General features: G+C 36.9%; 4 protein-coding genes and 2 pseudogenes across 5 annotated transcripts; 2 read left to right on the plus strand and 4 right to left on the minus strand.

The window, feature by feature from the left end:
• Positions 1 to 926: 926 nt before the first annotated feature.
• On the minus strand, positions 927 to 2,682 carry LOC149383528 (uncharacterized; annotated as a pseudogene).
• Positions 2,683 to 2,864: 182 nt separating this feature from the next.
• Positions 2,865 to 3,731, plus strand: LOC149383529 (uncharacterized; annotated as a pseudogene).
• A 34,152-nt stretch (positions 3,732 to 37,883) lies between these two features.
• Positions 37,884 to 38,534, minus strand: LOC149383530 (uncharacterized). The gene has a single exon (XM_089627823.1). The coding sequence runs from the start codon at positions 38,532 to 38,534 to the stop codon at positions 37,884 to 37,886; it is 651 nt and encodes a 216-aa protein (XP_089483949.1).
• A 182-nt stretch (positions 38,535 to 38,716) lies between these two features.
• On the minus strand, positions 38,717 to 39,571 carry LOC149383531 (uncharacterized). The gene has a single exon (XM_089627824.1). The coding sequence runs from the start codon at positions 39,569 to 39,571 to the stop codon at positions 38,717 to 38,719; it is 855 nt and encodes a 284-aa protein (XP_089483950.1).
• A 2,182-nt stretch (positions 39,572 to 41,753) lies between these two features.
• LOC149383532 (kinetochore protein SPC25 homolog) lies at positions 41,754 to 44,795 on the plus strand. 2 transcript variants are annotated; one of them, XM_089628740.1, is made up of 8 exons: positions 41,754 to 41,970; positions 42,087 to 42,152; positions 42,342 to 42,488; positions 42,627 to 42,725; positions 42,820 to 42,909; positions 43,020 to 43,142; positions 43,674 to 43,870; positions 44,238 to 44,795. In XM_089628740.1, the coding sequence occupies exons 1-8, from the start codon at positions 41,802 to 41,804 to the stop codon at positions 44,247 to 44,249; spliced, it is 903 nt and encodes a 300-aa protein (XP_089484866.1). In that variant the 5' UTR covers positions 41,754 to 41,801; the 3' UTR covers positions 44,250 to 44,795. The 2 variants fall into 2 exon arrangements, with proteins under 2 accessions (XP_089484866.1, XP_089484865.1); XM_089628739.1 differs by having other exon boundaries at positions 43,590 to 43,870; positions 44,238 to 44,793.
• Positions 44,796 to 44,806: 11 nt separating this feature from the next.
• Positions 44,807 to 49,738, minus strand: LOC149383533 (short-chain dehydrogenase TIC 32 B, chloroplastic-like). The gene is made up of 8 exons (XM_089628737.1): positions 49,553 to 49,738; positions 48,267 to 48,498; positions 48,098 to 48,177; positions 46,633 to 46,786; positions 46,249 to 46,327; positions 46,025 to 46,112; positions 45,882 to 45,928; positions 44,807 to 45,144 (listed from the first exon to the last, which is right to left on the minus strand). Exons 1-8 carry the CDS (start codon positions 49,680 to 49,682, stop codon positions 44,959 to 44,961), a joined length of 996 nt encoding a protein of 331 aa, XP_089484863.1. The 5' UTR covers positions 49,683 to 49,738; the 3' UTR covers positions 44,807 to 44,958.
• Between the last annotated feature and the right edge of the window lie 14,610 nt (positions 49,739 to 64,348).

A 64,348-nucleotide genomic window follows, 5' to 3' on the forward strand; every position in this document is an offset into this window, starting at 1 on the left:
ATTCGAATTTCAGACGTGTTGAGAAACTAATTGTGTGAAGTGTGTGGTGTAATTTTCTAGAATCAGCCCAGGTGAGCCGGACAACGCCAGTGGGCCAGGCGCGTGCGAGAAAAGCCAGGCCGGCCCAGGGTCAGATAGCGCCGGTGGATCGGGCGCTCGAGGAAGGCCCACCCGGCCCATGGCCGGGCAGTGCTAGTGGGTCGATTTTCAGTCGAAAACCGCAGGAGCACTCGTGGGCTCAGGGTAGTCAATGTATTATCGGTAGTTGGTATTGAAATTGTTATTAGATACCCATCGATATATCAGTCGGTAATCAATATATCATTAAAATCAAATCTCGATTTCGGTACCGGTATCGGTATTTAATCTTTGATTTGAATTGATAATAACTCCGGATGATAGAAAGCCAAGATAATAGTTTGTGCTTATTGCAATCTATATTTATAATGATTATATAATAGTAGAGTGTGTTATCATAAGGGCAACTCCAACCCATGCACCATATTTTGTGTTAATTCAACACATCTTTTGTGTTGATTTAGCATCAAATTTTTTTCCAACTCCAATCACAACACCAAATTTCACACTAAAAATACTATTCACCATTATTATATTATTAAAATAAAACAATCTCTTTATCAATAAATATTTCAATAAATAATTATAATGTTTATATTTTTTTAATTAAGTGATTAAAATTATTTATTACTTACCAATATTTAACAAAATCTAAGATAAAAAAAAAAAAAGAGAAATAAAAATAACATTACTAAAAAAATTACATTGAAATAATTCAACATAAAAACATACATTTGAAATATAGATTACATCGTACTAATTATCAAAATTAGTATATTCATTCCACAAGTGCTCAATTGATGCATTTGAAGTTCAATATGAGCGTCTATATTCTTGATTTGTCGGTGTCAAGCTAAGAATTGTTGAAATCGAGCATCTTCATCGCCCGCCATCTCAACTTCAGCATTTGGAACTTCGGCTCGTTCTTCAATGGTTGGATTAACATCGCGTTCATCTTCTATTATCATATTATGCAAAATAATACACGATGTCATGATATCATGTAACACTTTCTTACTCCAAAAGTGGGATGGTCCGGCCACAATTACAAATCTTGACTTCAACACTCCAAATGCACGCTTCACATCCTTTCTACATGCTTCTTGCTTCATTGCAAATATTTTTTTTGGACCACGTGGATCGTGAATAGTTTGAACAAGGGTCGACCATTTTGGGTATATGCCATCAGCTAGATAATAACCCATTTTATATTCTTTTCCATTAATGACATAATTGGCCGGTAGAGCAGTACCCTCAACAAGATTAGCAAAAAGATGAGATGCCTCTAGCACATTATTATCATTATTAGATCCTGGTAGACCAAAATATGCATGTCATATCCAAAGATCATAATCAGCTACAGTTTCTAGAATAATCGTAGGAGATTCACTACGTCCAGCATATTGACCTCCCCAAGCTGTTGGGTAGTTTTTCCACTTCCAATGCATACAATCTAAACTACCCAGCATACCTGGAAATCCTCGACGCTCATTAATGTGGAGTAGTCTTGCAACGTCATTAGCATCAGGTGCTCGAAGATAATGGCCTCCAAACACCTCGACAATAGCACGACAAAATCTCTTCAAGCATTCCAAAGTTGTGGACTCATCTATTTTGATATACTCATCGGTGAAGTCTGCCGGTGATCCATATGCCAACATTCGAAATGTGGCGGTTAGTTTTTGCAAACTAGATAACCCGAGTTTATCGAGTCATCTCTTCGTTGGATAAAGTAATTGTCATGCCTTTGCACAATATCATGAATTTGAAGAAATAAAGCTCGACTCATTCGAAATCTTCGTCGGAACATTGTCTCTGGGAATCGAGGATTCTCTGAAAAATAGTAGTTGAAGAGATTGTGAGCGGCATGTTCTCGATCACGGTTGATAACGATATGACCGGGAATAGATCCACGATGAGAGCCTTCGTTATTTAGCATACGATTTAGCATAAAATTTTTATTTTCAGTAATTTGAGATATGACTTTGTTTTCTAGATCTTCATAAAATGTATTATCTGAAGAAGAAGAAGAAGAAGAAGAAGAAGAAGAAGAAGAAGAAGAAGAAGAAGAAGAAGAAGAAGAAGAAGAGGAAGAAGATGGTATGTAAGATGAACTACCGTATTGAAAATTCACCGTTTTTTATGAGAAGAATGTGGTGATATTTTTTCAAGTATGAAACTCGTCATTTATAGAAAGAAACAAACAAATCTAGACCATTGAATTTTAGATCTAAAATCTAGTCGTTGCATTGTATTGTCACATCTTGTCTCTTAGCATTATCAGAAACAAACAAATAGATCCAGACCATTGAATTTTAGATCTAAAATCTAGCCGTTATATTGTATTGTCACATCTTGTCCCTTAGCATTATCATAAACAAACAAATAGATCCAGATCATTGAAATTTAGATCTAAAATCTAGCTATTGCATTGTATTGTCACATCTTGTCCCTTAGCATTATCGGAAACAAACAAATAGATCCAGACCATTGAATTTTAGATCTAAAATCTAGTCGTTGCATTTCTAAAATCTAGCCTTTGAATTTCTATAAATAAGACTTACTCATCAACTCATTTCCACACAAATTCATTCTTCACCTCATTTCTCCAAAAATGACTTCAAGTCGCAGTTCTTCATATTCTGTTCAAAAATATATACTCTTATGTTATACCTATATTGATATTTCTCAAAACCCAATCATAGGGATTTCCAAAAAAAAAAGATCAATTTTGGGCAAGAATTGAAACAGAGTATCACTCAAATGGAATCCAAAAAGTTAGACCAAGAAGATCTTTAGAAACTAGAATGGCAACCATTCTTTCTGCTGTTTCGAAACTAAGGGGATTTGTTAACCATATTGAAAATAAGAATCCAAGCGGTGCTTCGGAACAAGACATTTGTTGATAATATGTATTCATATATTTTTTTGTACTTACTAACTTTTTATCATTATTCTCTTATCAATATGTAATAGTTAGCTCAAGCGAAGATGTTATTGGTAGAGGATGCCAAATACAAGAGAGACTTCAAATTCGATCATGTGTGGCCCATTCTAAATGGAATTGAGAAATTTGCTAGTAACAGCTCAAATATCGAGTCCCCGGGTCGTAACCATCCATCATCGTCATCATTTTCTACCGAGTCACCTGTAACCCCCGGTATGAATTCATTTGATCTTAACATGAACGATCAAGAAGGCACTTGCACTTTATCTGGAAGACCAATGAGTGTAAAAAAAGTAAAGTGACAACAAAAAGATGTTGAAGAATTTAAAAAAATGATGGACAAAAATGAGAATCTTTTCCGAACTATTAAAGATTCTAATTTTGATAGAATTGAAGTTCAGAGAAAAAAAAATGAACTTCGAAAGAAAAAAATTGAGCTAGCTCAATTGAAAGAAGAGAATAAAATTTTATTCGTGAATTTGGATATATATCCGACCCAAATATGCGTGAATTTCTAGTAAAAGAAAAAGAAAAAATTATGAAAAAAAGAGCACAGATGAACCAATATGAAGAACAAGGAGAAGGTTCTCAATATTATGGATCTCAATATCGAGCATCTAATTATCAACAAAATCAAGCTCAAGAAGATCAAGCTCAGGGAAATCAAGCTAATGAATTCATTGGGTGCGACTTTTTTCGCACCTGAAAGTCAATTTTCGCACCCAATGATACATTTAGGTGCGACTTTAGGTGCGACTTTTTCGCACCCGAAAGTTCGCACCTAAAGGTCATGGGTGCGAAAATTCGCACCCGATGGTCATGACTTTTAGGTGCGACTTTTAGGTGCGGTTTTTCGCACCCATATTCGCACCCATAAGTCTAAAAAAATGTGCGAAAAAATCCGCGGGAAGGCCATTGGGTGCGACGGGTGCATTTGAGGCGACGGCGTCGTCTGAGGCATCTGTGGCATCATGCCGGGCGACATCTGTGGCATCGTGCCGGACGACATCTGAGGCAAAAACTGCTGCGTGAACGCGAACATTTGTCGCTGCATCTCCTCCATCTGATGTTGGTTGGCTCGCCTCATCTCATCCATAGCGAGTTGTTGTGCCGCCACCTGAGCTTGGAGCTCGCCAACCACTAGATCTGGAACACGGCACCGCGACGAGCCTGAGCCTGACGACGAGCTTTCGTCCTGAGCCTGAGCAATAGCCCAAGTTGATCTCGGGACCGTTGGACCTATTCCAACGTACCAATCTTGACGGTTCCCGAAAATTTCTAGCATTGCGTGCTCCTCTGCGTCGTCCTGGTTAAAGACTACGTCTTGCTCTTCTGCTTATCGCTGAAGATCCGCCAGTAGAGTAATTATCCGCGCCTTTACACATAAAAAAATTATTAAAAATTAATTATTGTGTAAGTAACGTAATCTTAATTATCACATATGACTTACATGTGCTCGTCTCGCCCAATCTGTCGTCCATTCACCTTTTCTATTATGGTGTTTTTGCTCCCACGTCGTTAACGCGGAGCCCAAAGTCCCATCATCCTTACTCTGCAATTGTTATGAAAATATAAGTATTGAATTTATTTCAAATTAAGTATTTCAAAATTAGAATAACTTACGTTCAAATGACGATGAGCCAAGAAAGAATGAGATCCTTGAGTCGACCTCGTCTTCTTCTTCTTCGAATTCTCCTTGTTGCGATTAGACTTTTTCTGCAAATAATTAATTTTGTCATTATTCAATCTGATAAAGATATTGTGATTTATTACAATCATACATTACGTACCTTCCAATCGTCAGTTGCGAACTCGTCTACCACCGCCTCCCAATCCTCTTTCTTATATCCCGGTGGTGTTTCCGCCTTAGCGTTTTCTGTGCTCCCACAAAACTCCAACCTGAACTTCTCTGATAGCTTGGACTTCTGGTTGCGTCGCCTGATCTTGGCATTCCGAATGATAGCCTAATCAATCGTATTCTGATAGCAATCCGCAGGCAGATCCTCGCCGGTGTCAAGATCCGTGTACACAAATCTGAACTCGGAATGAAGTGCGCTCAAAATAGCAGCCAACGTCTGGGGCGTCACTTCACTCCAATCACGAGTCATAGGCGGGATATGTGTTTTCACCAAAGCACCGAGGCGGTTGTTAAATAGTCCAACCTTTTTATTTTCTTTCCTTATCTCTTGATAGAATATTTGGTTTATTGGGTCCCACTTGACCACCTTCGCACCCGGTACACCCTGTGTTGCTCGCGCCGACGTCGAGCCGGTTGTTGGTCCCCTTGATTTCTTAGGACCTTGGGAATCAGGTTCCCGTGGCGGACCTTGAGAATCCGGTCTCTGTGGCGAATCTCCACCAGAACCCGAAGCGGTCGACATCCTATTGCTAAGTGACGAAGACGAATGAAGTCGATTATTAAGAGTTGTTGCTAAACTAATCAAAACTAAACAACCTAAACATATTATTAAATTAATTACAATTTCAATTTGACAATTTCAATTAACCTAAACTAATCAAAACTAAACAACTTAAACATATTATTAAACTAATTACAATTTCAATTTGACAATTTCAAGTAATTAACCTAAACCAATCAAAAGTAAACAACCTAAACATATTATTAAACTAATTACAATTTCAATTTGAAAATTTCAATTAACCTAAACAAATTAAAACTAAACAAGTTAAACATATTATTAAACTAATTACAATTTCAATTTGACAATTTTAATTAAGCTAAACTAATCAAAACTAAACAACCTAAACATGTAAGTATTAAACTAAAAAACCTAAAATTAATTAGAAAAAATTTCATTTAATAAATTAATTACAAACTAATTAACTAATTCATTACAAATCAATTACAAACTAACTAACTAATTATAAACTAAACTACTAATCAAACTAAACTACTAATCAAAATACAAATCAAATTATGAAAAATTACTAACTAAATTAATTTCAACTACATAAAACATTTTACCAATTTTACTAATTATATCAAATTAATTTCAATTACATAATTAACAATTTTTATAATTATATCAAATTAATTTCAATTACATAATTAACAATTTTATCAAACTAACTACATTATTATTACATATATACATATAAAAAACTATTTATTACCTAACTAATTAACAATTAGACTAATTACAATTAATCTAAATTAATTAAAAAAAACAATTAAAAAGGCTTCGAGAGGCTAACCTGTAGGCGTGACTTGAGCACGGCGAGGCTGCGAGAGGCACGACGGTGCTGCGACGGGGAGTTCGTGGGCGTCGCTGCCTGGGTTTCGCCAAACCAACTGAAACAAAAATATAAGATGAGATTATGAATTTTATGTTATTTGAGAATAATAGGCTAGAAACTCAATCTAAAATTCGGCAGAGTTTCCCCTATAATACTAACAAACCAAAAACCTGCAAACTCATTTAAAAGCATATACAAATCATCTAAAACTATCCTAATAATCAACTAAACCCTAAACAGAACCTCCGTGGCTCGTTTACAACAAAAATACAATATTCTCAACTCATTTATACAATAACTTAACTAATTTTAATTTCATGATTAACAATTTAAAACATATTATTAATTAAACTAATTACAATTTCAATTTGACAATTTCAATTAATCTAAACTAATCAAAACTAAACAACTTAAACATATTATTAAACTAATTACAATTTCAATTTGACAATTTTAATTAACCTAAACAAATTAAAATTAAACAACTTAAACATATTATTAAACTAAACAACTTAAACATATTATTAAACTAATTACAATTTCAATTTGACAATTTTAATTAACCTAAACAAATTAAAATTAAACAACTTAAACATATTATTAAACTAATTACAATTTCAATTTGACAATTTCTATCAATTAACCTAAACTAATCAAAACTAAACAACCTAAACATATTATTAAACTAATTACAATTTCAATTTAACAACTTCAATTAACCTAAACAAATTTAAACTAAACAACTTAAACATATTATTAAACTAATTATAATTTCAATTTGACAATTTCAATTAACCTAAACTAATCAAAACTAAACAAACTAAACATGTAAGTATTAAACTAAAAAACCTAAAACTAATTAGAACAAATTTCATTTCATAAATTAATTACAAACTAATTAACTAATTCATTACAAATCAATGACAAACTAACTAACTAATTATAAACTAAACTACTAATCAAACTAAACTAGTAATCAAAATACTAATCAAATTATGAAAAATACCTAATGAAGCGGAGGGGCTGGTCGGAGGCTCGGGACAAGTCGGAGGAGCTGGTCGGAGAGGCAGCAGCGGAGGGGCTCGTCGGAATCAATCAACACGCAGAAATCAAAAGCCCCAAAATTCGAAACTTCAAACCCTAGTTCATCAAATTTCGGCCAAATCACTAACAAACCAAGGAAATCCGAACTCAATCCACAAATTCAAGCTATAACCATCACTAATCGAGTTCAATGAGCAACCAAAACCAATCAATTTCACAAAAATCATCTTTGAAATCCGAAACCCCAAATTTGAATTTCGGAGCTCAAAAATCCAAAATCAACTCGAGGTCAAGAATCCTCACCTTGTGGTAGTGGTGGCGGTCGGAGTGGCGGCTGCGACGGGGTGGGAGAGAGAGAGGGTAGTGGCGGCGGTCCTCGTGACGGAGGCTAAGAGAGACAGAGGGTAGTGGCGGCGGTCGGAGGAGCGTAGTGGTGGCGGTCGGAGGCTGAGAGAGAGTGGTAGTGGTGGCGGTCGGAGTGGTGGCTGCGACGGGGTGAGAGAGAGAGAGGGTAGTGGCGGCGGTCCTCGTGACGGAGGCTGAGAGAGAGAGGGTCGTGGCGGCGGTCGGAGGAGCGTAGTGGTGGCGGTCGGAGGCTGAGAGAGTGGTAGTGGTGGCGGTCGGAGTGGTGGCGGCGACGGGGTGGGAGAGCAGGAGAGACTCGGAGACAGAGAGAAATCGCAAAGGTATTTTTTGGGTGTTTGAATGAAAACCCGATCGAGCTGCTGCTTTATATATAAAGACTTTTGAATTTGGGTGCGACAAAGACACCTTTGGGTGCGGTGCGACAAAGTCGCACCCACTGACTTGTGTCAGTGGTTTCGGGTGCGAGAATGTCGCACCCAATGAAATTTGTAAAAAAAGGGGGAAGTTTTGGCCGCCGAAAATTTTAGGTCATTTAGGTGCGACTTAGTCGCACCTATAACTTTGGAGAAAGTATTGGGTGCGACTAAGTCGCACCCAATAGTATTACCACACTTTTGGGTGCGACTAGCCGCACCCAAATTCAAAAAAATTCGCGAAAATTTTCCAGCGCTTAGTTGATTTTTGGGTCCGACTATTCGCACCTGAAAGTCTTTTTGGTGCGACTTTTAGGTGCGAAAAGTCGCACCCAAAAGTCATCCGCACCGGAAAACTGTATTTGTAGTAGTGGAAGATCAAACTCATGGAGATCAACCTCAAGGGGATCAAAATCAAGATTACACCCAGTATTATAATTATCTTGACGGAACTGGAAATAATTTCTCCGATTATTAGATCGTGTTTTAAATTTTTACTATGTCTTTTAAAATTGTGTTATTGTTTTTAGTTGTCATTTTATTTTGTGTGTTTAATTTAAACTTTGTAATCTATATTTAAATTTTTTATGTTTAATTGAACTTTGTTTTAATATTTTTGTAGTTAATTTATTAGTTGTGTTTTATAAATATTTATAAGATTAATATATATATATATATATATATATATGTATAAATAAAATATTTGGGTTTAATTTGTAAAAAAAAATGGTTATAGTGTGTATACAGTGACACGACATATATGCCGTGCCGCTGTACAAATCACCAAATATGTCGTTGCTTTTACTGTGTGATTGGAACTATATTTACGTTATATTTGGCGTTTTCCTGTGCGATTGGAGTGCCGTGCCACTGTACAAATCACCAAATATGCCGTTGCTTTTTACTGTGTGATTGGAACTACATTTACATTATATTTGGCGTTTTTATGTGCGATTGGAGTGGCCCTTTTAGAGCATCTCCAATGCTAAGAGTTGCCAACCTTTAACACGTCACCAAAATAATAATATATAATTGTATCTCTCTTCCACATCACTAAATTGGCAATTTTTAACAAAATCACTCCAATGCAAGTTGTCCACCATAATTCTTTTACCTTTTTTTTTTATTGTTTACAATTTTAAAAAAAAAATTAGATTCATATGATAAATTTAAAAATAAATACACTTAATTAAAATACAAGATTGCACAACAACAATAAAATTAAAAAATAGACTTATATAATAATAATTTTTTATTAAAATAAAAGCATAACATTTTTTTTAGAGAAAATCATAACATTCAAAACCTAAAAAATAAAAAAATAAAGGTGAAAATTGAATAAGACAAATAAAGTAGATAATTGGGAGTTGAGACTTTTTTTTATTAAAAATAATAAAATAATACTAAATCTTTCACTTGGCATCGGTGCAAAAAAAAAGCAACAATGTTAACTTGACTCTCTTTTTTATATTGTCTACAATGGGTAGACAACAATAAAGGTCATCTATATCATCTTTTTGCAACTAAAGTTGCTACTCATTGGAGATGCTCTTAGCGACTAAATAGTTGACTTTAACTTTCAAGTAAAAAATAAAAGTTGACTTTAACTTCGTAGTTATTTTGCTAAAGCATTTGGCAAATGGCCATTATGTAGACAAACAGTTGAGATCAAGGATGTGGGCAATGTAGGACTAGTCTCCCATCAAAAATGATTTTTTAAATATTTTTTGGCAGTTCTTTTTATTTTTTTACAAATTATTTTACACGTAAATTTTACATTCTAGTCTCCCCTAAGATTTTTCTTTTAATTAGCCATCCTAATAAACATTTCTAGCTCCGTCAGTAGTTGAGATGTATTTAATATGTTGTTATCCTATATAATTTTAATAAACAAAGTAAAATTTCAAGCATAATTCTAAAATAGATATTAATTATAGTTGAAAAATATTGGTTAATTTCCTGAAGAAAAATTTCATTACCCATGTGTAATCATCCCCCAAAAAAAAAAAAAATGGTGAGGAGGGTAGGCTATTCCACTCTCACCCTGCTTCTCCACAACTCTACAATAGAGAATGTAATTTTGCACGAAGATCATTATATTAGTGTAGCTATGATTAGATATTCATATAGGTCTATTTTTGAACCATATGATTGAGATTGTTTCTTTTTTCACTATGAAGTTAATTTTAACTTTTGATACAAATTGGCTATGATGAAAATGCAAAAGTGTCCAGAGCATCTTTAATGATTTGTGACTTAATAATTGTGAAAATTTGCTAGCAATTAGTAAAAGTTGTAAGCTAGTTGGTTATCATTATTTTGCACTGTACCTATTAGCTTAACTAAGCTACTTTGCTTAACTAAACTACCTAGTTTAGCAAATTAAATGAGCCCATTTTTTTTATTTAATAAGTGAGAATTGAATAGAAAATAATAATAAAATATTAATTAATTATTGACATGTGGGATAAAAGTAAGTTTGAAGAGTGAGTTTAGCTTACCAATAGAAAACAAATTTGCTTAAATTAGTTGTACCTTAAATTGTTTATATGACAAGTTAACCAAATATGGTATTTGCTTATCATTAAAGATGCTCATCCTCTTTATTTATTTATTTAGTTTATTTACTGTCATTATCTTTGATGTCAATTATGATGGGTGTCTTGTATACTTATTGGAGTCATTTTCTTTAGATTACCACGACAATATATTTGTGCTAATAAATATGTGCAATACGAGATGCACGATATAATTTTTTATGGACTCGTAGAAATAATGCGCCTAGAATTTTATTACAAAAATAATTTTTCCACGACAATATATTTGTGCTAAAATTATTATATTTAACATTAACGTTTCTTAAATTTATTTATTATTTGAACTTCATTTAACTTTACTCACTACTTATATTTTTATTTATAAAAAAATTTAAGTGTTCACGGTTTAAAAAAAGTATTGTTCTTAAAATGAATTTAATATACTTATTATTTTTAAAATATTACAATTTGAAATTACTATTCCTATTATAATTTTCCCTGATATTTATTCATATCTCTCAACATTTTAGTCCATACAAACATTTATTTTCATTTCCCACCACGACAAAGACTACATAAGTATTCTTCCTTTTCACCCCAATCAATCATCACATTCCTAGTACCTCCACTACGATAAATCATGTCTTAGTTGATCAAAACTTATATATATATATATATATATATATATATATATATATATATATATATATATATATATATTATATAATAGTCGAGATGGCATTTGGATACAAACATTGAAGAACGATACTCAGACATATTAGTTTTTGTTTTCATATGGAATGGCACGTTCCAAGCTTGTCTTCTTCAAACTATTCGAGTCTGCTTAGTGTGTTAGTACTTTCATGTCATAGGTTGTAAACTTTAGATTATATATATAGGGTGCAGAGTCGGCCTAACACAATTAAAGATTTTAGGCAAAATTTAAAAATTAGACTTCTTAAAAAAAATTACAAAAAAATAATATTATAAAACAATAGACTCTAATCAAATTATTGATCTTCAATGTTTTGAGTCGGTACATTTTATCTTTTCAGTTTGGGTTTTTTTTAGTCTTTATTATTTTTTTTGAATTTTGGGGCCTTATCCGTGGACCTAACCCGTCAAAGGCAATGGCCGGCCCCGATAGGGTGGAATTACAACCAAATTTATCAGGATCGGGCTTGATAATTAAAATAGAAAATGAGCAAACTTAAATTTCAAATAAGTTTTAAAGAAATTATTTGAAATTTTATTTTCAAATATTTACCATCTCTTAAATTTGTAACTTAATTATTCAAATATTAAAAATATAACCCACCATGAAATTGCTTGATTATTCAAATATTAAAAAAAAATTGTAACTTACAAGGTCATTCCAAGCATCACGTTTGAGATATAGCCAACGTTTGAAAACATATTAAAAAAATAGCCAAACAGATGAGGTGACACTTGAATAAGTCATTTAAATTTTCTATTTTTTTTTCCTTCAAGCCTTTTTTTTTTGCTAAGTGATTCATTACTCTTTCTCTCTCATACAGTTTTTTTTCCCTCATCGAAACTCAAAAAATCCATATCTTCCTCATATGAATGCAAAATTGACTGATTCAAAATCCTACGGATTCATGGCGAAGAGAGCTTCAAAAATAGACCTATTGTGTTGGATGGAAAATCCTGCCTACTACTGTAGAATTCCTCCCGAGTTCACCATTGGTACATTAATTGTCGAAATTTTTTTTTACATTTTTTTTTGTTAATTATAACATGTTTCATATAAGGATATTTAAGCCAAATATAATTGTCATTGGGTATTTTCCTAAACATTTACAATTACATTCCAATTTTATAGTTTAGTGTTGGCTACAAATCTACAACACCCTATTAAAAATATAGTTCTATTCATGTTGAGCTGTTGATGCGAGAAATCACACCAAAGCAGTCACGACAATTTAAGCAATTAAATGGGTCGATTTAGATTTATAACTTGGCCTCAAATCTCCGTTGCTATACCAAATGGAAAAACTTGAAAATTGTATATTGTAAAATAAAAATTAAAAGGGATTGAATGCAAGGTGAGCTCGGGGCTGTATATTATATCGCTGAGAGTAATACAATTGTTTGAATCAAGAGATTACAGAAACGATAGGGGGAGAAATCAGAAGTCACGTCACGTGCCTCACGTATGCTTAATTATCTTATATATATAGTACTAGAATTGAGGTTGCGAGCTCCGGGTTGACTGGTGACACGACGTGTGTCAGTTGAAGTTCACTACTATGTTCCGGGACACATGTCGTTCAAAGACTCATTCGTTGTGGGGCAGTTACAGATTGTCCGGGCTGACTGGCCCTATACCTGCGAGTCTTCGGGGAGTAGTTATCTCGTGTTGATATTTGAATCTTCCTTCGGGTTGATGCTTTTCTTGGACCTGTTATCACAAATATGTGGGCTTGGACCCACCTTCTTTACATTGGGCCGAGTCCCTATATTGTTATTTTTAGGACGAAGTCCAACATCAGCATTAGCTATCACACATCATAGCGCATGCATCATATTTTAGTATGATCTATTTTTTTAAGAGAAAATAACGATATAAATATTTAATGTTTTTGTATTCATTACACATTCTTTTTCAGCGGCATAAATACTTAATATTACCTTTTGTTTTGTGTTTTTAGACAAAAGAACTACTCAAATTAACATATTTAAAAGGTAATCGTGGGGTATCGATACTTAATATTTAATGTTTATAAGTGTGTGTATATATATATATATATATATATATATATATATATATATATATATATATAGTTTAAAATTGGCAGCAAAAATAAAGAGATTCATACATTTTCATAGCAACACACCAGGAAAATAAATAAAAAAAACAAACCAAAATGAGACTTTGATATTGAGATGGAAAAATATCAATGATATTTCATGTGTTTAATCGAAATGCGAGATTTATTCCCCCAATTTTCAGAAATATCAAACATCTCATTTCAGTTTAATATAAATGACAAATATCTCCCCTAAAAATATGTTATATTGCAAATACCACCATGTTCGTTTATTTTTTACAAAAATAAAATTTGAACTCCCCAAAATACCTATAGTAAAATAAATATTTATTTACTATTTTATATAAAAAATAATCAAAACCTCTCTTTAAACAAAAACCCTTAAATTTTTATAAAGAAATATTTTGATTTAATTTTTTTATATTTAAAATATAAAAATAAAAAGTTATTTCAGTAAGGGTATTTTGGGAAGTTTAAATTTTAATTTTTTTAAAATAAACAAAAAGAGTGATATTTCAGATATTATATATTTTTAAGGGAGATATGTGTCATTTATATTAAACTGAAGAAAAATGTATGATATTTCTCATTTCAATTAAACACAAAAGATAATGTTGATATTTTTCCTATTGAGATATATGCTGAGAGGGAGAGATGATTTTTTTTCTTTTAAATTTAAATATTAAATAAGTCATAAGATAATAAAGAATTATAAGAAGATAACTATAATGCCTAATAAACAATTTTTTAAGGTATACATTGATAATAAACAGTAAACTTAAGGTAGAAACGTGATATTTATGAAAATAAACAATATACAGCCATCATTTTCATAAAATCCAGGGAATACATACCATACACATATATTTTAATTATTAGATAATTATATTAGAATTTTATAACATAAAAGTCTAAATGCGTTTTATGTCTAACTCTCCTAAAAATAAATATTAACGCGCACCATAAAAGATAAAAAGATGTTAAAATTATTTTTGAAAGGAATGGAGTTAAAATTATAAGATAATATAAATGGAGCTTCTAAACGTCATTGAAACAATTGACGTTTAAGATTTTGGTACTTTTTCAAAAGTGCTGTTTTGAGATTGTTTTGACAACACTTTCACTAAGAGCCATGTTCCATTTGGCTTCTCGACATTGCATCGGATAATCTATAAAAACATTGTTGCTTTTTTTTTTTTTTTTTTTTTTAATACCAATATATTGGCTATTTTTATTCTTCTTCTATCTAATATTTGTAATTATAACCTTATCCTATATGAAGTATATTTTTCTTTGAATTGGTGTTTTGATGGGGTTTTGTTAATTTCCGTTCAGTGTGACTTGTTTAAATGGTTAGAAATAAAACAATTTTTTTAATTTCCCAAATTCCAATTTTAATATTTCTCCTCACCGCTTTCGAGATCAATTGCTAAGTAGCTTTTCTTCTTTCGGCTCTAAAGAAATTTTGCAATCAAATTTTAATCCTTTAAGCAACATTTTTAATATTAATAATTGAGTTTAGTTGAAAGGCAACACATCATAAGTATTATATGTCGATCAATTACCTTGCTTTGCCTTTTGTTTCTTCGAGACCAAACTATCTTTTCTGGCTAGAACCAAAATATGTGCATTGGTATTCAATCATTGGGACAACCAACAATAAACAAAGTTAGTGATAATCTTTTTGGTTGTTCAAGCCTCAAGATCAACCATCCTAATTCTCATTCAGTGACAATTCTAGCCTCTAAATCAAACGCATCTTGAGAATCCACGTAGATAAAGCAAGATATATGGCATCCATCGGAGTACAATGTCTCGAGTTTTTCGGGACCAAGTATGAGAAATTAAAAATCTTGCTTTTGGGAAAACAAGGTGAGATGATTTATGAGGGCTTGATAAGGTGTTTTGGTTCGATCGAGCCTTAAGTTGGTTTTGAAATTGAACCGGACCACCTTAAATGTTTATAAAACTTGAGCCAATATCAAATAAAAAAAATCAACATAAAATTAGGAAAATAGTCAATTTAAACGTTTGACATTGCTAAATATCCACCGTTTGGTAAATCTTAGATAAATAATAACTTTCAGGCGTAAATCTTGAGTAAATAGCCAACGTATTTACGTCTCAAAGTGACTATTTATTTAAGATTTACGAAACGTTGACTATTTTAGTAATGTCAAACGTTTAAGTTAATTATTTTCCTAATGTACCCATAAATCAAAACGGATCAAATCACTTTTTAGAGCGGTCCAATACAGGTTGAATTTGGTTTTAGAACATTTTGTTTTAGTTTACACATTTAAATAGAAAAAATTACTATATAAAATTATATATATAAGTCTTGACATAAACCAATGTTTTAAAAGGCGCAAACTGGTAATCCCAAAAAAGTTTTAGACATATAACACTTAGCTCATCTCTCAAATACTAATTTAACAATGGCAACATTTTATAGGTTTGTTTAAAGATACTAGTTCTCTGAATTTCTCAAATTTTCAAACCTTCCACCAATAACATTTTACTCTTAATTTTTAAACGATTTTACCCTTATTAAATTAAACCGTTAGCAACAATAAAAAAAATTCAAATGAAACTTTAAGCAGTAAAAAAATATAATTTAAATAAAGCCGTAAACAATAGGAAAATACAATTAAAAATGTATATATATATATATATATATATATATATATATATATATATATATAATAAAAGCTAAATAAGACATTTGAATGATTAAGTTTAAGAAAATGTAATTTCCAAAATATTTAATAAGGATAGTGTATGCCTAATTTATTTAAAAACCCATTACAGTTGTCGATGAAAATCGGCTATGTGGAAAGCTTAGGGCGGTTCAACTAAAGGCCGGACCAAGTGGCCGCACCCGAGTCAAGTGTGAGAACTCAAAAGTCTCGAGTTGTCGTTCCTCTAGCCCGGAGGCATTCTCTGATGAGAGAATGGGGTGAATGGGGGTGACTGCGCTTCGTGTGAGCTGTCTACGTACTCGAGTCGCGGGATCAAGTCATGACGTAGTTCAATGCGTGTGTGTAAGCTATTTGGGGCGGGAGCCCGAAGGGTGTGCTTGACAGAGGAAACAGAGCGCGGAGAAGTCCTTGGTGATGTTTCGAGACTCTAGAACTGAGTGGTCCGAGAGAGAATGTGTGTTTTATCTTGGAGATGAGGGAGATTCTCATTAGAGAATTCTGGGTGCAGTCGCGTGCGTTGGAGATGATGGAGATTCTAAGTAAAGAGTTCCGGATGCAGCTGTGTGCGTTGTGTTGAACCGATTTCTCGTCCCAACAATCTACACTGGATTATTTCGATTTATCTAGTATATTTATTTATATGGATCGAGGGTCTCAGAATCCGTTTATAAAGATTGAAATAGAATCCGAAAGAAATTAATAAACGCTATAAATAAAAGTATAAATAAGGCGAAAGGATGTTCCTTTTTTATTGATAATCGAATAAAGCTCTATAAGAATTCGAATGGAAATGAACAGAAAATAAGCTTCAAAAAATAATATCACAATCTTTTTCTTCTCCAAAAATCCGTCCCTCTGAACGAGGATGGAATGAGCTTTTATAGCCACTTTGCTGACTTTCCTTCGTCTTCAGATCGATGCACGTGTACGTGCAGAACTGGTCTTCGATCCTTTATTCTTGCGCAAATCTCCACTCTTCCAGGCGTTTTGACCGTTTCTTTGATGACTTCGAACTTCAAATTCCTTGGCGGGACCGTCTAGGAACGTCTATGGGCCCGGGTCGAGTCTGATTTCCATTCGAAATAATGTCTTGGACCATTCTGGGTTTATTAGGCCGAACTGGGCTTTGGGCCGATCTGACGATTATCTTTCCTTTTGGGCCGAACTCGCTGTGGGCCTGGTCGATCTAATTCGCTAGATAGAGGGGAGAGATATTTACTCCCACAATCAGTCCCCCAGTATCTTCTATGTTATAAAATAATATAGAATATACTCTGTCGAACCGAGATTTTTTCGGAATCTCGTTGAAATTTGACGAAATATTCGGGTATTTCTACCTCTTGGTTACTTTTGAGCAGGCGCCATAGACACGTGTCGCTACGTTCGTGCCTTGATAACTCAAAAGATTTTTTAAACCATAGCGATCTTCTCGGGATTCTCAACCGTCGATTTGACGCTTAAATAAAGCCGCGACCCTTCGATTTTTATTGTTAATATCAGTTCATTCGCATCCCAGAGGTAAAAAAATCGCAACTTTCTCTTCTTCTTCTTCTTCTTCTGTGTTTCTTGAATTTCTTTGTATTCGCCATTTTCGGCTGTGAAAATTTTCGAGATTTCCTTCTGTTATACTAGTGGGTGTCGGGCCTTCTAGGTTTAGTCGATTCCAGGTTCTTGCTTTTCCTTCTTTGGAACCAGCCCTTGTGAAGAGAAATGTCGGCACCCGACAGGAAGAGTGATGATTCCAATCGTGAGTTGTCGTCGCCGTCGTTGTTGACGAAGCGCGACCTTGCCGACATGGGGGAGCGATACAACTTTCCCGATGGGCTCCGGGTGAAGGTAGGAGGCAAGTCCGCCGATCGAGTCATCCCTGGATATGCTTGTGCATACCAGGTTTTTTTCGAGGAGTGCGGACTTCGTTTTCCTATCTTCCGGCTGCTCATCGAGTTCTGTGACCGTTTGGGACTTCAGTTCGCCCAAATGTGTCCGAATTTTGTTCGCCAGGTGATGGCTCTGTTGCTATTGTCTAAAGAGGCTGGGGTCTCTTTAGACGTTAATGACCTCGGCCGTCTGTTGGTCGCGAAGCGCAACTCAAAGCATCATCCGGTGTGCTTCTATTTGGCGAACCGACCTCGCCAGGGTATAGTTACTGACCTCCCTGGCAAGGACAAGAACTGGGGTTCGAAATACTTTTATTTCGAAATCTGCGAGAGGACGGTCGAGGTAGTGAATGATTGCTTATCCGTCCCGTGGAAGACGGATTGTGGTAATTAGGGGGATTTTCTGGCGATCTGCGAACTGGCCATTGCATGCCTGGAGCGAACTAATATTCTGTTGTTTTTTTTTTTTGCAGAGAAGATCGTCGTGTTTCCGTCGGACACGTTCGATCTAAAAGTCCAGAAGCTGCGCGCTTGCGAAGTCTCCTGGAAGTCCTTTTCCGAAGCTCGGTTCGTGGCAGCCGATCTTTGGCCCGCTGTTTCTTCAAGTCAGTCTTTATTTCCGAACTTTGTTTTGTTTCGTAATTTTATTGTTATTACTCATTTTTACGTATTTATTATTTTTTATTTTTTAGACGAAACTTCAGACAACCTCCCTTCCTCGCCCGAGATGAACAACGAGGACGTTGACTGGCGGGCTAAGAAGAAGGCCCTCAGAGCGGCTAGCGGGACCAGAACTTCTTCCAAACCGGCCGAGAAGGCTGTCCCGCCTGCTTTGGTGGCGCCGATCTCCACTCCTGGCTTCCAGGAGCTTTCGGTTTCGGTGCCTCCGGCCACGCTGCTCATAGAGCACGACGGCGAACCTGAGACCGCCGAGAATGCCCAGGCCGCCAAAGCCGCCGAGGCCCCCTCTGCCAAGGCTACATCCTCCGAGGTTGCGAAGGCTTCGGCAGCCGCGGCCAAGTCTTCATCGGCTCCGTCCTCTCAAGCTAAGAGGAAGGAGGTAGAAGGCGTTCAACAAAACGATCCTAAGAGGGGACGAGCTGAGGACTGAGGAAAGGTCGTGATGGGCTCTGGTCAGCCGCAGGTATCTCAGCCGGGCTCCTGTAAGCTGGCGTTCAACTACAATCTCGACAAGCTGATCTGCGACGATCCGGCGGCGGCGGCGTGTCTCATGCGCCAATTGAACTACCCCGAGTATCGTCTCCCAATGGTCTCGAGGATGCATGGGTCGAGCTATTACCGCTCTGTCAGCGCGGCGAGCTCTCGGGTAAGTTTCGAATTACTATATATATATTTTTTTTGTTTTAAGGCTAACTCTTTTCCTTTGCAGTTCATAGCCGAGCTGAACAAGGGCATCCTTGGTTATGAGGTGATGTATGACCGCCTGAACCAAGAGATGCGAGCTAAGTTGAAAGCCTCTGAGGACGAGCTCGCGAAGTGTCAGGGCTCCCTTGGTCAAATGGACCTCCTCATTGCCGAGGCGGACGCCTATGCTCGTCGCGTGAAGGACCTTGAGGACCGCCTCCAAGACTCCGAGAGGACGCGGGCCGATCTGAAGAAGGAGCTCGATCTGGCTGAGGCTTCACATCGTAACCTTAGGTCCGAGCTGGACCGGGTGAAGGCCGAGCTGGTGAAGGAGAAGGCGGGGTATCGTTCTTTGCACCGGGCTTATCGCTCGGCTAAGGATGACGGTATTCGCTCGGGCAGGAAGGCCGCTGGAACGAGGTATAAGGGGGCGCTGGTGGCCTACCGTCAGTTCGTCATGATCGGGAATAAGAGGACGACCATCCTGCGGAACCTCGATCAAGCCAAGGCGGCGTCGTCGATCTTCCAGGAGGTCGTTAACAAGGAGATCGCTGATGCTCCTGCTGAACTGCAGGAGGCCAAGGACGAACTGGCGAAGTTTCAAGCCGAGCTGGATGGCGTTCCCCTGCCTTCTCTTGCTGGGGCCGAAGATCTCGAGTTCACCCCTTACGACGATCGCTCGCCTCCCGATGCGCCTGCGCCCGGGACCTCTGAGGTCGCGAACCAGTTCGGCTCGATGCTTGACAGCTCGGAGGCCGTGCTCGCATCGATCGACGAGACTGGGGAGAACTCGGAGGACGCTAAGCTCGCCAAGGACGCGCCGGCCTAGACTCGCCTCGCCTTGCCCCCCCTTTTTTTTCTAGCTCGTCTGAATAATTAATTTGTTTTCTTGGGCCCCTGCGTGGGCATTTTTCATTTTGGGCCCGATGTCTGGGCAAGGTTGTCGAACTTCTTTATTATCGTTATTTTATTTTTATTTGTGTCGAACATATTTCATGAATTCTGTTAAATGTTATTTATTTCGTATTTTTCCTGCGTTTTTATTCCAATGATGGTCTTGACCGACAATGCATAATTGTCCTTGTATTTGAACGAACGCACTGATTTACTTCGTCGTTTATTTGTTAACTTATTTGCATGATGTATATCGGCCATCGTCAGTCGAACCCCTAGTCGTGTCGGGATTATGTATACGGCACGTCACCAGGTCGTGCCTTATACGTGATTTGTCTTTCCCGAACTCAAACTTTGAGTCTTTCTTTGCTCTCGAGTTAGGCTTGTAGTAATTTATCGTACACTACGCATGAACGGAGCCTTAGGCACGTTCATTTGCGGGTGTAGGTCGAATCCGTCGCGTTTAGCGAATTGATCTGAATCGAACTTGTTAGTTTCAAGTTGTTCTTGTTTATGTTAGGTGGGGGCTGAACCTTGTTTCAAGGCTGCCTACGTACCCATGTTTGGGATCAAGCCGTTACGTAGTTCGATTGTTGTGACATTACTTTTTAACAGTAATATTTCTTTAGGTTCATGATATTCCAATATCTGAGTACTGGGATACCGTCGAGCGTTTCAAGCTTGTAGACGCCCGTTCGTGGGATTTCTGAGACTCGGTATGGTCCTTCAAAGTTTGCTCCCAATTTTCTTGCATTTTCTTCGGCCCTGTTTTGATACACCTTCCTCAATACGAGATCTCCAGTATGAAATTCTCGGAAGTTGACTCCTTTATTGTAGTATCGGGCGATTGATCGTTGGTATAAACTCATGCGCGTTAGGGCTCGATTTCTTCTTTCGTCTGTCAAATCGAGGGAGTCGCATAGCATTTTATTGTTAGTTTCCTCGTGATCGTTCGCGTACATGGTGCGAATTGTTTGGATTTCGTGTTCAATGGGTAGTATTGCTTCGACACCATAGACCAGGGAGTATGGGGTTTCCCCAGTAGGCCTTCGCGGACTCGAGCGGTAGGCCCAAAGTACTCCGGGGAGTTCATCAGCCCATCGTCCTTTCTTGGCTAGTAGTTTCTTTTTCAGGTTACTAACGATTGTTTTGTTGGTAGCCTCAGCATGTCCGTTCCCTTGCGCGTATCGAGGCGTCGAGAATCGTAAAGTGATTCCTTCTGCTGCGCAGAATCGTCGGAATTCTTTTGATATGAATTGTGCGCCGTTATCAGTGATTATTTCTTGTGGCGCTCCATGTCGACAAATTATATTTTTCCAGATAAATTTTTTTACGTCCACGTCCCTTATTGAGGCGAATGCTTCGGCTTCAACCCATTTGGAAAAATAGTCTGTTGTTATAAGGAGGAATTCCAGCCCTCCAGGTGCTTTGGCTAGGGGGCCGACGATATCCATGGACCATTTTAGAAATAGGTACGGAGCGGATATGGAGGATAGTTCTTCGGCTGGTTGTTTGATATTTGGGGCATGCTTTTGGCATTGGTCGCATTTCCGTGAATGTTGTTCGCAGTCGGCGACCATGGTTGGCCAAAAGTACCCTTGATTTTTTATCTTAACGGCTAGGGCTCTTCCGGCCGCGTGGTTCCCGTATTCTCCTTCGTGTATTACGGAAATGATGCGTTTGGAATCTTCTTTTCCTATACACCGCAGGTATACTCCGGAGAAACTTCTTTTAAAAAGCACTCCGTCTATTATAGAGAATCTTGCGCTTTGGCTGATTAGTTTTCGGCGCAATTTTTTATCTGTCGGGGTGTGGCCTTCGGAGATATATCTGATTATATCCCTTCTCCAGTCCCCCTCTTCTATTATTACCATTATGCTCGCGCTTTTGGTAGTGATGGAAGATTGTTTTATTGCTTCGACCGGTATGATTCGCCTTATTGCAGGATCTGATGTTGAAGCCAAGGCGGCGATGGCGTCAACTGTGGTATTTTCTCCCCTAGGAATTCGGGTTAATTCGAATTTTTCAAATTGTTTCGCCACTTCTTTTACTAGTTGTGCGTACGCCTCCATGCGCTCGTCTCTTGTTTCGAATTCTCCGCTGATTTGATTTGCGACGAGTTGCGAGTCGCAAAAAGCGGATATGGATTTTGCTCCCACAGCTTTTGCCAGGCGTAATCCCGCGATTAGTGCCTCGTACTCGGCTTCGTTGTTTGAGGCGGTGAAATCCAGGCGGAAGGATTGTTCGATCACTTCTCCATGTGGTGACGCCAAATGTATCCCAATCCCAGCTCCTTGTTTTGTGGATGAACCGTCGACTTTAAGGGTCCAGCATCCGCTGTTTGCTGTGGTTTCGCTTTCGTTTGCGGGGAGCTCGATGAGGAAGTCGGCTAGAACTTGTGATTTTGCGCATGTTCTAATGCGATATTCGATGTCGTATTCGCTTAGCTCGACGGCCCATTTGGTTAATCTTCCCGATTGATTGGGGCTGTGTAGGAATGATCGCAAAGGTTGAGTGGTCATTACGACTATCGAGTGAGATTGGAAATATGGTCGTAGCTTTCGGGCCGCGGTGACGACGGTCAGGGCTAATTTTTCCATTGCCGGATACCTTGTTTCTGCATCAACGAGTGATCTACTTATATAAAACACAGGTTTTTGGTCTCCTCGTTCTTCTCTGACGAGTAATCCGCTGACTGCGGTGTTCGACACGGCGACATACAAGTAGAGTGGTTCTCCTACTTCTGGTTTGGCTAAGATTGGAGGTTCGGCTAGGTATTGTTTCAGCTGTTCGAACGCTTCCTCGCATTTTTCTGTCCATTCGAACTTCTTGTTTCCTCTTAGGAGCTTATAAAAAGGCAGACATTTATCGGTCAATCGAGAGATGAATCGGCTCAGGGCTGCCACGCGTCCCGTTAATCTCTGGATTTCTCTTTTGTTCCTGGGGGAAGGTAAGTTTCGGAGTGCTTGTATTTGGTCTGGGTTGGCTTCAATTCCCCTCTGGGTTACCACGTACCCGAGGAATTTTCCGGAAGAAACCCCGAAGGTACATTTAGACGGGTTTAGCTTCATTTGGTAATTGTTTAGGACTTTGAAACACTCCTCTAAATGTGAGACGTGGTCCGTTTCTCGTAGTGATTTTACTAACATGTCGTCGATGTAAACTTACATCGTTGTTCCTATCTTGTCGGCGAACATTTTATTCACTAGGCGTTGATACGTGGCTCCTACGTTTTTCAGCGCGAAGGGCATCACCTTATAGCAATAGATGCCTTTGTCGGTTGTGAAAACGGTTTTTTCTTGATCATTGGGATGCATCAGGATTTGATTGTATCCTGAAAATGCATCCATGAATGACAGGACTTTATGACCGGCGGTGGCTTCCACCAAGCGCTCTATGTGTGGTAGAGGAAAGCTGCCTTTAGGACAGGCTTTATTAAGATCGGTATAATCGACGCATACGCGCCATTTACCGTTCTTTTTCTTGACGACGACGGTATTGGCGAGCCAATCGGGGTATTTTACTTCGCGTATTAAACCGGAGTTTAAGAGACGATCTACTTCTTCGTTGACCACTTTAGCCCTCTCTGGACCGAGCTTCCTACGCTTTTGTTTTACGGGTTTGTAATTGGGATCGACGTTGAGTTTGTGACTACCCGACTTTTCGGACCGTCTTACTTAACTTACTTTTTAGAACTTAAGAAAATTTGGGGTAAATTTTTTTTTTTAAACATAACTTAAAATATAAAGTTTGAAAACTCATAACCTAAAAAAATAAATTTTCATTTAAAACTTGATTAACGAAAACAACCAAAAAGTCGAAGTTGCATAATCGCAAATTAAAACCCAAAAATACCATAGTAAATAAATACCATAAATAAAGTCGTAACCTTTAACGGAATTGAAAAACATAACTTAAACCATGAAACTTAAAACCTTAGGTTTGGATTATTGAAAAACTGAAACCAAAGCAGAAGTCTCTTATTTTCGAAAACGGCAACCATAACCCAACCCTCTCGCTATCGCCGCCGCTGATCCACCCTCCTCACTTGTTCATATGTTGTTTACCTACAACACGGACGTATAGACATAGAGTGAGCTAACGCTCAGCGAGAATAACTATAACTCACAAAACATAAGCAATAAAATAAAACGCATGAACCGGTTAATAGTATTTTAAATTTAACCGTGACATGAGATACCCTATTTAAACGTCTATCGTATTTTAGTTCGGGGGTCCCCTAGAGTAGCCGTACCGATTTCAGTGTACACTTTGATAACGAACCATGGGGCTGCTGTGAAATCCCAAATTTTAAGCTTTACTAAAAAGCTACAAATTTTGTGTTTGAATGACGTTAGCATTTTTTTTCATAAAGTAATAGTGAATGATTTATTCATGTGATAGTTTTTGAAGTTTTTCTTTTACGTATGCTTTAGGGTATTTTTTTTAAAATTATAATATACTCTTTAGATTACAAAATATGGATATCATGTATATATAAGTTATATATATTATAAATAAATCATGTGGGTATAAATATACATATTTCACATATATTATTATATAAATATCTATATATATATTATAGTTATAAATTAAAGATCATGTACGTAAGTAATATATATATATATATATATATATATATATATATATAAAAAAACGTAATACATAATATATATGCATATTACGTATATATATCATAATATATATATGTATATATATATTATTGTAAGTAATATATACATATTAGGTGGTCCTATATAATATAACAATCAGCCCGTGTATGTCTTTATTATAATAGTAATTATTATATATATATATATATATATATATATATTTTTATTAATAATTAAAAGTAGGATTAGGGTTTGAGCTTTTAGGGTTTGGGCTTTTAGGGTTTATTTAAACCCTATTTAAACATCCCCTCCTCTTCTTTTAACGCTTCTTCTCTGCTCTCTCTCCCTCATCCCTCTCTTGGTTTGAAAAATTCGTAGCTCCAATTAGGTATGCTTTCTTTTCTCTCTGATTCGGATTCCCTGAAAACGGTTTCTTAAAACGCTTGTGCTGGTTTCAAAAAAATTTTTTTGCGTTGATTCTTTTTGAAAAAGTTATTTTTAAGTGTCTTCTATCTAAAGCTGCAATCGAAAAATATTTTTATAAAATACAGAATATTTTTCGATTATTTTCAAATCAGCGCACAGACCTGAGACCTATTCCCGATTTTCAGACTTTAAACGCTTACTTTGGATTCAACAAATTTGGTTTTTGCGTTGATTCTTTTTGGAAACTTTAGGTTTAAATGTCTTCTATCTAAACCTTTAATCGAAAAATATTTTTATCAAATACTGAATATTTTCTGATTATTTTCAAAATGGTGCGCAGACAGTTTTTGACAAAAACTTTAAATTAGATCTTAGCACTTCTTTTATTTTTAATAAATAGTTAAAATATTATTTTGGCCGTGATGCCTTTACAAAAAGTGCTCAAAATTATATTTTATACGTACTTGATTTTTTACAAAAGTTTTTCCAGAGTTTCAGTTTTCTCCGAAACCCTAATAGCCAAGGGTATTTTAGTAATTTCACGTCGGATCTCGTTTCTGAAAATTTCCAGAAACTAAGTCATGTATTAAATCCTTTTCTTACCTGATAAGTAATAGTCAACCTTTTCCGTTTAGGTTCCGAGTCATTAAGAGCATCCTTTTCCTTCGACGGTCTTCGATCGTAATTCCGATATCCAGGTGAGAATAATCTCACTGCAACACGGATTAGTTAAAAAATATATATATATAATACGTATTATGTGATATGAAGTATTTATGTATTGTGTGAATTTTTGTGTGGCGTGTTTGTTCGGAATGTGCTTGTTATGATATGATATGACGATATGTGAGTTTATGTTATTATCTTATGCTGTGTGTTAGAATATCTATAACACGTCTTATGTTTCTAGCTATGTTATCATGTATGTTTTTATCTTATGTCGCTCATGCTTTTAACGTAATAAACACGATTAATAAGTTAAGTAAGCAAGAGAGTCGTACCGCCTCGAATTACGGAGGTACCTAGAGGAATTTCTCGAGCCGAACTACGGGCTCACATAGAGAGTTCCTCATATGTTTATGTATGTGACGGGGCGTACTATGGGAGGTCGCAGCCCCATGGTTCGTTACCAAAGTGTACACTGAAATCGGTACGGCTACTCTAGGGGACCCCCGAACTAAAATACGATAGACTTTTAATAGAGTATCTCATGTCACGGTTAAAATTTAAAGTACTAATAACCGGTTCATGCATTTTTGCTTTATTGCTTATGTTTTGTGAGTTATAGTTATTCTCGCTGAGCGTTAGCTCACTCTATGTATTTACGTATGTGTTGTAGGTAAACAACATATGAACAAGTGAGGAGGGTGGATCAGCGGCGGCGATAGCGAGAGGGTTGGGTTATGGTTGCCGTTTTCGAAAATAAAAAGACTTCCGCTTTGCTTTCAGTTTTGCAATAATCCAAACCCAAGGTTTTATTGTTCATAGTTTAAGTTATGTTTTTTTCAATTTCGTTAAAGGTTACGACTTTATTTATGGTATTTATTTTACGATGGTATTTTGTTGGTTTTAAATTTCCATTATGCAACTTCGACTTTTTGGTTGTTTTCGTTCATCAAGTTTAAATGAAAATTTATTTTTAGGTTACGAGTTTTCAAACTTTATATTTTAAGTTATGTTTTTAAAAAAAAAAAAAAAAAATTTTACCTCAAATTTTCTTAAGTTTTAAAAAGTAAGATAAGTAAGACGGTCCGAAAAGTCGGGTCGTCACAGTTGGTATCAGAGCAACGAACCTACGACCTCTCTTCGCTATCGATCGCACGGCTTCCCCCTACTCAAGTAAGTTAATTTTGTTTTATTATGTTGTATGTTTAGCTTTTCTCTTTCTTCTTTGTTAGATGGACGTTGAAGTAACAAAACACGTGATCGCGGAAAGCCAGAGCCGCATTGCTGATGGTGACCTCATGATCAAATTCTTAGAGACAAATCCTCCAGTTCTTAGCAGCGCGATGATAGATATCGTCGGCACACGAGAATGGTGCAATAACATAGACATCCGTTTTAAGGTGTTGCAAGTTCCGGAGAGATTGCAAGTTTCCTTTGCACAACTAAAGGTCCACTGGAAGGTATTGGAGTATTGGCAAGAAAAGCTAAGAGATCACCCCGGAGCTGGATGGGAGTACATGAAGGATGAGGTTATACGAAATTTCACCAATAAGGGCTGGCATGCGAAAATGGAAAGAAGGCGTTATCGTCATGTTTTGAGGTCATGGAAGATGAAAGATGGGGAGACTGCAAAGGAGTACCATAATCGAACCTCTGACATGCTATCCCACGTTCCTTTTCTTTTGGATGATGAAGACGCGATTAGTGTGTACTGGAATGGGCTTTCTGATTTTGAAAAACAGGAAGGGAAGTATTGCACCTATGAACCCGCGCCTGGAATAACTTTCGAAGAATTTAATAGATACATTAAGCATTATATTGAGCTCGTCGACGATGACCTACCTCCAGAGGGCGATTCCAATATGGACCCGGTAGAGGAAGAATCGGAGGAAGATCCTTCTGAGGATCATCTAGTCGAGGATTAAATTCTTCTTGCTATTCTAGGATTTTTGGTTTTATTTGTCTTTCCTTAAAGTTTGAAATACCTTTTATTTTTTTGTGAGGTTTTAGTTTTGTTTTTTTTTTGTTTTGAGTATCACTTTCGAATTTGGATTATATGTTTAAGTTACTATTATCTTAATAGTTTCATAAAGTTCTTTGTATGAGGGTGTTTTGCATGTTAAGTCTTTTCTATAATCGATCCTAATAGTTTTAGAAGCCAAAAACCCTAATCGCGAATATGTCTTCGAAATCTTAGATGGAAAACGTTCAAGCTGCTCGTGGACAAGGCAGAGGTAGGCCACGAGGCCGAGGTAGGGGAAGAGGCAGAGTTGCCGCTGATGTCCCAATGCAAGATGCTCATCATGCCGCTCCGTTTCCCGCACAACAAGGAGCGGCAGTGAATCCCGACGGTCCAGCCCCCGCACCTCAGCCAGCGGCCCAGCCCGGGCTTGCGGTACTCGTCACTGCATTGCTACAACGTATCGAAGCCCAAGAAGTGGAGATACAAGAGTTGAGAAACCACCTCCCCCAAGTGAATGGAAATATGGGAGAGGATCAAGAAGCACCACCAGTATCTCCTCAGGGTGTACCTCAGATGGGCCAAGTTGTTGTGGCTGATGATCTTTTCGAAAGGTTCAGGAGGATGAGAGCTCCAGATTTTGAAGGTTCCACTGATCCTTTAGTGGCTGACGAGTGGATGTCAGAAATGAAGAAGATCTTCAACTTCATGAATATCTCGGAAATTGAGAAGGTCATATGCGCGTCGTTTGTTTTGAAGAAGGATGCACGATACTGGTGGGAGACAGTTGCTGCTAGAAGAGACACACGCGCTATGTCTTGGGAAGACTTCATTGAGGAGTTCAACAGTAAGTATTTCAACATGCGAGCGATGAACACTCAGCAGAAAGAGTTTGCGGAGCTGAAGCAAGGGACGATGACGGTGACTGAAGCTGTTAGTAAGTTTAATCAATTGGCCAGACTGTGTCCTCACTTGGTTCCAACAGAGACAGAAAGAGTTAGGAGGATGATGGGAATGTTCCGACCGGAATTGGCCTTAGCCATTGATAGTGGAAGTCAGCCACCTACCACAGTCGCCGACTGCCTCGAACGTGCCATGCGAGCTGAATACCACTTGATCCAAGTAAAGGAGGAACGAACTCAGTTTTACAAGGCTCGAAAAGAGGAGAAAGGTCAAAGCAGAGGACCCGACAACAGGAAGCCAAACCAATCAGGAAATCCACAGCCTAACCATAACCGTCAAGGCTTCAAGGCACAACCCCAATGGAATGGGAATGGAAAGAAGAGAAGTCATCCTGGAAATGGTGGCAACGCCAACAACAAGGTCAAGGTAGAGGGAACGACCTTTCCAGTATGCAAGACTTGTGGGAAGATGCATCCTGGAGAGTGCCGGAAGGGAACCATGACCTGTTTCAAGTGTGGTCAGGCTGGTCACTTTCTCAAGGATTGTCCGAAATCAAATTCCTCTCAGAATGGACAATATCCGCAGCACAACCCGAATGGACGACTTAACTTCATGCAAGCTGTCATCGACGGGCCACAGATTTCCCAAGGTCGTTTAGAAGCACCTCCAACCACCCAAGTTCCACCACCACAACAAGCCCGCATCTACGCCTACACCAACGCTGATGCTCTAGCCAGCTCTTCGAATGTGGTAGCAGGTCAGCTTCCTATAGCTCATTTTGACGCTTTAGTATTGTTTGACTCTGGTGCTACACATTGTTTTATTTCGTTAGAACTGGCTAGGAAATTAGGCGATAGTGTAGTGAAAACTAGGAAGGTTTTCAGGACGGCATTTCCGTCTAGTGATGTGCTATTATCAGAGCAATGTTTAAAAAGAGTACCGATAATAATTGGTGGTCATGAGTTAAGGATCGATTTCATTGTCTTAGAAATGAAAGACTTTGATGCCATCTTGGATATGGACTTCTTAGGCGAGAATAATGCAATGATCGATTGTCGCCGAAAAAGGGTAATCTTCAAACCGGTAACGGGAAGAGGGTTTACCTTTGAAGGAAGGCCACTCAAGAAATCTAAGATGTTGGTGTCACCATTACAAGCTAGAAGATTGATGAGTAAAGGGTGTTATGGATTCCTAGCGTCGGTAGTGGACAAGACTAAGGATGTAGAAGCAACTCCTGACGACGTGCCAGTGGTGAGAGATTATGTAGATGTTTTTCCCGAAGAATTACCAGGCTTAGCTCCAGAGCATGAGATTTCTTTTGGGATTGAATTACTACCTGGTACGGGACCGATCTCTAAGTCACCCTATCGAATGGCGTCAGCTGAACTCAAGGAGCTACAAACACAACTTCAAGAGTTGTTGGATAAAGGATTCATCCGCCCAAGTCATTCACCATGGGGAGCACCGGTTTTATTCGTGAAGAAGAAGGATGGATCTTTCCGTATGTGCATCGACTACAGAGAGCTTAACAAGGTCACCGTCAAGAACAAGTATCCGCTTCCTAGGATTGATGACTTGTTTGACCAACTCAAGGGAGCAAAAGTATTTTCGAAGATTGACTTGCGATCCGGCTATCATCAATTACGAGTCAAAGAGGATGACATTCCAAAGACTGCTTTTCGCACCCGCTACGGTCATTACGAGTTCACGGTCATGCCTTTTGGACTCACTAACGCCCCGGCAGCCTTCATGGATATGATGAATAGGATCTTTAGCGACGTCTTGGATAAATTTGTAATAGTCTTCATTGATGACATTTTGATTTACTCTAAGAGTGTCGAAGATCACGAAGAACACCTGCGAGTTGCACTACAGACTTTGAGACGACATCAACTATATGCCAAATTCTCGAAGTGCGAATTTTGGCTGGATAAGGTGCATTTCCTTGGTCACGTGGTTTCTAAGGATGGGATCTCCGTTGATCCTTCCAAGATAGAATCCGTCAATGATTGGAAACTGCCTCGAAGTGTGACAGAGATCAGGAGTTTTCTCGGTTTAGCAGGCTACTATAGAAGATTTGTTGAAGGGTTTTCTACATTAGCTGCTCCACTCACCGCCCTCACGAAGAAAGATAAGAAGTATGCGTGGACCGAGAAGTGTGAAGAGAGTTTTCGCGAGTTGAAGAGAAGACTCACTAGCGCGCCAATACTTATAGTCCCTGAAAGTGGAGAACCTTTGTCTATTTACAGCGACGCGTCAAAGACAGGTCTTGGTGCTGTGTTAATGCAAAACGGCAAAGTAGTGGCTTATGCGTCACGACAACTCAAAAATCACGAGAGGAATTATCCTACTCATGATTTGGAGTTAGCCGCAGTGGTTTTTGCCCTCAAGATTTGGAGACACTACCTGTATGGTGTTCGGTGTGAGATATTTACCGATCATAAGAGCTTAAAGTATATTTTCACTCAAAAGGAGTTGAACATGAGGCAAAGAAGGTGGCTAGAATTGGTTAAGGACTACGACTGTGGTATCCATTACCACCCGGGAAAGGCAAACGTGGTAGCAGATGCCTTAAGTAGGAAGAATGAGTCTAGGCTATCGATGATGTGAGCATTATCACCTCAACTCACTGATGAAATCAACAATTTGGGAGTTGAAATTGTCACACAAGGATTTGCCAATATGACCTTACAGTCAGATCTTTTTGAGAGGATCAAGGAAGCGCAAATGCGTGACCCGGAGATGTCAAAGTTGAAAGACGATGCGTTGGAAAGCCAAGAGTCAAAATTTTCCATTTCGGAGAATGATGTACTCTTTTTCGATGGAAGGATTTGTGTACCCAACGAAGATGAGTTACGAAGGCAAATTCTTACCGAGGCACATGAGGCACCGTATTCAGTCCACCCAGGTTCCACGAAGATGTATCAAGACCTCTGAGAACACTTTTGGTGGAACGGAATGAAGAGTGACGTTGCAAAGTTTGTCAGTAAACGTCTTACCTGCCAGAAAGTGAAAGCCGAACATCAACGACCAGCTGGAGAATTACAGTCAATCGAAGTTCCTGAATGGAAGTGGGAACAAATCGCAATGGATTTTGTGGTTGGATTACCTAAGACGGTTGAGGGTTATGATGCTATCTGGGTAGTGGTGGACCGTTTGACCAAGTCTGCTAGGTTCATCCCGATGAAGGTCACGTACTCCGTGGAGAAGTTGGTTGAGTTATACGTGAATAACGTGGTGAGACTGCATGGCGTTCCTCTATCCATCATCTCAGATCGCGATGGTCGTTTCACTTCTAACTTCTGGAGGTGCGTGCAAAAGTCGCTCGGATCGCAACTGAAGATTAGCACCGCTTTTCACCCCCAAACGGATGGCCAATCCGAGAGGACGATTCAGACCCTAGAGGATATGCTAAGGGCATGTGTCATGGATTTTGGTGGGAGTTGGAGTAAGAGGCTGCCACTTATTGAATTCTCATATAACAATAGCTACCAAGCCTCAATCGGCGTTGCACCGTATGAAGCTCTCTATGGGAGAAAGTGCCGATCTCCAATTCACTGGTTTGAAGCGGGATAAAATAATCTCGAGAAAACAGATTTTATCCGAGACACAACAGAGGCTATCAAGAAAATTCGTGATCGAATGGGAACTGCCCAAAGTCGACAGAAAAGTTACGCCGATAAGAGAAGGCGGCCACTGGAATTTCAAGTCGGAGATTTGGTTTTCTTGAAGGTAACACCTCTAAAGGGTGTGATGAGGTTCGGCAAGAAGGGAAAGTTGAGCCCGCGGTACATTGGTCCTTTCGAGATCATAGAAAGAATCGGAAAGGTAGCCTATCGTCTAGCCCTGAATCCCGAGTTAGCATTGGTGCACAATGTGTTTCATGTCTCGATGCTTAAGAAGTACCTACCTGACCCAACGCACGACTTAATTCAAGAGCCCATCGAAGTTCACGAAGACTTGACGTATGGAGAGAAACCTGTCCAGATTCTCGATCGCGAAGAGAAAGTTTTGAGGAACAAGGTGATTCCTTTGGTAAAGGTGCTATGGCGGAATCACAAGATAGAAGAAGCTACTTGGGAACGGGAAGAAGACATGAAAACACGATATCCCGATCTTTTTAAAGGATTTTAGTATGTCCAAGTAAGAATTCTTATGTTTTTCTCGACTTTTGTTAATTTTCGGGACAAAAATTCTAATAAGTAGGGGAGATTGTGAAATCCCAAATTTTAAGCTTTATTAAAAAGCTACAAATTTTGTGTTTGAATGACGTTAGCATTTTTTTTAATAAAGTAATAGTGAATGATTTATTCATGTGGTAGTTTTTGAAGTTTTTCTTTTACGTATGCTTTAGGGTATTTTTAAAAAAATTATAATATACTCTTTAGATTACAAAATATGGATATTATGTATATATAAGTTATATATATTATAAATAAATCATGTGGGTATAAATATACATATTTCACATATATTATTATATAAATATATATATATATATATATTATAGTTATAAATTAAAGATCATGTACGTAAGTAATATATATATATATATAAACGTAATACATAATATATATGCATATTACGTATATATATCATAATATATATATATATATATTATTGTAAGTAATATATACATATTAGGTGATCCTATATAATATAAAAATCAGCCCGTGTATGTCTTTATTATAATAGTAATTATTATATATATATTTTTATTAATAATTAAAAGTAGGATTATGGTTTGGGCTTTTAGGGTTTGGGCTTTTAGGGTTTATTTAAACCCTATTTAAACATCCTCTCCTCTTCTTTTAACGCTTTTTCTCTGCTCTCTCTCCCTCATCCCTCTCTTGGTTTGAAAAATTCGTAGTTCCAATTAGGTATGCTTTCTTTTCTCTCTTATTCGGATTCCCTGAAAACGGTTTCTTAAAACACTTGTGCTGGTTTCAAAAAATTGTTTTTGCGTTGATTCTTTTTGGAAAAGTTAGTTTTAAGTGTCTTCTATCTAAAGCTGCAATCGAAAAATATTTTTATAAAATACAGAATATTTTTCGATTATTTTCAAATCAGCGCACAGACCTGAGACCTATTCCCGATTTTCAGACTTTAAACGCTTACTTTGGATTCAACAAATTTGGTTTTTGCGTTGATTCTTTTTTGGAAACTTTAGGTTTAAATGTCTTCTATCTAAACCTTTAATCGAAAAATATTTTTATCAAATACTGAATATTTTCTGATTATTTTCAAAATGGTGCGCAGACAGTTTTTGACAAAAACTTTAAATTAGATCTTAGCACTTCTTTTATTTTTAATAAATAGTTAAAATATTATTTTGGCCGTGATGCCTTTACAAAAAGTGCTCAAAATTATATTTTATACGTACTTGATTTTTTACAAAAGTTTTTCCAGAGTTTCAGTTTTCTCCGAAACCCTAATAGCCAAGGGTATTTTAGTAATTTCACGTCGGATCTCGTTTCTGAAAATTTCCAGAAACTAAGTCATGTATTAAATCCTTTTCTTACCTGATAAGTAATAGTCAACCTTTTCCGTTTAGGTTCCGAGTCATTAAGAGCATCCTTTTCCTTCGACGGTCTTCGATCGTAATTCCGATATCCAGGTGAGAATAATCTCACTGCAACACGGATTAGTTAAAAAAAATATATATATAATACGTATTATGTGATATGAAGTATTTATGTATTGTGTGAATTTTTGTGTGGCGTGTTTGTTCGGAATGTGCTTGTTATGATATGATATGACGATATGTGAGTTTATGTTATTATCTTATGCTGTGTGTTAGAATATCTATAACACGTCTTATGTTTCTAGCTATGTTATCATGTATGTTTTTATCTTATGTCGCTCATGCTTTTAACGTAATAAACACGATTAATAAGTTAAGTAAGCAAGAGAGTCGTACCGCCTCGAATTACGGAGGTACCTAGAGGAATTTCTCGAGCCGAACTACGGGCTCACATAGAGAGTTCCTCATATGTTTATGTATGTGACTGGGCGTACTATGGGAGGTCGCAGCCCCATGGTTCGTTACCAAAGTGTACACTGAAATCGGTACGGCTACTCTAGGGGACCCCCGAACTAAAATACGATAGACTTTTAATAGAGTATCTCATGTCACGGTTAAAATTTAAAGTACTAATAACCGGTTCATGCATTTTTGCTTTATTGCTTATGTTTTGTGAGTTATAGTTATTCTCGCTGAGCGTTAGCTCACTCTATGTATTTACGTCCGTGTTGTAGGTAAACAACATATGAACAAGTGAGGAGGGTGGATCAGCGGCGGCGATAGCGAGAGGGTTGGGTTATGGTTGCCGTTTTCGAAAATAAAAAGACTTCCGCTTTGCTTTCAGTTTTGCAATAATCCAAACCCAAGGTTTTATTGTTCATAGTTTAAGTTATGTTTTTCAATTTCGTTAAAGGTTACGACTTTATTTATGGTATTTATTTTACGATGGTATTTTGTTGGTTTTAAATTTCCATTATGCAACTTCGACTTTTTGGTTGTTTTCGTTCATCAAGTTTAAATGAAAATTTATTTTTAGGTTACGAGTTTTCAAACTTTATATTTTAAGTTATGTTTAAAAAAAAAAAAAAAAATTTACCTCAAATTTTCTTAAGTTTTAAAAAGTAAGATAAGTAAGACGGTCCGAAAAGTCGGGTCGTCACAGCTGCGACCTCCCATAGAACGCCCCGTCACATACATAAACACATGAGGAACTCTCTATGTGAGCCCGTAGTTCGGCTCGAGAAATTCCTCTAGTTACCTCCGTAGTTCGAGGCGGTACGACTCTCTTGCTTACTTAACTTATTAACCGTGTTTATTACGTTAAAAGCATGAGCGACATAAGATAAAAAAAAAACATACATGATAACATAGCTAGCAAGATAAGATGTGTTATAGATATTCTAATACACACAACATAAGATAACATAACTCACATATCGTCTTACCATATCATACCAAGCACATTCCGAACAAACACACACACAAAAATTCACACAATACATAAATACTTCATATCACATAATACTTAGTATATTTTGAACTAATCCGTGTTGCAGTGAGATTATTCTCACCTGGATATCGGAATTACGATCGAAGACCGTCGAAGGAAAAAGATGCTCTTAATGACTCGGAACCTAAACGGAAAAGGTTGACTATTACTTATCAGGTAAGAAAAGGATTTAATACACGACTTAGTTTCTGGAAATTTCAAAATTTCGGCTGAAGGTGTAAATTACGAAAATACCCTTGGGGTCGATAAAATATTTTTTTGAAAAATAAATCTATAAAAATTACTGTGAGAGCGAAAAAATATTTGGAACACTTCATACTTCAGATGCATATACAAAATATGTTCAGATTATTTAATAAAAAATTCAAAAGTATAAGAAAGCAATATTTAGTCTTTTTAAAAACAAAAACTGTTTTGGAACGATTCTGCGCACCGTTTGGATTTTATCCCAAATATATTTTGTGGGCATCTAAAAATTCTAAAATTTGGAGTAGATATCATAAACATATAGAACTAGGCCGTGTATAAAAATTAGCTCAAAAAGAATTTTGTAGATATATAAACAAGACGTTTTGTTGTAAAAAGATCAGGGTAAAAACTAGTCTGCCTACTGATCGCAATTAATTCATAAAATAATAATGAGAACTCGAAAAATTCTAAAATTTAAACCACAATTAAATAACATGTGAAAGAATAATCTGTAAGAAAATTAGATTCAAAAACCGTTTTTTGCTATTTTAAAACATGCGATTTTGACACTGCTTAAAACTGATTTCTAAACAGGAAATATTAAACCCAATCTTTCTTATGAAAAACGAGATAAAAGCATAAAAAAAAAATTAAGGAACAGTATGAACTGAGCATAAAGAAAAAAAATACCTTAAAAGAGATTGGAAAAACTCACTAACACTTCTTGAACCAAAACTTAGAGATTAAGGTGACTGTCTGGTGATTAGGGTTCTTATTTTTATTTTTGGAAAAAGAATGAGGGATAGAGATAGAGAGAGCAGTAGAGAGAAGAAGAGGGAGACTGATGGCGCAGGAAAAAAAAGAACAACACAACGCATACCCTAATAGGCTTTATATATATATATATATATGTATTTTTGTTTTTGTTTTTAAACCTAAGCCTCTTTTAATTAATTGGGCCGATAGAAAAAGAAAAACTCTGAAAACATTAACAGATTGACACAACTTACATAACATATTTATATATATACTTGCGTACACATTTATAGGAGCTTACATAACTAACATATTTATATATATTATAACTAACACACATAACATATTTGTGTAAATACATGCGTACACATACTTACATAATTAACATGTTATACAAGCTACAAATATAGAATATTATATTAAATTACAAAAGTATCACATATATTATTTCCTGATGAAGGAAAGTAATCAAAACCAATAAGCTTATACTTGAGCGAATAACTAACAACTTTTATATACATTATATTATACATAAATAATCTATATCATATACATATTCCCAAAATACCAACTTACCACTAATTATATATTTATATGTAGCTATGTACCAAATATATATACATATAAATATACATGCATAACATCCAAATAAGTTGCTTTGGATTTAACTTTCTAAGTAAAAGAAAATTAAAGAAAATTCTAATGCATTGTACATCTCTCAAATTAAATTTTCAAAACTAAACTAAAAAAAAGAAATTTCAAATCATTAATTTTTTTTTTTTTTTTGGGTTTCACAGAGTTGGTGCGTGGCGATTTCGAGGTCTATGCCCGGCATATCCTCTGTTGTCCATGCAAACGTCTTTTTGTTCCTCTTCAGGAACATTATCAGTTCTCGGCGTATGCTCCCTTTCAACGTGGCCCCGATGCCTACACATCTTTCGGGGCCAGTCCCGTCTATCTGAACCCGCGTTATTGACTCCGTACTACGTTCATCTATCTCTTCTGAACTTTCCTTCGGAGGCGAATGGATGGTCTCGTCCCCGATGGCCATTAATTGTTATTGGCCTTCGTCGGTTTCTTTGCTAGTTGGGTCCTCCGAATTGCTTTCTTTTGGCTGGTGCTTTTCGATGATCCTTTTGTGATTATTCATATAACAAATTCGGGACGCCTCTTGGCTCCCTCTGATTTCTTGTATCCCGTTGGGAGTCGGAAATCGCACGCACAAGTGGTAAGTTGATGGCACCGCCCTCATCCCATGTATCCAAGGTCTCCCTAGGATAGCATTGAACGGGGACGGGCAGTCGAGAACAGTAAATTCGACCATCTGGTTTACGTCTCCAGCCCGTACAGGGAGTTCAATGACTCCTAGAAAAGGTGTCACTTCTCCATTGAATCTTGATAGCTGGTTGGGTTTGCGTTCGATTTCAGCCTCCTCGATGTTCATCCTATCCAAAGTGGTTTTGAATATAACATCTACGGAGCTTCCTCCGTCAACCAAGATTCTGGCTACTACGCAGTTACCCACTTCGAGTTCGATAATTAAAGCGTCATCATGGGGCCCGTATAGCCTTTTGGTATCGTTTTCACTAAATGAGATCGTGGTATCTCCTTCCTCTTGGCACCCAGGTGACCTTGGCGTACCTTTAAGTCGACGCTGGTGTGCCTTAATCGAGTTTATGCTATCCCTGGAAAATTTTGAACCTCTCATGATGTAGTCGATCCGGGTTTTGCTTGGGAGACGTCGTTGTCGTCTTCCTTCGCTCTTCCTCTTTTCGGGGAGGGATTTCCTCGGGTTCTGTTGTTGTTAAATTCTTTCTTCTGGGGGTGGTGGTCCCAGGTCGACGTTCTTTAACTCTCCATTTTTATACTTCTCAATAAGCACCTTTCGGGCTACGACGCAGTCCAGAGTGTCGTGTCCGTAGTTTTGTGGAAGTCGCAGTATTTTTTCTTGTCACGTGGCCATTTCGGGGTGCTTCCTTCGGGAACTCCCTCATCGTTTACGTTAAAGGCGTGCTCCGGGATACTCGGGGGCTTCCTCCATTCATTGTTTCGGTAAGGTCTCATCTCGGGTGTCCTAGCCATGGCCGGAACAGGTGTCATAGAGGGGATTTTCCTTGGGTTGTGCTTCTTCGATAGGAGGGCCCTTTCTTCCTCAGCTTTGGCGTAGTTCGAAGCGCGGTGAATTGCATCTTCGATGGTGGGTGGTCTGTTTACGGTCATTTCTTCTCGGAATCTGGACTCGTGCCACAGTCCATTTTTGAGGGCGTTCAGAGCCGATTCTCCCTCTACGGAAGGGATTTTTGACATGACAGTTTTGAACCTTGTCATGAAGCTTTTCAGGGTTTCGTCTCTGGCTTGTTGAGTGTTCCATAGATCTGCCATGGTTGCCTCATCTTCTACTAACATTGAATAGTGCTTGATGAACGCGGCCGACAGCTGCTGAAAAGAGCTTATCGACCCTTCCTCCAGACGGGAAAACCAATCTAGGGCACTTCCTGACAGATTTTCGGCGAACAACTGGCAAAACCCTGCTTCTCGCTCGTTATCTCGCAGACATGCTCGCCCCATCGCGATGCGAAAGGCTGTTACGTAGGTTTTCGGGTTGGAAGTACCGGAGTACTTGGGGAGCCTGATTTTCCCGGTGTCCCCAACTCTGACTTGGGTAATGCATGGAGCAAAAGGAGTTCGACCAGTGTCTGCCACCAACCGGTCGATCTCAGGGGCCGAGCTCGTGGCATAATGCATTCAGGAGTCGACAGCCCAGAACTTCTCCTCCACCATCTGACGGAAGGCATTGAACGCGGGGTTATTGTCCCTCGGGGTTCCTTCGGCGAACTGTTCTCCCCCAGTTCGGATTTCTCCTCTCTGAGGGTTTCCTTCATTTGGGCGAGCTATTGGCTCAAAATGATTCGGTTCCTCAGGAACCCCTCCCTCGCGGGGGAGGTTGATGACTTGGGGAACATATCCAGGAGGAGGGCCTCCTGGAGGTGGGGGCGGTAGGTCGCCTTGAGTCGGTCGAGATCGCCAAACACTGGCTTCGACCTGCCCGTCAAACTGACCCATCCCGGCCGTATTGCTAGGGCCGGCCGTGTCGGGCGACATGTGGATCCCAGAGAAGCTTAAACGCCTCCCGGGCGGGATGAACCTTCGTTCGTTCGCGGTAGACGGATCGGTCGAACTCAACAGGATAGCTCGCTCAGCGTCGAGCTGCTCTTGAAGCGAAGATTGTGCAGCTGTCAAGCTATCGAGCTGGGATCGGGTTGACCTCTGGAATTCGGCGGTGGTTTCCACGAGTTTCAGCAGGAGAGCCCGCGTCTCTGGATCAGCTCCAGAGATCGGGATTTCGTGCTCGCTGTTAGAAGACATTCTTTCAGATCCGATCTGTGTTCTTCGGCGTTAGGTTTCTGATAAGATTCCCACAGACGGCGCCAAATTGTTGAACCGATTTCTCGTCCCAACAATCTACACTGGATTATTTCGATTTATCTAGTATATTTATTTATATGGATCGAGGGTCTCAGAATCCGTTTATGAAGATTGAAATAGAATCTGAAAGAAATTAATAAACGCTATAAATAAAAGTATAAATAAGGCGAAATGATGTTCCTTTTTTTATTGATAATCGAATAAAGCTCTATAAGAATTCGAATGGAAATGAACAGAAAATAAGCTTCAGAAAATAATATCACAATCTTTTTCTTCTCCAAAAATCCGTCCCTCTGAACGAGGATGGAATGAGCTTTTATAGCCACTTTGCTGACTTTCCGTCGTCTTCAGATCGATGCACGTGTACGTGCAGAACTGGTCTTCGATCCTTTATTCTTGCGCACATCTCCACTCTTCCAGGCGTTTTGACCGTTTCTTTGATGACTTCGAACTTCAAATTCCTTGGCGGGACCGTCTAGGAACGTCTATGGGCCCGGGTCGAGTCTGATTTCCATTCAAAATAATGTATTGGACCATTCTGGGTTTATTAGGCCGAACTGGGCTTTGGGCCGATCTGACGATTATCTTTCCTTTTGGGCCGAACTCGCTGTGGGCCTGGTCGATCTAATTCGCTAGATAGAGGGGAGAGATATTTACTCCCACACGTTGGAGATGAGGGAGATTCTCAGTAGAGAATCCCAGGCGCAGCCGTGGGCAGGAGATTAAACGCTCTATTAGAGAAACTGTGCAGAAAGTACCTGACATCATTTCAGAACTCTAAGAGTGAGTAATCTTGAGGATGAATGAATGTCCTTGACCCTCTCTGAGATGATGTATTTATAGTGGATGTGGAGGCCTAGGAAGACTTCTTGACACACTTGCAGAAGCGCGCGGTGGAATTTGATGAGCGCGGGGCGCGGGAGCAGGTCCCGTGCGCCTTGCACTATGGCGCGCCGCGCCGAACTATCGGGCGCGTATGTCCGTGCAACACACGAGGTGCATGAGAGGGGGGGGGGAGCCTATGCTGTGCGTGGTTGCGATGCGAGCGAGTGTGAGCTCGCTTTGCATCTGTATCGAGTGGGCCATGATGGGATTTTTGTGGTCCGGATTCGGAATTCGACGCCCAATTCTTCGTAAATCACGAGCAATTTAATAATTTCCGAAAATCACCGACAATAATTACTAAAGATTACTCTAGATATTATAAATGTTTTCTAAAAATTATGTGAACATTTTCCTTTCTCATTTTCTGAGAATATGGATGATTAAAGAATATATCAGTTTTACAAAAACAATATTACACACTCGTAACTGAGAATATGCATGATTAAAAAATTTCCCCAATCCATTACACACTCCTCTATAAAGCCCAGCCCAAGAGAGTTTATCCAATATCCAGAAATAAAGGCCTCATTATCTGCGACGTGGCAACACGAGTCATGTCATTTCCCCCCAAAACTAAATAAAAATAAAAATAATAATGGCGGTCTAATTCGTACTCGTTCAAATCTCTCTCTCTCTCTCTCACTGTATATCAACTCTCAAAGAAATGGAATTCAAACCGGACGAGTCAGTGAGGACAATAATGGAGTCTTTGCGCTTGTCCTGTGATAGAGACGCTCGCTCTCGCATACAGAGCATCGACTCCGCGACGGCGTCGTTTAAGCATGCCCTATCTTCGATCCAAGCCGCGGCGCGAGATTCCGTACAGTGTCGAGGTCTGGTTTCGCTTAGCTTGTTTTCTTCTTCTTTTTTGTTTTTTTGAGCGAATTTCCGTGACGTTTAATGAATTGAATTTCTATTTCATTTGTTTTTTTTTTCATGTCTTAATTAGGTAAAGCTTTGGAGATTAAAGCCAAGTTTAGGGAAGCCGAGGATGAGTTAGTGAAAGCGATATCAGGTCCGTGAAATTCATGAACAAGTGATTTATAATTTTATATGTTATTTTCTTCTACCTTTGTCCTTTGTGTATGGATTTTCCATGTCAGGTTAGTGAAAACTTTGATTCTTGCTCTTGAATTTTGTGGAATTGAGTAATTTTTTTTAGGACTTGTTAGTTTATGTATGAATTTCGATTGTGTTATTTTAGCAAAGAATCGAAAAGAGGCGAAACGAATTGCATTGATGGAATCACTTACGGCTAAGAAATCCGTGGTAGAAGAACTTAGGAGAACTCTAGAAGAGCAGAGAGCTAGGAGAGATCAATACGATGAAATACTCTCTAGGCAATCTTCAGGTACTTCTTTTAATTGTCTACCAATCCGAAGCCATTGGACTCTGTTAAACAGTTTTCGAACTTCCTTCTCTTGCTTGGTTTTGTTAGTTATAGTCCTTTTCTATTTTGCTAGCTAATTTAAGAGCCTTATTTTTACAGTGTCCGAAGAAACGTGTAGCCAAAATGGTACGGATGAGTTACAAGAGGCTATCTCCTGGTACGAAAAGGTTCTTGGATTCCGTGTTGAGGGTGGACATGGTACTTTCTTCTTATTCAATATAATTATACATTCTGCATTACGCAGAATATGTGCTTTTGAGAGAAATTTATATCGCTTCTCTTTATTGCTTAGGTGTTAAGTTTATATTTAAGAACATCAGTGTTAAAAGTCCAGATGAGGAGTTTTCATTCACCATTCGCCATGCTGATGATACGTACAGTTGTAAGTGATTAAGTTCTTTGTTAAATTACTTATAAATGTAAACTACACTCTTGAAGTTATCACATCTTGACCTTTCCTTTCACATTCTTCCACTGTTTTTGTGAACACAGTGTTAGAATGTGACCCACAATTGGATGACTTAAAGGAGTTGATCCGTGAGCTGAATAAAACGAATGGTCTTTTTAAATTTGTTCGGATTATGAGGCAGAAGTTTCAAGAAGCAGCCGAGCAAGGTATAAACCTTATCCGTAACCCCGTACGTTATTGTTAAAATTGTTAACTTTTAGCTATATAGCCATTTGACTCATAGCGTTTTGTATAATAGCCAATCTTTTGTTAATTTTATGTAAATAGCCATCTCAACTTATTTACGACAATAAAAAAGACAAAAAACCCAAAATAGGCGGGAATATTTTTTGGGTATTTTTTGTCTTTTTGAGTGTCGTAAATAAGTTGAGGTGGCTATTTACAAAAAAATTACAAACGGTTGGCTATCTAGCAATTCTGAGACTTTTGGTGGCTTATTTGGCTAATTTTTTTTAAAAAAAAAATCCCGCGTATGGAAATTGTTGGTGAATGAAATTGTGTTATTTTGCATATTTTATTTGATTGTGCATGCTCTTATATTGGATACAATATTATGTGTTGAAAATGAATTTTCGTTTGCAATAATTTGATAGGAGTAACACCTCACTCAAAGTGTCTTCCGCAAGAATCATCCATTATCTCTACCTCAGCACCAAGCGTATCAATGTCCAATACAGGTACTGAATCTTCAGCTAAGAAGAATGAGCACCAAGGCCAAAGGGGTGATCTTGATAGGCATTCCAAGAAACAGAACAGAGGAAAGAGTCTTAAAGATGCAAACATCACTTCTCCAGGATCTGGTCGTAAAGTCACAGGTGTTAAGGACGCAACTTTCTCTTCACCGGGATCTGTTCGCCGTTCTACTCGTTTGACGGTATGTCTACTCGCAAAGTTGTTGTTTTTTTTTTTTGTGGGAATTATGGAAGTTATTTGATCTGACACATAGTTTCAAATAAACTACAAATTGAGATTTAGGTTCAGATATAAATGTCAACGTTTCATCAGCATCGAGCTCCTCTATCCTCGTATAATTTTTTATCTAAGATTATTTTTTTGTTTATAAAGAAATCACATTTTAGTACTCGATGGAAAATGATCATCTTAATACTTAAAAGCAGAGCATGATATTTCTGGCAGGGAATCGAAGAAACCTTGTGGTTTACGAATTATTTGTTGCCCTTATTTAAGTTATTCTTTTAATCTGAATTAAGCATGGCGAGTTTGAATGCAATATCATGCAGGCTAGAAAATGAAGGTGCAGTAGAGGCTCATCTATCCACTAAGCGCAGGCGATCTCACAATTTTCTTAGCGAGTCATAAATCATGATTCTAAACACAGGGCACTTAACAGTTACCGATCACAAGAGTCAGCTTCATCGAATAGTACCAACTCAATTGACCTGACAGAATCACCATTTGCTCGGTGTGCTTCTACTTTTCCATTGATTTGTTAATTGTGATGAAATAATGTTTCTAAGTTTTTAACTAATGGAATGTATGGGTGATAATCCCAAAAAGGCTGTGTTGTGAATGCTTGTATTTCCTTCATATCAATTCCATGTTTTGTGGTTAAATGATGTATTTTGTAGCCTTCAAGACTGACTGGTATCTCAGTTCTGCTTTCAAAAGTAATGGTCTTTCAGGTTGTAGATGAATGCCATCCCGTTTATATTTGTCCTGATTTTAGGATGTTCAATTTTCTATTAACTTCAGAATATCCAGAATGAAGATAGAATGAAGAAGATGATTATTTCACTCTGATATCATACAAGTGGGAGAAATACAATTCTGAGATAGAATGCCAGGGAAATTTTAATATTTTGTTTTCTTCTTCAAAGTCCCTTTATTCTTTTTTGTACTTGTAAATTTATTCACAAAGGCATATGTAGTGCCTTTCATCATAAAATATGAATCAAACATGTATGTACATGGGATCTATATAGTAAATATGGCGTGCAGGGTTTATGAAGTTCCAGGGCGATGCAATCTTCGGTGCAACAGCGCTCGAGTCTGCTTCCACAACTTATGTGCTTCGGATTCATCGTTCGCTAGAGATGAACAGTTACTCTCGTTGCAGTCCACAAAGTATTTCCCGTTTACACCTTCAGTTTCTGGGCTCATAGCGACATAGCATGCGGTTGATGCACCCTGGAGTGTAAATACAAAAGTATTTCGGTAAGCTCTAATATCGAAATTTTTATTATAAAAAAGAGCTTTTAGCGTTTATAGTCGAGTCCTACCTTGAGCTATTATGCGATTGATATTTTGCTTCCTTAAAATATATTTTTTTAGTGTAATATAGTCGATTATTGATTTTGTAGTATCTTAGTCTATATTTCATAAAAACCTTACACAACTTAAAACATATATTAAAAACTTCAATAACTTAACATTAAAGCTAAGTTATTGGGCGATTCTTGGGACCTTATCAGTTCCCAGTTTGATTCCCCCGGACTCAACAATTGAGGCCTCCGGGGTAGTCTCCCGGTAGATAATGACAGGGTTTTGTGGATTTTAGTTGGCTTTAATCCAAACACCACGGTTATAAAAAAAAAAAAAAACTAACATAACTTGTGAATTTAATAAAAGAAACTAGTTGTATCATATTATGACCATGAAAACACTAATTAAAGCAAATTTGTTAAGTTTTTGGATTGTCTAAAATTTAAACAAGTATTTAGATATGTTTTAGTTGTTTAGGTGTTGAATTTTGATAATAAAATGCATTTTTTCTTATGAAGGTATTTAAATGCTAAAATCAAGGACTATTTTGCTCCGAAAAAATAGTTTAGGTATCAAACTGTTGCTCACATAATAGTTGCTAAAAGCCTAAAAAAATATATGAATGTCTATGTTGCTGTGACTTTTGTCTTGCAACAATATACCTGAGATACGGATTTAAGCAGCTTTGAAGCCATGAAAAACACAGAATCTGCACCCGGAAGAGTGTGAGAAGTTAAGTTAATGTGATTATGGAATTGTACTTTTGACATCATTTGTATCCCGAGAATTCATATAAATAACATACCAGTGATAATGCTCTTATGAGCTCGGATAATTGCAGTCTTCACTATTCCTGGGTGCACTGCATTGATTGTTACTCTTGCGTTTTTTGCCTAATTAAATAATAATCATGAAACAAAAAATAGTTACGATTGCGTATTTTGAAGTGTGTCAATGTTATTATGCTGAAATAACCCAGATCTTATACCAGTTTCATATTGCTCATGCATATTATATTAATGATTTTACCTTGAGTTGTCTAGCCATTTCCTTGGCGTGCAATATGCTGGCCAACTTGGATTGTGCATATGCCCGGGTGCCATTGTAACTGCCCAAATATCAATTTAATTACAAATTAGTAATAATTTTATATTTTATGGAATTGTGGTTTGATTTATAAAAATGAAAGATATAGCGGAGTAGCCCACTTGAAACATTGTTAACTATGCTATTTAGCCTTTAGTCACTGAATCTGTTGTTAAAAGTTAATTTATTTGTCTATCGTTAATTTATATTAATGATTATTTTACAAAATCAACGAAACGTTGACTATTTATTAAAAATTAAATTTGTATATAACTAGTTAGCTATATATGCTAATAAAAAATCATGTATTAGTTTAGTTTAAAAAACCTTTTTGGATTTAGCATTTCATTGAAGCGAAAGGTGTCTCTCTTAACCCAATTGTGGATCATAGAAGAGACATTGATTATCCTTCCTTGGATCCCTGTTTGAGCTGCTGTTTCCACCATCTTTTCCAACAGCAATTCTGTTAAAAGATAATGCCCTGCCATACCACACCGCACCAATAATAACCAAAGGTTGAGTCTTGAGACAGACACAAATTAAACTTCAAAAAAAGAAAAAGCACAGCCACAGCACTGTTTGATTGAAATTCTATTCCCTATTCTGAGAGAACCCATGCAACAAAAACAACAAAAGTGGTCAGTTAAAAAGCCCAAACTGGCCCACCAAAAGCCTGAAACAGTTAACAGATTTTGGGCCAAGTGGTAGGTTCTAAGTGTTTTAGTGGCTACAGGCAATGTTTAATCTTGTCCCACTGTGAGTGGCTTTGGTTGGGATTAGGATAGGGAAATCATTGCCTATTCACGTGGTAAACGCTTTTATTATGCTTATTGGGTCGAGTTACGGACCAAAGTTGAGCCCAAATGATATAAGCGCGTTATTACTGTACTGCCCTTTTTACCAACTCTCTTGCCATCATTTAGAATCCGCTCGTTATTACTGTTACCACATGTGAGGAAGCACTTAGTGCGAAGCTTAAAGAAAAAATCCGTTATATTTAGCCATGGAATTAGTCTTAAAGTTCCATGATAACAAAAAGTGGTAAAAAAAAAAAACCATAATCATCATTTTGAATGGACGCATTGGCGTTTTTAATCACAACAAACAGTAATGTTGTGGACCACATGAACAGTGTATTGGTATTATTATTATTATTTTCACTTTTTTTTTCGTGTTAAATTTCAGTTTGATATTTTTCTTTCAAGAAAATAAAAAATGTAGGAGATATGGAGCTTTGCTTGTAATATTCGCTTGTGTGTGTGTTGTCTTTGAAATTTAGTAGTTCCTTCCTCTTATGTCATTCAGGAAATTATTCTTCATATTTTAACAAAACCAAAAAAAAAAAATGTAAGTGGGCCTGTATATTTATTTATATATTAGTAACAGTCAAACAAAAACATGACGAATAAATATTCGAGAATAAGTATTTTAAAGGATGTGCACATACTAATCTTTTTTACTTTTTTTTAAGATTGATTTTTGCATTTTCTAATAAATAAATTTGAGTGATTAATTTTGTGAAGGAAAAACGATTTCCCAAGCCCAGGACTTGGCAGATAGGACCACAACCACTTACATGCGTCAGATTTTTTATTAGTTTTTTTTTTTTTTTTTCATTTGTAATGTACGTACCAATTAAGATTTTTTTTTTTTGAAAGAATTTGTCTAATATTCTATGATTGAAATCTGTGGTATTAATCTCTTGGATGAAAACTGCCGTACCAACTATCTTATCTTATGTGACTCAAACCCGCTACTTATATATACATACAATAGATACGTACGTACGTACCCAAGTAATTCGTAGCAAATGTCAACTCAATTTTGTCTTCAGAATACTCCAAATCCTGAGAGAATATTCCAGCGTTATTTCTGCAAAGAGATCACCATCAATCATTTTTCATGTATATATATGTATATGCATCCATAATATTCCTTTGTAATAATTAGAAAACACTGACATGAGGATGTTGAGCGGTAGTCCAAGAGCTAGAAACTGAGAGCAAAACCTCTTGACTGAAGCGAATGAGCTAAGATCGATCTCAAACAAAAGAATTTCAGCTTTTGGAGACTCTCTTTGAATGCCCTTTTTTACCTCATTTGCTCTCACCAAGTCTCTTGCAGGAATAACCACTCTCACTCCTCTCTTTGCCAATACCCTTGCTGTCTCAGCTCCAATCCCAGATGTACCTCCTTTATATACATATATGAAAGAATAAAAAAATTGAAAGCTGTATCCAGGGAATTATATATATTATGTATATGTTTCAATAAAAAGGGTTGAGTTTTTTTAAACTTGATATGGCCTTATATTTTGGTTTACGTGGTTGATAGTTATTGAGAGGTAGTGACGAAAGTTATTTAAGTTTGTACATTATATATTTAAATAATTTTGAGTTTTTGTTGTCGTTAATCACAGAGGTCAAGATAGCAGTGGGAATAATATGTACTAATATGTTTAAAAAAGAAAAAAGATAATGTACTAATTCTTTCTGTACTGGTAAATTATGAGCATAAAAATAAGTGCTTTAAAAATATTATTGATTGTATAAATAACTAAAAAAAATATACAATGGAGACTTGTATTTAGCTATAGTTATGTTTAAAAGGTGGATATGGGGATCTAAGATGGTTCTCAGAAACAGTTAGTTCTTTTTTCTATAACTGTTGAGAAATTTGACAAAATTACCACCAACCATTTGTAATTTATTCTAAAATTTACAAACAGTGTTTTTCCGTTAGTATATTATCATCAAATTGGCTCTACAGAAGAGACAAAACCATATCTTACTAAAGCCAAAAGGAACCACCGAATAATAAACAATACAAATATTTTATCAACGGGATTATTAATCAATACAATAATAATGAGAGCATGTATAGTAATATTCCTTGTATACGAAATTCTTTTTCATTATTTAATACAAACAATTTCGTAGAAAGAAACTAATTGTGTGGGAAAGGCTTTTTCTGTAATCGAATGAATATCCGGAGAAGGCATATTCATGTCCAAGGAAACATATACAATGAGAAAGAGACTTAGAGAGATCAGACTGAGAGAGAGAGATATTGCTAAACCTATATACATATATCATATATGCATGATAGTATTGAAATAAAAGTAGTCTAGAAATGATAATATCCTACCGCACTGTATGGATATAAACTACAGTGGTATAGCAGAAAAAGCATGAAGAGAATCTAATTTACAACAAGTATTATTTATTTAATTTTACTGATTAGTTACCAGTGACAATTGCAGTGAGATGGGATGGGATTGAAGAGCAACAATTTGCAGTGACTTGCTCAGCTGTTGATCTTGAGCCAAACCCACTTGGCCCTGCGATTCCTGCTAAGTACCTTAGTGTTTCTTTCATGGCGTTTATATGACTTTTTGAGAATCCAGAGAGAGAGAGAGAGAGAGAGAGGAATATTTTTCTTCTGGTAAAAAGAAGTGATGTAATTTATAGCACAACACAGAATGATATGCCAAAGATTTTAGGGTACACGATGGACCATCTTAACTTAGGTGGTCTCGATCTCTCAACCAATCAAGATTCCCTAAGCCAAAAAAGTCATCAGCTTTTTACAAATAAAACTCAGTGAAATGATTGGTTGAGAGACCAGACCGTATTATAATATAAAGAAAAATATCATCCATCTCTCATGAAGTTTTAGTCAAATATTGTATATCGTTTTCAAGTTAATTACAAATGTACTCTCTCACCTATTTGTTTTCATAATTAAAATTAACAAAAAGTTTGGAAAAATATAGCCAACTAAAACGTTTGAAATTGCTATATAGTCAACGTTTCGTAAATTTTATGTAAATAACTATAAAGATGACGTGACCTAATAAATGGAATGGACTATTTATTTAACATTTACGTCTGTAAATATATGAAAGTGATTATTTACATAAGATTTATTGGTTTAAAATTCTGAAACCTTGCTGAGGAAATTGATTGAGCACCTTCTGTGCACAAAGAAGAAATGCAGAAAAACAAAGGAAAGACAAAGAGGGATTTTAACTCTGATGTTTTTATTCTCAATGAGGAAGAGGAATACAAGGCTGGACGTATAAAAACAGCTTCAACAACAACACCTATCTATAGTAAATAAAAAATGATGTAAACATAAATTGCAATACATAACGTAACCATTAAAACCTCTTTTACTCCAAAAAAAAAAAAAATGCTCCATAGTCAATGAATGTTATTGAAAGCTCCGTAACGTATCCCGACTCACGTTCAAAGTGCTACATTAATGCTGACCAAGTCAGGCTTATTCTCACAATCTCCCTCGTAAGCTAGACTTAGTTCGAGGTTTTTCACGCCGAGCAGCTCCCGCATCTCTGCAAACTTGATTCTTGCTAGGGCCTTGGTAAGAATATCCGCATGTTGCTCTTTAGTGCTTACGAACTCCACCACAATCTGTCGGTTCTCGACACACTTGCGAATGAAATGGAAGCGAGTGTCGATGTGCTTGATGCGTCCATGAAACACCGGGTTCTTGATCAGTGCGATTGCAGACATGTTGTCGACGTAGAGAGTTACTGGCTTTGGCTCGCATCCAGTTGTTGGAATTGATCTAGGGTTAAGAAAAGATTTAACGCTTCGAGCAAGCGGCGGAATTTAAAAATTTTCTTTTAAACGAGTAAAATGATTTTACTAACCTAGACAAAGAGCAAGCACATGTTTATATTTAAAACTATCTAAAAGCAATACTCGTTTACTAACCTTTGTGAAGCTTGAACGTTGAGAAACCTTAGGAAGGTTGAAACGTTCGTCTCCCCCCGCAGCTCGTCTTTCTTCGTTTCTTCGGGAAAACTCGAGTAACCACGAAAGTTTCTATCACAAGAATCACTCGAGAAAGAAATGGATTAGTGTGTGGGCACTTTTAAACACGATGACTCAAGAACAAGTCTAAGAGTCGAAGAGCTAAAACACTAGGTCAAATGTGGACCCAGGTGCCAAAACAAAAACGAAAAGAACTTAGAGAGAGAGAGAGGGAGTTGGGCGGGCAGGCTAGAGAAAGAAGCTCTCAATCTCTAAAACTTTGGAATGAATAAAATGAGAGGAATGATGGCTCTATTTATAGGAGAGGAATGAGGGCTCTCTATTTATAGGAGAGGAATTTCCTTCAACGAGGTAGTTTCCTCTTCTATAGACTATCACATATTCAAGAGCAAATATTGCCCTTTTTCCTTAGAGTCACACGGCCAAGACTTGCCAAGCAAGTCCTTGGATTTGTTTCCTCTTTTGCTTCTCCTTGCCTTGGCCGAATTCCCTTTTTTCATCATAGACGAAATTTGTTTCCTCTTTTTCTTTTGTCAAGTATCTTGATACATCAATGCACAAAATGATCTCTCTTTTTCTCCTTGGGTTGGACGGCCACATTGCTTCTAGAAGGGGCTTCTAGATTTTCTTCATTTGTTCATGACAACATAAGAAAGGCCCATTAGGAATTATCATATAAAATTCCATGAAATGAAATTAATCCTCAAGGCCCAAAAACTTGTCATGGCGGAGTGTTTATATGTCATCATATGACAATGTCAAAAAATTTATTGACATTCATTTCATCCTATGTCCAAAAAGACAAAAATACCCTTTAGACAATTTTCGTAAAACTTGTCTCGTTCTTGTTTTAACTTAGCTTCTAGTTTAACTAATCCTACTCGATATGATTTGTGACAGTGACCTCATGGATCCAAATGAACAAAGCTTGAACTAACATAATTGGACTCAAAAGTTCACAAACCTTTTTCAAGTTTAGCTTAATGTCAACTGACTCAACTAAAGAGTTGACATTGAGAATCTCTCGGTTCAAATGAATTTATTTCTATTCAAGAATTCAACTTAATTGTGATGAGTGGATCCACTGAATATTATCTATGTTTACCCTTCATGAATATCATCAGCTAGTCGGGATTTAAAAAATTACCATTTTACCCTTCTAGCTGTTATTTCCTCAACTCCTTTGTCGCTTGTGAATAAGTTAGAAACAATGTATTGACGAGGAGCTAACAAGTCACATTGATTCATCCAAAAGAGTCATGACTCAATTTGGACACTGTCCAGTTCATTTATTCACATTCGAAGGAACAAAGCATGATGTGATATACATTGCATTTCAGCAATCTTGTACATGAATTCCATTTCTATGAGATCTTCACAAACTTACTCATGACATCTTCATAACTTAGTACTTCACCAATAGGTACCCTTCAGAATCACATAGCGAATCTGAACTCTGACTTTTTCAAATGAGAATACGTAAGTTATGAAATGACATGTCTCATTTCAATATTGAGGTAAGCATGATGCAATTCATACGTAATGACTTCGAGACATAAGAGGTTAAATGGTTTGTTCTTATTCTGTCTCTAGAAGTGCACTGGTCAATTCAGTACCTTCAGAAGATACCTAGAAGAACTATAGAGTCTCCAACTCTCAATGTCCCATAACCAGACATCATAGATTCTTCTAACAATCGTACTGAGATCAATAGTCCTTTGATCATTAGATTGTGAATGTGCAGTTTTAAGCAAACCATGAAGAGTTTGTTCACGCAAATCTACATTTGTCTCTTAATGTGTTGTTAGGTTTCTTTAAGGACTATAGACTATAGATTATCATAAAGCTTCAAACAGACAAAGGAAGAATGAATGAACGTTTCAAATTTTATTAATAAATAAACAGTTACAAGCAAGAGTCTTCGTAAGACTATATTACATCAAATGTACATAAATAAAGACTACAACTCTTCTTGTGGGCACCATTGACAACACCGGTCACCTCGCTCAAAAGACTTCTCAGCCACAGTGCTTGGCACGATGCTGCAGTGGCTGCCATGAACTGTGCCTCACAGGATGATAGAGCAACGGTTCGCTGCTTCTGGGATTACCAAGTGATCAGATTCCCGTTGAGATAAAACGCCATCCCTCCGGTACTTTTTCTGTCATCTATGTCACCAGCTAGATTGCTGTCAGTGAAACCGACAAGTTCTTCAGCTCCTCGTCCTCTTTTGTACTGAATCCCATAGCTCGTTGTTCCCTTCACGTAGCGGAGAATGTGTTTCACCGCATGTTGGTGTAGAGTAGTAGGCTGCTCTATGTAACGACTCACAATGCCAACTGCATATGAGATATCGGGTCGAGTGTGTGTCAAGTACCTGGGACACCCGATGACACGCCTATACTCCGTCGGATCCACTAAGTTTCCTTCCGCATCCTTTCCGAACCGCATCTTTGCTTCCATCGGAGACTTGCTCGGGTTGCAATCCGCCATCGCGAACTGTTTCAACACCTTCATCAACATGACGCCATTTTGATCAAACATCTTCAGGAACGAGTCGACTAAGGTGATCGTATTGTCTTCTTCTGTCATCTGACCGAGACTTAGGATATTACTTTTCAGTTTCGGAATGTAATATACCTCGATTATTAGTCGTTGATCGCCATCCTTGCATTGGAATAGGATGGATCCTCGGACCTTGATCTCGACGAGTGAGCCATCTCCAAACTTCACATTTCCCGTGATCTTCTCGTCGAGCACATTGAACTTCTCTCGATGGCCCGTCATATGGTTGCTTGCTCCGTTGTCGAGGTACCGCACATCGGTGTGATTGTACTCCTCGCCACTTGCAAGGAGATTCGCCATGACCTTCTCTTCATTGAGCATCAACAAATCGAGTATCTCCTCGGCTGATTTTTGTGCGAGCTCCTGGTCATCTCCAATAGTTGAGGTTCGACTCCTCGTCTTCGGGAAAGGGATTCGCCAACCCCTCAACGAACATCAATATTGGCTCCTCGTCATGGAGACTTATGAGGTTTGCCTCCTGTCGGGCTCCTTGTTTCGGCACTCGTTCGCGTAGTGCCCGTACTTTTGAAAAGCGTAACACTTCACCTTGATCTTGTCTTTACGGGGTTTGGTGTCTTATTGTTGAGGTGAGCTGCTCCCTCGACCTCGTCCCCGACCTCGCCCTCGTCCTCGACCTCGGCCACGTCCTCGGCTATCTCCATCGTTGCCGTTGCGACTCGACGTTCCGAAAGAAAAATCGACTTCTCCGTTTTTCTTCATTCGTGACATCCATTCTGCATGCATGAGCAAGAGGTGCTCGACCGACGACCTCCTCAACCGTCATGTTTTTGAGGTCACCGAATTGCTCGATCGTGGTCACGATTTGCATGTATTTTTGTGGCAAGGCTCGTAGGAACTTCTTGACGACGGAGATCTCCTCCACATTCTCTCCCAACGAGCGGATACCTTTCACAATAGATGTCAATTTCATGGCAAAATCATCCACCGACTCCCCGTCCTTCATGCGAATTGCCTCAAAGTGAGTCCTCAAGGTTTGCACCTTCGCCTCCTTGACTCGTTCCACTCCAACGTGCATCGTCTTTAGCGTCTCCCACGCTTGTTTGGCGAAATCCTTCTCGGCCACCATGAGAAGGACGTCATCGGGAAGCGCTTGATAGATGGCGGCGAGAGCCATTCTATCATTCCGTTCGTCGACCTCGTCGAGCTCCACGGCTTCCCACACTCCTTGCGCTTGTAAATTCACCCGCATCTTCAACACCCACACCGAGTAGTTACTCTTCGTGAGTAACGGATACGAGAGCGTCACGTTCCATTCTCTTCCGATCTTCATTGCCGCCATATCTCCTCCAACAGCTTTGCTCAGTGCCGTTCCGTCCTTCGTCATCTGGCGCTCTGATACCAAATGTTGTTTTAAAATTCTGAAACCTTGCTGAGAAAATTGATCGAGCACCTTCTGTGCACAAAGAAGAAATTCAGAAAAACAAAGGAAAGACAAAGTAGGATTTTAACTCAGATGTTTTTATTCTCAATGAGGAAGATGAGTACAAGGCTGAATGTATCAAACCAGCTTCAACAACAACACCTATTTATAGTAAATAAAAAATAACGTAAACATAAATTGCAATACATAACGTAATCATTAAGACCTCTTTTACTAAAAAAAAAACTTCTCCATAGTCAATGAATGTTATTGAAAGCCCCGTAACGTATCCAAGTTCACGTTCAAAGTGCTACATTAATGCTGACCAAGCCAGGCTTATTCTCACAAGATTTACGAAATATTGACTATTTAGCAATGTCAAATTGTAAAAAATGTGACTATTTACCTAATGAACCCTAAAATTAATCCTTATATTTTATTAATGTTAAGAATTTATCCCTTAAGCAATATTTTGATTGCTGTGAGTTAGTTTACGAAAATTGTTATAAAGTAATATATGATTACATTATTGTTCAAAGTTTATCCATAAACCAATATTTTTATTCTCTTTTATTTGTTATTGTGCCATGAGCAAAGAAAGTGTATTATGGTATAATGGAAAGTGTCTAAAAAAGTTAGGCTATTTTTTTTTTAAAATTAAATGAACTATGGGTAATGTTTTTTGCCTTATGGTGTAAACTTGTAAATAATGGAAAGTGTTGAAAATAATGATCTTTGTTTTTTTTATGTGTGAATTTCTTTATATATATATATATATATATATATATATATATATATATATATATATATATATATATATATATATATACATTACCCCAATAATTCAGAAACAGAAAAGAGTATGAGTATATCACTGAAGTAGATTAGCTATTTCCTCCACCAAAAAAAAAAAAAAAAGGATTAGCTTTAAATTTCTTATTCCCAAAAAGATTAACTTTAATTTTAAGAGATCACAAATCTTCCACGATTCCACCCATGAAGTTAATGCTTCTAATGCCAAGGACAAAGATGGGATTGTTTGTATGTTAAGATAATTAGTTGATTGATTGCAATTTAAAGCAAATTATTCCCAAGTGATAATGTTGTTTTTCACATGTCATTGTCTTAAATCATAATTCTATGAAGAAAAAAAAATTTAAAACATCAGGCACAAACACACGAAGTGAAATACCTAGAGTTTTGCTTCCAATTAATTTTTTTTTTTCAATAGTATTTAAAAAAACGTTCCAAACTTACATATCCCTAATATCACAACAAACCCACTTTTTCTTAGACCTTATTGTTTATTAATATGGTCAGAACTCAATCATGGACTACTAAGCTGTCTTTACGCGAAATTTAAAATTCAAGAGATAGCCCAAGTCGTACAATTCCACGAGGAAAAGGGTATATTTGAAACTTGATGTATGCGAGACATCTTTTCTCCTAGATTTGCATGTTTAGAATCCATGATTTTCTGGAACAAAGATACTCCATTCAATTAGACGTCATTTGGTTTCCTAAAAAAGGTCATAACAATATACAAAACCTACAAACACAAATCAAAAAGGTCATTAGAGCATATCTAACATACCCTTAAAAGCTATACCATTGTACACACGTATACAGATAAAATATAAAATACCAAGTTATTTCCCATGCAAATGTAATAAATTTATATAACTAACTTACTGATAAAATGAGGTTGATATATTATATATGGATTATTTGAAAATATAAATAAATAATGGAAGGTTTTTTTTTTCCATTATCTATTAATAAGGTTTTTTCCACTATGATCATGAAAAATTGTATTTTATGATGAGTAGGTCATAAAAATGTATTTAATGACAATTATAGTTATAAAAGTGAAATTAATAAGATTTAATCATATTTTTGGAATAATCTCTATCATATGTGTGGAAACTATATATACTTTTGGCGAAGGATTTTTTATTGAAAGAAAAAAAAGTATAAATCAATATATAACTTTTGAAATTATAAGTTTCCATGCCCTACATAGAATTTGCTCACTATAATAGCTTTGCTGTGCAATTGAATAATTGGTTTTGGAAAATCACTCTCGTACCGGCCACGGCACACGCACTCACTCACTTAGTTATAGCAAAACTTAATGAGTATCAAACGAGACAAAACACGTGCACATCTAGAAAATCACATGATAATTACTTTGTAACAATTCGAGATAATTTTTTTTTAAATCCACGTGTCAAAGAGTGAAAAATAAAAGAGAATCAAATGAGCAAAAAAAAGACATGTATATATATGTAGTAGACAAAAATGCTTTAGCTGCGTGCGACCGTTGCCACTCCCATTTGCTTTTGTGTCCATTCTAGAGAGAGATAGCACTTTTCTTTTTCTTCCTTTTACGACTCTTATTTCATTATGAATATATATATATATATATATATATATATATATATATATATATATATATATATATATTATTTCATTATTTACGTCTCACGCATACATCAAAATCGAATACGTTATGTGTTTGAAATTAGAATCTGGTACCTATTTTTATCTTAAATTTATTTAATTGGGTATATAATTATAAAACAGTGACTAAAAATTAAATTAAATTTTACAGTGCTAGATTAATTATTATTGCAATATGCTATCCGTAATTCTTACCAATAAATAACTCAACAACTGCTAAATATAAGCATGTTGTTTTATGCTCCTGTTATGTATAACTGTATTTAAAATATCAATGCCTTAAAAGCATATATGTGATGAATTTAAGTTTAGTTAAATAAATGCTGAGAATAAACATGTATGTACTTCTGAATCTAAAATAATGAGATTTGTCTTCTACTTCTCATTTTTATTTCAGGATATTTGCTACTTCAATGAGGTATCAATCTCTGTATGAAATTTTATTTTTAACAACAGTATAAAATAATTTTACATTGGCGCGATTTGAACTTACACCATCATATACAAGAAAAAAAGACCAACGTGAAAAAAATTAGTAATTTTTTTTCTTTGTTACTATTATGTATATGTATACGTACAGTATCATATTATATATATATATATATATATATATATATATATATATATATATATATATATATATATACATACTTTGAGAAATGATAGCTCTTGTTGGGTCGTTGAAGGGCTAAAAGAGAAGCAATGAAGTTGACTCATCAGAAATGGATTTGTGAACTGGCTATGGCACAAGGGACCCATTGTGTTTCCCAATTTGCCAGCACACTCTCATCACACTGCATGCCACAAAACTCCACTCTCTCTCTCTCTCTCTCTCTCTCTCTCTCTCTCTCTCTCTCTCTCTCTCCAACTTCATTTGATCGTGGCATGCCCTATAAGTAAGGAAAGAAAATGTGAACGCTAGGGTTTGAATTATTTGTTGTTCTTTTTTCATGTAGTGACATACTTGTACATTCTTGTTGGATACAAAAGTTAGATTATATATATATATATATATATATATAGAGAGAGAGAGAGAGAGAGAGAGAGAGAGAGAGATGTGGGAGACATTTAGCCAACTAGCACAATCATCGTAGATTGTCGTTTAGAATTTGGAATAATTAATTATTGAGTTTTGACCACGTAAGTATATATAAATGTATATACGTGTGGACGTGGATAAGTTGAGGGTTATCATAATCAAGCAAAGCGGTGAAAGTATAATAGTACGTTTTTTGTCGATCTGTATAAGATAGAGAGGGCTATATATGATCATGTACGGAGTTAGATTAACTCTCACATTAATTCTTTGTTGCTTAAAAGAGAAAGTCTTGGTGGACATGGATCATATGAAAATGACCATATTGTCATTATTCTTTCACGTGTGTTTATTTATTTTCATTTTTAATAACTTCGGTTAGAATATGAAACAAAGAAAGTAAATAGAACATAAACATAAAGTAGTAAATAGTCAAATTTTTGGATTTTAAGAAAGGTATCAAATCCGAAATCCCACCGCCATCTTGTCTTGTCGTTCTTGTGTAGTTTGACTATTGGGAAAAAGAATTGCTATAATAATCTATCTTACCTCTTCTACCAAGCAAGTGATAAAATCCATAACTCTATTTAATGACATATAATAAACAATGTTAATTATAAGCTGCAATAACGTTGTTAATTATAAGCTGCAACCATTCTTTGATTAAGAGAGTATGGAATTTATTATAGCAAGCCACCTAATCGTGGAATTTAGGTCTGTCAATTATTATACTATTTTAATCACAACCACCCATTAGAGTTGATACAGTAGCCAAGAAATTCATGGTTTTCTTGATTTTGCTGGTGTAAAAACTGTTGATTAGTGGAATATTCTAATTAGTGAAATTATAAATTTTATCATTTTTCTTAAATTTAGATCTTTGATATAATCTTTGGAGATGGAAACTTTTTAGGTTCACTAATTTTCAGTCAAATTTCAATATCTTTTCATTAGACATTCTTGTATGTATTATGGCTATATAAAAATTATGTTAAGTATTGATTATACAGTTTCTGGCATCTAACATTCATGAAAACACGTTCCACAGGGGAGACGAGCCCGAAGGGCTACATGTACACATGAGGGGTGGATTCAATCTGCTCCCACATTTTGCTCTCTTCTCCAAAAGTGGATATCTAGGGCTCCGTTCATTGAGAAATCAAGGAAAAACTAACTATCGAGGCCCGAAAGATTTTCCCCCGTTTGAGCTCCAATACTCAACATAATAGCTAGAATGAATGTGAGCCGATGGGTTGATCAATAGCTTTTTATCGCCTATAAGAGTTAAAGAGAGAACGCGAGGAGTAGAGTGAGAGAGAGAGAGAGAGAGAGAGAGAGAGAGAGAGAGAGAGAGAGAGAGAGGGTTTGGTCAAGAGAATTCTAACATTATGCTTGTGATTGGATAATAATATTTATAGAAGAACAATGAGACAAGACGACAACCGGGCTTTGGAGGCTTCATGGGTCGAGCAAGGTGAAGGAGGACCAGCATGGCCGAGGGAGGTTGGAACCGAGCCTAGAGAAGGGACGTTGTTAGGGTCGAGCTCAATTTTGACAGGGCATAAACTATTGGGGCAGAGCCTCGGAAAAAAGGGATCTGTCTTTCCGAGGCCAAGGGTCAGACCACGAGACGCCACAACCAAAGGGTCAGACCTCATGGCTGAGGCCGAGCTCTAATAAGGCATGTGTCCATACCCCATGGACAGTGTCCAGAAATTAAGGCATAGATTTTGTCCTTATTAAGGATGGGACCAAAACCGTGCGTGGCACATGGCCGGCGCACCAAGGATCGGGGTCGAGCCTAAAAGAGAATGCACCTAAAGGCCAAAGTCTAGCCTAAATGAATGTAAGATGTTGACGGGCTCAAGTACCGATGGTTGGGGGGCTCCGCCGAACGACGCAATTGCATCCACAGAGATCAAGGGTTGTTACTTGGGACTCATCAATTTTTAAGGTTGATAATATGCTTTTGATGATAAGTTTGGACCTTGTCGAAGTATTAACCTTGCTCGATTCAAGTCATTTGCTATGTATACGGCGGATAGATTGGTCAACCTAGTCGTAATTGATTGGACCATTACACTTTTTTCCTTATAGAAGATATTTAAGATACTTTTTTTAAGTGAATCTAAGTATTTTTCAGTTTTTTAGTACTCGAAATTCCTTTTCCCTTTATTCCTTTTAAAATGAAGATAATGATGGTCAATATTAGTCAACGAGGATTGGACTCGAAATTACGACCTAGTGCGCACGGAATTAATGTACTATGTTGCCCCTATAATTCACTTTACTTTTTTAATTTATGTATGGAGAGTCAAATATATCTGATTTATTATGAGGATGATGAGTTCGATTAACGTCAAATCTAACAACAATAAAATCAGCCTTATAAATTTTTGCTTATAGGTTAACCTAACTTATTTAAAAATTTATTTTTATTCTTTAAATAGTCGAGTGTGTTCGAGAATTAAATCCAACTAAAACAATAATCATATATCTTCTTTACTCGTATTAATAGTTACCACAATATTGAAAACGGATCAAATTATAATATGAATCCTTACTCAATCTCATTAATTATTAATTATTATTTATTAATTTGGGAAAAGTAGAAAAAACAATATCACTTCTATAAATATCAGGGGCCTAACCTAAGGCTACAAATTTATGTCCCCTTCCATCGTGAAATTCAATTTTTTTTTTTTTTAAATTTTTTTTTCTAGCCTGAATTGATTCATGAACGAATCTATAAAACTCCACATAACCGACAACCCTAATTGAATTTCCCTCTCAGCAATCATATCAACTAAAACTTTTAATATTTGTATTTATTTTCTCATACATTAAAATAGAATTACGCATTAAAGTGTAGTTAAGTATCCATAAACATGAATGGTTCTGATGGGTGACATTCACACGTGCCATTTGCCACTTAAAGGATGACACGTGTCCCCATAAAATGAAGGCCACACAAGTTGGAGCCAATCACGGAATTCAATTGGAACACAAATTGAGGGTAATTGTCTCGCTTCCATTGCACCTGTATAATAATATAAGATGAATCGGTTCCAACTTCCGACTAATCAATCTTTTAGATTTTTTTTTAAAGATTTTGACACTGAAAATTTCATTTTGTTAAAAAAAAAGCTCATCGGTTCGAATAAAATAAATTATTTGAAATAGTTAATTTAATTTATTTTAACTTGACGGATTATTTTCATAATAAAATAAAATTTTGACTATATTTAAAAAAAATGTGAATTATTGAGTTACTAACTTAGGCACCGTTTGGTACAGCTTTGTTTTTTAAAAAAGTGCTTTTAGTTTCTGTTTTTTAAAAAAACTGTTTTTTTTAAAAACTGACAGGTGTTTGGTAAACTGTTTATAAAACAGTTGTTGCTGGTAACAAAAGCTGATTTAGCGTTTGGTAAAATAAATATATTATGGGCAAAAGACTAAAATAGACATGGTCTTATAAATTAAATAATAATTATTTATATACTTATTTATATGCATATATATGAATTATAATTACAAACTAGAAAAATATGGACGAAACAAATTTATTTTATTTTTAATATAAAGTTTTTTAATTATTGACAAAAATGTAAACTACAAATTTATCGTTTCTACTAAACTTGCAGCAATCTCATCTCTTAACTTGTCCATACTACTCGAAGAAGTCTGACAATCTTCATCTTGATCTTCAGTTGTGTCGTTTTCATCCCCCTCGCCATCGCCCTCTGTCTCGTCGAATATTTCGAAATCCATCTCTTGTCTTGCATGCATTCGAATATAGTTATGCAGTGCCATAGTTGCGATAACTATTTTTACTTGATTTTTGAATGGATAACTCGGCATGACATTCAGGATTCTCCATCTTTTTTTCCACACTCCAAAGCTCCGCTCGATGACGCTTCTCAGAGAAGAATGTGCACGATTGAAGATTTCTTTGCTTGTAGTAGGTTGAGTTCTTCTTGCACGAAAATGCTCCAGATGGTATGTTTGACCCTTATACGGACCAAGATATCCAGGCAAATTAGGATAACCAGCGTCAACCAGATAATACTTTCCTGTGACATATCAAGTTGAATATAATGATTTAGTTTAAACTGTATACAAGACAAAGCTATAAAAAATAAAAAAATAAAAAAAAAAGTCATACCTTCTGAAGGTTTTGGAAAGTTAATCTCAGTATCACGAAGAGCGGCAGAGAATACCCTTGAATCATGAGCGCTACCTTCCCAACCAGCATACACAAAAGTGAATTTCATATTGAAATCACATACAGCCATAACATTTTGAGTAGGAATCTTCTTTCTACCGATAAACGGTATTTGATCTGCTTGAGGTAAAGAAGCTGGAACATGAACACCATCTATAGCACCAATGCAATCCTTAAAAAAAAAAAACAAATATCTCAATTAATTTATACAGAGTATCGATGAAAATAAATAACAAAAATATGAGTATAATACCTTAAAATGTGGCATATATCTTGGATCGTTTGCTATTTCTTTGGGAGTACTCTTAAATTCTGGATCAGCAGGTTTTATGACATCGGCTCCCATGAGACATAATATATCCAACGTCTTCGAAAAATATCGACTAATCGTCTCACCAGAATGTTGAAACATCTCTTGCACTAACCGGTTTCCTAGACCATGTCCTAGAATCATTAGAGTCATTCCTAAAATCTCCAATGCAGTCATATGTCTTGAACCTTTGAAACCGTAACTTGTTTCCAAGTTATTGCACAAACTTGTGAAAACCTCTTTTTCCATTCTGAACAGTCGTTGGCACCGAATTCTGTTTCCCCTCAATATCTCTTGAAGAAAAATATGCCCCGTTTTTTTTGAATCCATACAAGGAACTTTATGTATGTATGTATCATAATAAATTTGCATCAAATGAGCAATTTTCCGTATAAGAACATTGTGTTCGTTGTGTTCCTTTTTGGCAACAATGTCGAACTCATCATCTGATGTGGTATCCATTTGTTCCTGAAAACGAATATGTGATATCATAAGATTAAATAACATTCAATGTAAACATTATTTATGCTAAAAAAATAAGTAACCAAGGAATATAAACGAGACTAACATTCTCGTATTGTTTGATTATTATAGTAAAACAAAATAAACAATAAATGCAAAACAATTAATGTTGTTCTCGTATAAGAACACTTATTCAATAGAATTGATTAAAAATTCAAACGCGCGAAATATTTGGAGCTGCTCCTGGATTAGAGCCATAAAGTAGACCATACTCGTAAGTGAGCCAACAACTTTGAATATGTGGATCTTTCATCGTTGCAAACATCTCTCTCTTCTCGCGACTCTGAAATAGTTTGGTCGCAAAAAGCCACGTTGGATCTCCGATTACAATACCAGGCAGTGACAAAACAACTTCCATTACTTCAGCGATACTAGTACCAGGCATCTCTTTGCGTACTACATATACGGTGTCGCTACGCTCTTCTGTTGCCTTCACAAGACGCTCGATTTGAGAAGCTAATTTAGCCGCTCCACTAACTTTGCTCCGTCCACCAGCCTTTTTAAACTTTGGAAAATTATTGATGTCTAGGGGATTTTTGTTGTTATTATTCAAACTCTTTTGAGGATTCGGCTGACATACAGGATCCTCCGATTCATCACTTCTTTCTTCTAAGTTGTCAGCACTAGGAAATGCCTCACTACCACCGTAATGACGAGGGTTAGTTGTAGAAGAAAATGCATACGCTCCAGTTGCAACTATATCCTTGAACATCGTATCCAGTTTATCTTCGAAATCGGGAGA

The sequence above is a fragment of the Urtica dioica genome, chromosome 10 (assembly GCF_054948205.1).
Source record: "Urtica dioica subsp. dioica isolate 48M chromosome 10, U.dioica_male_clone48M_v1_H2, whole genome shotgun sequence".
NCBI lineage: Eukaryota > Viridiplantae > Streptophyta > Magnoliopsida > Rosales > Urticaceae > Urtica > Urtica dioica.

Bases quoted from the DNA above. Each gene is read 5' to 3' on its own strand.
- LOC149383530 (XM_089627823.1), bottom strand. From the start codon at position 38,534: ATGAGAGGTTCAAAATTTTCCAGGGATAGCATAAACTCGATTAAGGCA.
- LOC149383531 (XM_089627824.1), bottom strand. From the start codon at position 39,571: ATGCATTATGCCACGAGCTCGGCCCCTGAGATCGACCGGTTGGTGGCA.
- LOC149383532 (XM_089628739.1), top strand. From the start codon at position 41,802: ATGGAATTCAAACCGGACGAGTCAGTGAGGACAATAATGGAGTCTTTG. The intron at 42,726-42,819 runs GTACTTTCTTCT...TTTATTGCTTAG, and splicing joins CCGTGTTGAGGGTGGACATG to GTGTTAAGTTTATATTTAAG. The intron at 42,910-43,019 runs GTAAGTGATTAA...TTGTGAACACAG, and splicing joins TGCTGATGATACGTACAGTT to TGTTAGAATGTGACCCACAA.
- LOC149383533 (XM_089628737.1), bottom strand. From the start codon at position 49,682: ATGAAAGAAACACTAAGGTACTTAGCAGGAATCGCAGGGCCAAGTGGG. The intron at 46,113-46,248 runs GTAAAATCATTA...TTATTTAATTAG, and splicing joins AAATGGCTAGACAACTCAAG to GCAAAAAACGCAAGAGTAAC. The intron at 45,929-46,024 runs GTATGTTATTTA...TTCCGGGTGCAG, and splicing joins TCATAAGAGCATTATCACTG to ATTCTGTGTTTTTCATGGCT.